Source organism: Pristis pectinata, chromosome 22, assembly GCF_009764475.1.
Source record: "Pristis pectinata isolate sPriPec2 chromosome 22, sPriPec2.1.pri, whole genome shotgun sequence".
Lineage (NCBI taxonomy): Eukaryota > Metazoa > Chordata > Chondrichthyes > Rhinopristiformes > Pristidae > Pristis > Pristis pectinata.
Window position 1 is genome coordinate 9,751,570 of NC_067426.1, and position 60,950 is coordinate 9,812,519.

The 60,950-nt window shown below is 39.7% G+C and overlaps 2 protein-coding genes and 1 non-coding gene across 6 annotated transcripts in view; all 3 read right to left on the reverse strand.

The window, feature by feature from the left end:
- Nucleotides 1–6,660: 6,660 nt before the first annotated feature.
- Nucleotides 6,661–33,441, reverse strand: LOC127581692 (tRNA selenocysteine 1-associated protein 1-like). Of its 4 annotated transcripts, none has more exons than XM_052036322.1 (10): nt 33,259–33,433; nt 30,486–30,583; nt 27,361–27,460; nt 22,914–22,969; nt 19,640–19,771; nt 18,476–18,595; nt 17,698–17,863; nt 15,612–15,645; nt 12,832–12,964; nt 7,955–8,091 (listed from the first exon to the last, which is right to left on the reverse strand). In XM_052036322.1, exons 1-9 carry the CDS (start codon nt 33,283–33,285, stop codon nt 12,861–12,863), a joined length of 837 nt encoding a protein of 278 aa, XP_051892282.1. In that variant the 5' UTR covers nt 33,286–33,433; the 3' UTR covers nt 7,955–8,091; nt 12,832–12,860. The 4 variants fall into 4 exon arrangements, with proteins under 4 accessions (XP_051892279.1, XP_051892280.1, XP_051892282.1 ...); XM_052036321.1 differs by having other exon boundaries at nt 12,832–12,997; XM_052036319.1 differs by lacking the exon at nt 12,832–12,964 and having other exon boundaries at nt 6,661–8,091; nt 33,259–33,441.
- A 6,536-nt stretch (nt 33,442–39,977) lies between these two features.
- ppp1r8a (protein phosphatase 1, regulatory subunit 8a) overlaps nt 39,978–60,950 on the reverse strand; it is a 22,142-nt gene continuing 1,169 nt past the window's right edge. Inside the window, exons 2-7 of the mRNA XM_052036302.1 lie at nt 51,498–51,558; nt 49,125–49,278; nt 47,186–47,403; nt 46,530–46,674; nt 43,977–44,041; nt 39,978–43,467 (exon numbers count right to left, since the gene is read on the reverse strand). Coding sequence (XP_051892262.1) covers nt 43,108–43,467; nt 43,977–44,041; nt 46,530–46,674; nt 47,186–47,403; nt 49,125–49,278; nt 51,498–51,558 — 1,003 coding nt within the window. The 3' untranslated portion in view covers nt 39,978–43,107. The remainder of the gene's footprint in view (nt 43,468–43,976; nt 44,042–46,529; nt 46,675–47,185; nt 47,404–49,124; nt 49,279–51,497; nt 51,559–60,950) is intronic.
- Nucleotides 50,641–50,801, reverse strand: LOC127581916 (small Cajal body-specific RNA 1). Its single transcript, XR_007958041.1, has one exon. It is a non-coding gene; the product is annotated as a small Cajal body-specific RNA 1 (non-coding RNA).

The window sequence follows — 60,950 nt, forward strand, 5'->3', positions numbered from 1 at the left end:
TCTGATAATCTCTAGAAACTAAAGAGTAATTTGGCCATTGTTACACGCAACCTAGAGGAAAAAATATAGCATCTGCCATTTTATTCCGTGGGGCAAAAAATATATAAGGATGTGGTATTGAAACTTTTCATTTATTTGTTCTCAAAATAGTAAAGATGGGAAAATAGCTTTGATCAGATTGAGTGGTTGGATGTTGTAGGTTATGTGTCACAGAGTTGTACAGCATAGAAACAGCCCCTTCGGCCCACCATATCTGTGCCAACCACCATGTCTATCTATACTAATCCCACTTGCCTGCATCAATTCCATATCCCTCTATGCCCTGCTCATTCAAGTACCTGTCCAGATGCCTCTTGCATGTTTTTACTGTTCCTGCCTCCATCACCTCCTCTGTTCATTTCAGATACCAACTACTTTTTGTGTGAAAAATTTACTGCTCAGATTCCTTTTAAACCTCCTCCCACTCATCTTAAACCACAGCCTCTAGTTTTAAGATATCTTTATTAGTCACATGTACATCAAAACTCACAGTGAAATACATCTTTTGTGTAGAGTGTTCCAGGGGCAGCCCGCAAGTGTCGCCACGCTTCCGGCGCCAACATAGCACGCCCACAACTTCCTAACCCGTACATCTTTGGAATGTGGGAGGGAACCGGAGCACCCGGAGGAAACCCACGCAGACACGGGGAGAACATACAAGCTCCTTACAGACAGTGGCCAGAATTGAACCGCTACACTCCTGTGACTCCCCTACCATGGGAAATGGAGTCTACCTTTTCTATGTCTCTTATGATTTTATATGGCACTATCATGTCACCTCTCAGCCTCTTTTGCTCCAGGGAAATCAATCAAAGCCTATCCATTCTCTCCTTTTAACTCAAGTCCTCTGGTTCTGGCAATATCCATAAGACCATAACACATAGGAGCAGAATTAGGCCATCCAGCCCATCAAATCTGCTCTGCCATTCAATCATGGTTGATTTTTTAAATTTAAACCCATTCTCCTGCCTTCTCCCTATAACCCTTAACCCCTTTACCAATCAAAAACCTAGCAATCTCTGCCTTAAATACACCCCATGATTGGTCCTCCACAGCCCTCTGTGGCAATGAATTCCACAGATTTACCACCCTCTGGCTGAAGAAATTCCTCCTCATCTCAGTTCTAAAGGGACATCCCTTTATTCTGAGGCTGTGCCCTTGGATCCTAGACCCTCCTACTAATGGAAACATCGCGTCCACCCTATCCAGACCTTTCATTATTTGGTAGGTTTCAATGAGATCCCCCCTCATCCTTCTGAACTCCACTGAGCACGGGCCCAGAGTCATCAAACGCTCCTCATACATTAAGCCTTTCATTCCCAGGATCATACCTCCACTGGACCCTCTCCAGGGCTAGCACATCTTTACTACATATAGGGCCCAAAATTACTCACAATATTCCAAATGCAGTCTGACCGACACCTTATAAAGCCTCAGCAGTACATCCATGCTTTTATATTCTAGTCCTCTCGAAATGAGTCCTTGTGAATGTTTTCTGCACCCCTTCTAGCTTAATCACACCTTTCCTGTAATGTGCCAATCAGAACTGCATACAAAACTCTAACTGCGACCTAACCAATGTTTTGTACAACTGGAGCATGATGTTCCAACTCTTGTATTCAATGCCTTGGCCGATGAAGGCAAGCATGCCGTTTGTCTTCTTCACCACCCTACCTACATTGCTGCTTTCAGGAAATACTGGTCTCTATATTCTACAACACTCCCCAGGTCCTTTCCATTTACTGTGTATATCCTGCCCTTGTTTAACTTCCCAAAATTCATCGGTTAGCACGTGTGCAAGTTAAATGCCACCTGCCGTTCCCTTGCCTACTTTCCCAGTTGATCTGTAACCTTAGACAACCACCTTCACTGTCCACTGGATCACCAATTTTGGTGTCATTTGCAAACTTACTAACCATGCCACCTACATTTTCAAATCATTAACATATATGACAGAGGACCCAGCACCAATCCCTGCGGACACCACTGGTCACAGGCTTCCAATCCAAAAAACAACTCATGACCACCCTTTGCCACCTACCATCAAGAAAATTTTATATCCAGATGGATAACTCACCCTGGATCCCATTTATTCTAAGCTTCCAGTTCAGCCTACCAGGTGGGACCATTGTCACGAACCAGCAACAAAAGAAACACACTGAGCATGATTCAGTGTTAAAAACTATTTTATTAATCACTACTTATGATAATACGTAAATAAAAGTAAAAATGTTAGTATGTTAGAATTCAAAAATGTTAAACCTTGAACGTTAACCCCAAAACTAAACTCTTCGTGTGTGTGTGTGTGACAAAGTCCAAAACTCCCAGTTCCTGAATGGTTCTTAAAGTTCAGTTCCGCAAGCCATAAGATGAAACATGAGCAAGGGCTTCTTCAACAACCACCGTTGTCTGAAGATAAGATGTAGATGTAGAAAAACATAGAGAGAGTACATACGAAATCCAATGTTCCACGATGGAACCCAAACGACACTTCAGTGTTTACTCGGTAGTGACTTCCTCACCCGAAAAGCATCCGAATCGTGGTCGTCCACACACAAATACCTGTTTCCTTCTACAGGTCAGCAACAAAGTGAACTCCACCGGATTACTTCCAACTTCCATACATGGATTTCAGTGGCAAACACAGTTATTGTTTCTCATCCATCGATAGAGAAAACAAGCAGGCTGGTGTCTCTCTCCCTTCTCTCTCTCTCTTTCTTCTTCTAACTTCTTCAACAACGTCATTACGTCCTTTATCTTCTATTGACGTAAGCACGCCCCACACACACATACACACACACTCTCTATCTTAAAGGGACTTTCACTGAGTCCATAACACCATGTCAAAGGTTTTAATAAAGTCCATGTAGACAACATCTACTGTCCTGCCCTCATCAATCCCCTTGGTCACTTCTTCAAAAAACTGAAACAAATCGTGAGATATGATTTCCTATGAACAAAGCCATGTGACTATCCCTAATCAGCCCTTGTCTTTCCAATTGCAAATAAATCCTGTCCATCAGATACTTTTCCAATAACTTTCCCACCACCGATTTAAGGCTCACTGGCCCATGGTTCTCCAGCTTATCCCTGCTGCCCTTCTTAAATAAAGGCACAACATTTTCTATCCTCCAGTTGTTGGATACTTCACCTGTGCACTAACGAAGCTACAAAACTCTGCCAGGGCCTTAGCAACCTCTTCCCTTGCTTCCCAAAACATTCTAAGGTACACCTGGTCAGGCACCAGGGATTTATCCACCTTCATATGTTTCAAGGTCTCCAATATCTCCTTTTAATGTTGATATGCTCCAGCATATCACTGTTACCTCTCTTGAACTCACTAGCTTCCATGTCCTTCTCCACAGTAAATACAAAAGTATTAATTTAAGACCTCGCCAGTTCCTGTGGCTTCATACATAGATTACCTACATTAAGAGGACCTACATTCTCCCTAGCTACCCTGTTGCACTAAATATACTTACAGAATCTTTTAGGATTCTCCTCTATCTTATCTGCCAGGGATATCTTATGTCCCCTTTTTGCCTTCCTAATTTCCTTAGATGTACTTGTTTGATCCCAGCTGTCTATACCTGACATATGCCTCCATTTTCTAGACCAGACCCTCAATATCCCTTGTTAATCAAGATCCTAAATCTTGCCAGCCTAGCTTTCCCTCACTCTAACAGGACATGTTGGCTCTGAACTCTTCCCATCTCACTTTTAAAAGCCTCCCACTTACCAGACATCCCTTTGCCTGTAAACAACTTTTGAGATTTTCCTGTCTTATGCCATCAAAATTAGCCTTCCCCCAATATAAGCTTCCCCCAACTTTAAACTTCCTTAATTTGAGGACCAGTCATATCTTTTTTCTAAGGCTATCTTGAAACTAATAGAATTATTGTCACTGTTCCCAAAGTGCTCCATAACAATGAAGTCTCTTGTAAAATGCCCAACCATTCTAACTTTTTCATCACAATAATTGCTAATTGAAGTCATATAATTCATCAAGGCTGAAGAGTACCAAAAATACTGGTCAGCCAATATTTGAAAAATGTTATGCTCATTCAAACTTTTAACCAGAAATGCTTCTTCACAAAGGCCATTTACTTCTACTTCTGTAACATTGTGTTCCTCCTTCTCAACCTCAGTGCTTCCACTGTGGCCACATTCAAGCATTTTTCAAACTTCCATGCTTAACGATGCCACTATTTCCCCATTTTCTAACTTCTCTAAACTTCAGCCTATTCAAAACTGATACCCAAAGCCTAGTCAGGTAAATTTCGGTTGATTCATCATCTCTGTTCAGACTGAATCACTTAGTGTATGGATTCTGAGAAGTTATAAAAACCTGCAAAGCAAGGACATCTGTCTAGGAAGTCCCAGGTTTAAATACCGCCTAAGGTGAGTTTCACCGCCATAATACAACTCCAAACTCCTGGGCTACAGAGAGGAAAATAAGTCAACCAGGTCTGCCACTCTGGTTGTCATTTGGTGATCTCTGCAAGAGAGGGCATGCATTGATTTCTGCTAAAATGAGAAGGCAATTCAGACATAAAGCCTGCTGTTTAATGGTCTGACACCACTGTGTAGAGCCATCGTTCTACTTATTTTGGGATTGTCCTCCGTACAGTCCAAGTTTCTAAATTATTTTTTAGGGGTTGGCGGTTTTGTAACTGCTGAAACTAGCATAGAACCATAGGACAATACAGCACAATACAGGCCCTTCGGCCCACCATGTTGTGCCGTCCTTCAAACCACACCTAAGACTATCTAACCCCTTCCTCCCACATATCCCTCTTAACTTAAATTCCTCCATATGCTTATCTAACAATCTCTTGAACTTGTCCAATGTATCAGCCTCCACCACCACCCCAGGCAGCGCATTTCATGCACCAACCACTCTCTGGGTGAAAAACCTCCTTCTGACATCACCCTTGAACTTCCTACCCAATACCTTGAAGCCGTGTCCTCTTGTTTTGAGCATTGGCGTCCTGGGAAAGAGGTGCTGGCTGTCCACTCTATCTATTCCTCTCAATATCTTGTATAGCTCTATCATGTCCTCCCTCATCGTCCTTCTCTCCAATGAGAACAGCCCCAGCTCCTTTAGTCTCTCCTCATAATCCATACTCTCTAATCCAGGCAGCATCCTGGTAAATCTCCTCTGCACCCTCTCCAACGCCTCCACATCCTTCCTATGAGGCGACCAGAACTGGACACAGTACTCTAAGAGTGGCCTAACCAGAGTTTTGTAAAGCTGCATCATCACTTTGCGGCTCTTAAACTCGATCCCCTGACTTATGAAAGCTAACATCCCATAAGCTTTCTTAACTACCCTATCCACCTGTAAAGCAACTTTCAGTGATCTGTGGATATGAACCCCCAGATCCCTCTGCTCCTCTACACTGCCCAGAATCCTGCCATTTACCTTGTACTCTGCCTTGGAGTTTGTCCTTCCAAAGTGTACCACCTCACACTTCTCTAGATTGAACTCCATCTGCCACTTCTCAGCCCAGCTCTGCATCCTATCAATATCACTCTGCAAGCTTCTACAGTCCTCCACACTATCCACAACACCATCGATCTTTGTGTCATCTGCAAACTTGCTAACCCAGCTTTCCACCACCTCATCGAAGTCGTTAATAAATATCACAAAAAGTAGAGGTCCCAGAAACGATCCCTGCGGGACACCACCAGTCACAGCCCTCCAATCCGAATGCACTCCCTCCACCACAACCCTCTGCTTTCTACAGGCAAGCCAATTTTGAATCCACACGGCCAAGCTTCCCCGGATTCCTTGGCCTCTGACCTTCTGAAGAAGCCTACCATGTGGAACCTTGTCAAACACCTTACTAAAATCCACGTAGACCACATCCACTGCACTACCCTCATCAATCTTCCTGGTCACCTCCTCAAAGAACCCTATCAGGCTTGTGAGGCAAGATCTTCCCTTCACAAAGCCATGCTGGCTGTCCCTAATCAGTCCATGTTTCTCCAAATGCTCATAGATCCTATCTCTTAGAATCCTTTCCAACAGCTTACCCACCACAAGACGTAAGGCTCACCGGTCTGTAATTCCCTGGACTATCCCTGCTACCTTTTTTGAATAAGGGGACAATATTCGCCACCCTCCAATCCTCTGGTACCATCCCTGTTGACAACAAGGACTCAAAGGTCCTAACCAACTGTTCAGCAATCTCCTCCCTTGCCTCACGAAGCAGCCTGGGGAATATTCTGTCATGCCCATGGACTATTCGGATGAACAATTCTGATTTTAATTAGTCAGCTATTTGGCCCAAATATCTTTCTTGATCTGCTAGCTAGAACAGCCATTTTTTTTTTTATTATACTGACACAGTTTTTACTTGTTATGGGGCACCTATCACAATATCGACTTACCCATTTAAATCAGCTTGCAATATATCTGTATTATTAAACTCCAGCCCATACATTTATGCTTCAGCTTATGTCCTATGTATCATTAATGAAAATGATGAGCTCCAACAGATCCATCTGAGCTCCCTGTAGAGATCTTGGCCCATAATCAGATTTCATTAATTTGTGAGATTCATATTAGGGAAAGGTATGGCACTCAGTGCAAACAAAGCTCACAATATGCATAACTTTCATCTTTAAAAATTGCCTTTATTTTAGTTTACAAAATAAATTTGCTTTTACAGGCTTCTGGATATCATAAAATTGGAGATTTAACAAAGGCATAACTAGGAAAATGTAAACATCAACATTTGCAAGCAGGACTTAATGGCCTTAAATAAATGCCTATCACCTTTTCTATTAACAAATAAGTCCCCACTATACCCTATGTTTTTATAAATTTACAAATCTAGAGTCGTACTCAGTAGTGAGCAACCAGGTCATAGAAACAACACTGGAAAAATACCTGAAAAAAAACACGGTGAGATGCATAAGCAGAATTAACAAAATATTTTTCATGAATCTTACTTACCCTTTTCTTTAAACTGTAACTTGTAACTTTAGCTGGGGTGAATTGCATTTCTGAAAGTTGGAAGCAAATCTGACCCCATGCTTCATCAAAGTTTGTAATCCCACAACTGTGTATTGGAGGTAGATATTGAGAAGAATTTATACCAGTAACAGTGTCCTACACTCAATTTCATCACAACTTCCATTTTGTCCTCTATTTTGATAAGCTTAGAATCACAACAGAATCCTATTCTGTTCAAGTGTCCACAATGATGCATCATAATGACACTTTTTTAGCTGGCCTATGTAGATTTTAATACCAAAAAAAAACCCAGGGGATGAATAAGAAAATTCATGACATAAATGTATACACACAAAATGTAGTGAATAGACCAGTACCGAATCAGGTTGTAATGCAAATAGTAATAACATCATAAAACTTGCATTGACCAATGTCATACTTTCCTCACATAAGATCTGTATTTTTGCGTAATCTTTCTGACAGTGGGCATTTGAATTTTCTAGACTTAAAACTCAATGTTGAGCAAAAATATGCAAAAAGAATCATAAGGCACTCTCTGGTGTTGTGATTCATGTAATACCCATGAAGCTCTACACTTGGTTATGAGAATACCACATAACATCTTTGGCTCCTACTCCTATTTATAATTGTTTTTTTAAAACATTCCAGAACTATGAATTAATTATTTGGACAACCCTAACTCTAACACTTTGGGAAGCAGATCCACTTTCTTAAAAAAAACTATTTTTGAAATTATTGTTTATTTAAAACCTTGGATAAAACTGGAACAAGAGGATACAGCATTTGTTAAATCTGTTTTGTCACAGTAAGAACCATATTAAACAAGAATTATGCCAGAACCAGAAAATGAGAGTGAAGGGATATAAAAAAAATCCCATGGATCATCAGGAATTTTTATGCTTTTCTAGTAGCAATATGAACCTGCTAGGCCAGGGCCGAGGCAGGGATTTCAGATGCGACACTGTCCAATGGCTGCCAATGGCAATTCATTAGGGCGTCGTAGAACTCTTCACTCTGTTCCATGAATTGTGCATTAGCTTCTTCAACATCCAAGTGAGGAACTGGATCTGGAACATGACAAATGTAAGAGTGACACTTCAATATATAAGTCACACAATGAAGATGCTTTATGATCCTAGTGAGAGAAACCTTGATTTAACAGCAAAATCGCCTATTTACACTAATCCTACATTAATCCCATTTTTTAAATTCTCCCCCATATTCTCATCAATTCCCCCCAGATTCTACCACTCACCTACAAAATAGAGGCAATTTACAATGGCCAATTATCCTACCAATCATGCATTTTTCGGATGTGGGAAGAAGACGGAGCACCCAGGGGAGACCCGCATGGTCACAGGCAGAACGTGCAGACTCCACACAGACAGCACCTGAGGGCAGAATTGAACCCAGGTCTCTGGCTCTGTGAAACAATGGTTCTACTAGTTTATATACCATGTTGTTTGCAATAGTCAAAGCATCAATTGAATAAAAATAATTCAAGGCTCGCCATTCTCTTTCCTTCCTCCCAAGATCTGTGTACACACTGTCTTTTTTGCACTTCATTCCTCATTATCATTTATGTATTCCTCTGTAAATTTATTAGAGGTTGCCATTCTCTTCCATACCATGGTTCGCCTAATCATTTCCTGCGGATCTTATCCCACCTCAGAAGAAATAAGAGACCATCAGAAAAGAACTACAAGAAATGGGCAAGAAAAGCAATAGCAGTGAATGTGTGTTAAAAAGTTGGAGATAAAATGGCTAATAGTCTACAGCAATCCAATTGCCTAGAGCTTAAATTTCTTAACTGTATCTTAACTATACAATTTCTTAAATATTCTTAACTATAAAAACTACACCTCCCTTCATTAGGGACACGGAACAGAAGTCATGTAGGCATTAAGCCTATCTGCACCTTATTAGCCACAGTATTTCTATCTTTTCAGTCTCAAGTTCCAGCCATTTTTTTTTTAGCTTTCCTTCTTATGTTCCTTTGGCTTAATTCCTGGTGCTCTTCTATTCTCTTTTGAGGTTGGATTAGATTTACGGAATCTAATTTCAGAGAACTATTATCAATCACAACAAGCTGAGGAGGGAAACCATAGGATATGACAATAAAAATGAAAGGATTTCACTCCAGAGCATTCTGCTTCCATAACACATCCAGCAAACATAAAATCTTTCTATCACAAAATGTTCACGAAAATTCTTATTTCCTGCACTCATGTAACTTTGTTAAATTCTTTAGGCATAATTATAAAGTGAGCATCACCCTTTTTAAGGCATAAACTAGGGCTTAATTACCCATGATGGTGGCAATTATCTTCCCAGCAATATTCCTAGCATTACCTGGGTTAATGAAAAAGAAATCTGACTTTGGATTTAAAACAAACTAACAAGCTATTGTGCTATCCAATAACGAATAAGACATCTTATCATTTTGCAGCTGCACGCTACAGATGTAACAACTTGACCAATACATCAACAATTCACATGATTATTGCAGTACTGCTGGCATCAATGTACTCTACCTGGATTTATTATATTGTCATTACCGTATTAATAATTAAGCCAAGTTATTTGGCACAACGTGAACAAAGATTCTACACTTCGGTTTACAAACCTCCTCTGCCCATGGGTCCTAGTGCTGACCCTTCATATGTCTTCTGAGGCTAATTTAATCTGTATATTTTGGTGCCATGATGCATACCATCATAGAAATATAAGGTGTGAATGACAGTGATATCATCATTGGGTAAATACAGGACAATTTTAGGTCAGACAGTTTATACATCTACTATGATTTCAAAGTTGCAGTAAACAGCAGGGTTCAGTGGATGTTCTGCTTCCATCTCCTAACATTCTACTCGCCATCCAAAACATCAGCTGTGACTTGGTGGATGCCAGGTATCCTGCTTCCAAATCAAAACCTGGGAGTTCAAGACCTATCCCAGAGACTTGAGCACAAAATCCAAGTTGATAAGTACAGCACTGAGTATGTATTATGTTGTCAGGGATACCATCCTCAAACCAAGGAGGACAAACTTGCTGGGCGGTGGGAAAGAGTGCCAACTATTGGATAGCTCTTTCAAAGATACAGCATTGGAACAGTGGGCCAAATGGCCTCATTTACTGTATAGTTACATGAAATTGAGTTTGTAACAGTAGCAACTGCTATAATTAAATAAGGTAAAATTTGTTGCAAACAAAGTGAAATTTTATATAAAAATATGAAGCCAGTGAAGATACTAGTTTGTGTGTGATTTGAAGCATCTTTAGGTCACCTGTCTCTATGTGCTTTTTCCCTACATGCCATAATGAGTACATTTCCTAGCCTGAACCTATCTTCATGTCAAGTTTCAGTCACAGATCTTGGTTCTCTCCAGCATTCTGTATTGGTGTGGGAATACATAATATGGGAGTCTGCTCAGATAAATTAATCATTGGAAAGATCAGGAAATATAGTTGTTTAGAAAAATCCGTACATAATATATTTATTTCATTAGTGATTTGGTTTGGGGAACAGGAAAGTCCTGGATGACTTCCTTTGGTGAAAAAAGCAAGGTAGAAGACATATCGATCAATCCTATTGAGTACTGGCTGAAGTCTTATTAACGGGAGGTGGAGTGGTGACTTTGGCCGAGGACAAAGTACAACATATAACTAAAATATGTAACTGGGTCACAGTGAACCATATCACAGAAGATCCAGTAGTTTTCTACTTAAGTCCTAGACATCATATGGCATGATACATTGACCAGCACCATCCTGTGTCTGACATTCTGATCTGTAGCTTGCTTTGTCAGCAACTACTTGCTGCAGTAAAACAGAAACAAAACAAAGACTGGAAAAAAAGGAAAACAAAAGATGTTTGCAAGCAGCAAAAATCAGAACAAAGAAAGGATTTGGAAATGAGGCTATAACATGGAGAGAAGGAAATCCAAATACCAAAATAAAAACATAAGAAGAGGGTTGGGGGGGACGGAGGGACCGTGAGTTTTAAAAGTAGTAGGCAAAGGGAACATTTTGAAAAGCTTAACCTAGCACAGTAAAATCATTAAAATTTGCTACAAAGGTCCTGTGAGGGTCAGTTGACACAGAACATGAACTAGGAATCTAGAAGAATAAAGACAAAATACTCCGATGCTTAAAATCTGAAATTAAAATAGGAAACGCTTGAAATGCTGACATTTGAGAGAGAGATCCTAAGTTAGTGTGTCAGGTCAATAACCTCTCATCAGAAAAAAGTGACAAGCTTAAAGAAAAACTCCACCCTGAAATGTAAACTTTCTTCACCTTTATTTCCAATATCTACCCTTCCTTCACATTATCCATATCAGAATCTTCCCTTCAATTCCTCATTATCTCCATTTCAGGAGATAGACCAATAACCAACATTCACTGGAGTCACTACAGGTGACCTCCACATTACAGAGGAGTTGTGTTCCTAGAAAAATGTCCATATTGTGACTTTCTGTACCGTGGAATCCTATTTCCCTTTGAATCCCACCTTATAAGTGAAGATGTGTTCCTTCTACAAGGTGGTTTTCTCCCAATGGTAATGATAGTTCTGTAGCTGCTGGTTCACAGTGGGGGGGGGGGGGGGGGGTGGTGGTGGGCACTTAAGAGATTGCCTTGTCAGTTTCCAAAGCAAATCTAAGTGGCCAGTGGCTGCATTTGCAGGTGCTGGAATCTGAAGCAAAAAACAAACTGAAAGTTGGAAGGTGAAGGAAAAAAAATGGCAGATAGAGCCAAGTAGGGGGAGGGGAGAGTGGAGGTAGGTGGCAGCCTCTTGTCTCCCTATTTACCACCTTCCAGCCTTCGGTTACACTTTCAAACATATATCAAATATAGGGTAGACAGTAAAATAACCTGATGTGCTAAAAGATCCCTCATATTATCTGTGTATGCAAATTGTAAAAAAGAAAGTTGGACAAAATTTGTTTTCTTTTGCATTTTGTGCTTATTTAATTTTTTTCCCACAAAAATTTCTTAAGAGTGAGGCACAGGACTTCATCTATGAACTAGGTAACTCACAGCCTCTTAGACCCATCTGTTTTAAGATTCTACCACTCCCATTTGCACCTCTTCAACAACATTTTCTTTGTTTCTTACTCCATTATAACCACTTCGCCATGCACCATCACCCTTTTCATCATTCTGCTTTCCACACAGAATTTTTCTTTTGTTCTCCCTTTCCTCATATCTCAACATCTTAAAATTTGGTTTACCTCTTGAGTTTTTCTAGTTCCAATGAAAAGTTATTCCTTGAGACTCTACCTCTTGCTTTTTTTTTGTACACAGATGTTGTCTGACTTTCTGAGCATTTATCTAGAAAACAGCATTTGGTTTCAGGCTCTGAATATATACGTTACAATGCTCTTCATTGGGGTCTCCAACAAATATGGGGTCTCCAACAAATATGCTACATTTTGGAAGAGAACTTAACTTGCTGGATTCTTCACCCACCTTCACAAAAGGACAGCCTGATTATGGGTTGTTGTACAAAGAATTCAATTCACAGATTGAGGAACTGAGACTTGGACAAAATATGGGATTTCTTCTTTGAAATGTTCACAAAAACAATTAAAAAAAAACTGTTAACATTCACTCAAACCCAGGTAAAGAAAAATTGCCCCGTTGTGATACTTTATCTTTTTAACCACATACCTCACAACTAAGTAGTTACAACTAAAAAAAAATCAGAGGGATATTGGACACCCAGTCACTCGTAAACCTCCCGTAGGGGCTTTAGATGGGGTACCCAATGGAAACAAACTTTTTCATTGGAGACAAAAACTTACATTGTCTAGCCGAGGCAAATACACCCCGGTCAGCAGAACATGGAACAGCACTGGTGATTGTAGTCATGGAGAAGTCCTTGGCTTTGTCCACCCCATCCTCCTGGCTGAAGGAATATACCCGGAAAGGAGAGGCCTTGAGCAGGAAGAGGCATATTTCCATGATGCACTGAGCCAAATAAGTATAATCAGTGCATTAATGAGGCAGTACCAGTAAGGATCCCTTAAAGGAACAGGAATTCTATTTGGCCAGCATGATAAGTGCTTTATAATTAACTTTCAATTCTTTATTCTTAAATAAGTTCTTAAGTACCTTCTGAGGTAAAAATTTCAGGCTTGCAGTGGAACATGTGTGTTCTCTTCAAACTTTCCAAACAACAATTTAATTTTTTTTATAGATGATACTGTAACACTGTCAGACATAGTGGCAGTGATTCATACAGAGTTGAAAATGTCAGTACCTCAGTCAATCTGAGTCTGGTGGTGAATTATCTAACCTGAGCCAGGTTTATAGTCAGGGTGCTAATAAATCCTCTCCCTAGTTAGAGAGGTGAAAAATAAGCCAAGGTTTTCCACTTCTAATCACTATCCAGTGGTTCCTGCTGGAAGGTGTGTACACAGACATTAGGATTATGCTCAGCTGTGAAGTCCCCATGACTCAACAGCCTAACTCAGCCTTTTATTCAGATTCACACAGTATGAGAACCTGCCAAAGTGAGATACCACTGAGTGACTGTGCGCAAAGAATTGCAGAGATGTAAGGATATGAAGAAAAATGATAAAGATGGAAAGAATCAAGACAATGGTCAAAGACACTTCTGTATATGCACGTTTAATCCCATAGTGGAATAACGGCACTCTTAGAAGGCACAGTGTAGGTTGCACAACAGCCCTGTAATAAACTGCTCCATTACTGATATGTGCAAATGCCCGTAAGTTACAAATAATGGCAGGAAATTAAAATTAACAGAAATAGAACCTTCCAACTCAATGTAAAATGATGCTTAATATCTGTGAAAAATAATTTTCTATTCAGCAGATGCTTGAACAAATAATAGTCCCTGTTTTCCTGCAAAAGTGAGCTCAGTGAATTTAGGTACAACTTAAATCTCACATTTGAACACAAACTTTCAGTTGATAACTTCCTGCATATTTTCCCCAATTAGGACAAATTGGCAATGCACCCACCAGAAAAAGATGACCAAAACATTGTCAAATACTAGGACATCTATCTCTACACTGGACATGATGTTTCCCGTAAAGACGTGATCTTATTCTGACAGACCGGAATTAATAATGAAGAAGCAATACTTTATAAAATTACTGCTTTGAACCCCCAAAATCTGTGCAATCCCACAGCTATATCAGAATCGAACTTGATACTTGTTGATTGTCATACAAGATCTTACTTGAATGTTGGCTGTGGGATAACTCTGACAGCTGGCCTGCTGGCAAGACATCAGGCAAGCTGAGAATCAAGCAGTATGAAACTGGCAGAACAGTTCACTAGGGTAAGAACCAAACATGGCAAGGGACAAAGCCTGAATTTGTTAGAAAATTAAAATATATTGTTCAAAGTTATTAGCCTGTATTTGTGTAGTAAAATCACCATATAGCAGGATACAAAGATATAATGTAAATAGAAGTGGGGCAGATACCTAGCCATAATATCTTTTGCCTTCATGCTAATTCATTTGAGATTGAAAGAAAATCTCTCAACTGATTAGAAACAACTTTACAAAAATCAATTTATCACATATAATAATAAATGGATGTTCTGAAATATATCAGATGCTATGTATTGAGAACTAAACAAACAAGCTTAAGTATTGGGAAACATGAGAAACTTGGAGCAAATAAAAATCACCAAAAATAATACTTTTAAATAAATGTGGGACTAGTATGAAAGTTGCTTCAATCAATGAGAACAGTGACTGTCATTGATTTTAATTGAGGGGGAGGAACATAATAATTAACTTCAAGGCATGGGAAGCAGTGAAGTGGCATAAAGGTGCCAGAAAAATACCATATGGTGTATCACTTACTCCATAATTTTCTCTTTAATTTTGCACCTTTAACAAGTACATCAGAGGCAAAAGCTCCAGGAAAACCTGGATCAGTGCATTTAGGGTACTTTTCTAATGGTTTAAAGCAGTGGCAAAACCCATTGACCTGTCAGAGGTCATGGTGTCGTATAATTGTAGTCAAGGACTACAGCAAATACAGTATGTTAGAAACATATTTAAGGAAATTCTGGTGGCTTGGGCAAAATGATTTAAAATTTTCACACTGAATTGTAATTCATGTATTCCATACTCCCATTACTATACATTACCAAATCAACCACAAGGTGATTTTGAAACAAAATTCAAGGAGGAAACTGAACAAATAAAGAAATTAAGTAAGTAGCAAAATAAAGTACAAATGAAAGGCAAAAGTATGAGGTGAACAGGTCTAATTTGAAATAAGCAGAACTGATATAAAGGGTGAAATGGCTCCTCCTGTGATGAAATTATGAAATTTTTTTCTGAAAGAATAGACAAACTGTAAGAGGAAGTGTGAAAGAAAATGATAGGAGCCAGAGACAAACAAGATATCAAGAGTGGGAGGCTTTCCTATGGACTGCTGTTGCCCAAGGAGTTTACTTTCTTAAACCTTATGGACTGTAATAACTTATCAATTTACAATAAGAAAACGTACAAATCAATTAAAAACATCACTAAACTGACTTTGTAGGTTTTGATTAAACTGTATCGGACACTGAGGAGAAATGTTGACCTTACCTTCCAGAGCATCATCTCCAACTTCTTCATAACTCTGTAAACAATAAGAATTTGATTTCAAATCTACATATCCCAACATACTTCTGGTACCCTCCATATCCCAAAATACTTTGGTTATTTTGTCTGTTTGCTACCTTCCCACACAAACTCTATTTTAAACAATTTTATCAATGGTCATCAGAACACTGGACCATGTGAAATTTAGTGTTAATTTAAAAGCAACACAAATGAATTACTTTGTCAACAGTTAGGAGATGTTCCCCATAGTAGAAACGTGTGGCAGCAAAGCTTTTTTAGCAGGCTCAGAATAATACATCAAGCGGTCAAACTTTGTTGCAGTTACAAAACATCAGGGGGACAGTAGAACAATGGATAGAGTAGCATGAAGATATGCACAACAATAGTGATCCAAATTAATGATCTGGAGACAGGAATGCAAACGGGAATTTGAAAATAATCAATTGAGTAATTCTGGAATTGAAAAAATACTAGAAATGATAACTGTTAAACTACCAGATAGTCATAAAAAAATCATTTAATTCACTCATGTCCTGCAGGAAAGGAACACTGTCATCTTTATCTGGTTTTTATAACACAACAGCACTGTGGTTGACTCTGAAATGGCCAGAAAGTCACCAAAGAGTAATTAAGGGTGGGCAAGAAATGCTGGCCATGCATGTATTAAACAAAATCACCAACAAATTTAAAACTAAAACAACAAACGAAAATGAGTGCATCATTATGAGCAGTGGAAAGATGTAGTATCATGACTGAGTTGTGCACAATTTCACCCAACATGCAGGATAACACTTCTTCACCTTTAAACAAAGAATCGTTCAACCAACTTTAACACTACCCATACACTTAGCAATTATAGTGAAAAATTACTTTGTTGGAAATTAAGTTTTCCTAGTTAAAATGCATATAGAGAAAGCATAATGAAAGACAGACAATAATAAGGAAACAATGAAGAATATTTCAAAGTGCTCCCCACATTTAATAGACTATACTAAATAAAGATACCATGGAAAAAAAATTGATGTCTCTCCTATTTCTACTGATAATTGATGTTTAAATGTGGCACCCACAAGCAGGTAGCTCACATGTGATACATGATATAAAACACATACAAAATAGGAGCAGGAGTAGACCATATAGTCCCTTGGGTCTACTCTGCCATTCAGTAATTTGGCTGATTTGATTGTTGGCTTTAACCCCACTTTCCTGCAGAATCCCTGTAACCCTCAATTCTCCCACAATCCAAAAATCTTTGTCAGCCTTAATGACTCTGGGATAGAGAAATCCAAACACTCACAACCTTCTGATGAAAGAAATAACTTTGCATCTCAGTTTTAAATGGGCAATCTTTTATCCTGAAACTATACTCTTTGGTCATAGATTTTCCCCAATATGAATCATGTCCCCCCTTTCACGTCACCTCATATTTCAATATCACTTCTCATTTTTCTAAACAGTACTCATTCTTCTAATCCAGTCATTGGATACAGTACTCCAAGGGTTGTCTCACTAAAGCCCTGTTGTAGCAAGGTTTCTCTACTCTTTCTATTCTAACCTCTTAAAATAAAGGCCAACAATTCGTTTACCTTCCAAATTAAAATGTTACACCTGCATGTTAATTTCTGTTTTTTGAGCACATACACCCAGATCTCTATGAATGCCAGCAATTATTAGAGTGATACCATCTAAATAATATTCTGCTATACTATGCTTCCTGGTAACGTGAATAGAACATTTTCCTGCATTATCCTCCATTAGCCATCGTTTTGTCCATTCACTTGATCTGTCACATGGCCTCCAAATTGTTGAATAATCTCCAAACTGAACATACAAATTTAACTAATATAATTTATAGCTGCCTTTATTCACAATATTTATAAACTGATGCAGGAGATTGGTAGATAGCAAGAACAAAATCAACCCACAGTGATAAAGACAAACAGAAGAAAATTAACAGGGCTTATGTAAATGAGAACAAAATATTCAAGAATAAAATATTTTTGATCAACCTAACACATAGTAGGGCTGGAGATGGTGGTCTAGTTCTCTAGCTTTTTGATGACTTTACCTGCATGGTACTTGGTGTATAACCATATTGTTGGTAGCTGTAGCTGTAACTGCCAGTGTACTGATCATATCCCCAATGAGTATAGTAATTCTGGTATGGTTGGTAATACTGGCTGTAGTTGTAGGTATATGTCTGACTGTAGTCAGGTGGCTTCACTACACGATTTCTGAAAGTTAAAAGTAATTTTACTTGTTACCTTATGGTAAAAAGATGCAAGGTTATGTATGCTAAATAACTGAGATCTCACCAGTATAAAATTATTGTTGGCTGTATGTTCTAGTTACTAAAAAAAAGAATTAAGTGCTTTTAAATGTAGACATAACAGCAAAACACCTTTTAAGCTCAGTCTTGACTATAATTGCTGCCTCTGAAACTTGGATATAATTTTGCTAATTAAATGTTGTAACACCCACTGAAGTACACTTCTGTGAAATGCACTCTTCTACAGAACCTCAGCTCTTATCACTAATCAATATAAAATGTTCTGGCTCTACGCACATTAGTGTTAAAGCACATATTCTAAAGTATTCTTCACAGCTTCTAACCACTCCACTAAAACTAATCATTGCAGGTAAGACCTTTTGAGATACTAATATATTTGAGTGGCACAATGCAATTAATCTACCGCAGTGCTTTCTACAACTACTTAACTAGATGTAGACACTGCCACAAATTTTTCTAAAGGACTACATTAAATCCAATAGTAGAGATAAAAGGTTCAGAAGGATAGTGTAGAAAGTGCAACGCCCAACCTTTGTGGTTCTCCAATGTTGCTTACGTTTTTGGTATTGCCACACTCAGCCTTAAAGCTTTCCCTCCGATGCCAATAGCACCTTGACACTCAGAAAGTGCACGCTTCTGTTCAGCTTCATCTGAGAATTTCACAAAGCCGTAACCTCTAAAAAAAAAAGGGGGAAAATAATCATGTTTTATCTCTAACCTGATTACTTTGCAATGGGTATGACAGCTTTTGGATTGGATGATTCAAGTCCCTCTGATATTTTACCATGCAAGCCAAAACACTGTGCTTTATAATATAGAGCATCTCTCCTCCATTATATAGGACTGTGTTGGAAATGCATTGGGGATTGGATATGTGAAGGGGACAGAACAAAAATGGGAAAGGGTAGTCACAAAGAAGATGGCGCAGAGCAGTGGATGGTGCAGAGGGGAATCAGTGAGCAAAATGGGAATCTGAAGGGTTGTATGGGGAAGAGTAGGTTGTGCAGATGATTAAGTAAAGGGTGTCAAGCAGAGGGAAGGGATGATTGAGTAGTTTGGGGTGAAAAGCATCAAGGGAATGTTAAAGAAACTATCTGGAGGGAGATGGACCTATCTGAATCTGACAACAGCCCAGATAAAGCAAAGCCCTTTAACCAAGGCTACAGCAGTCCTCAACCCTCAAGTTAAGGGTTGTTTCAAAATCCTCTCAAACCTAGTGGGTATAGTAGAATATTTGCCTTCAAAGCACATGCCTGGGGTTCCATGCAAGAAACATCACACCTTCAACAATTTCAGCCCATGGTCTTCACAGATTTGCAATTAGCTAAGGAACAGCGAGAACATACAAACTCCACACAAAAATACTGTGGGTCTGAATTGAACCTGGGTCACTAGCTGTGAGACAGCTGCATTACTTGCAGCAGCACCATGTTGTTCCTTGGTGTCAACCCATCAGGCTGGTGTGATTGATGGCTAGTGGCTATGATAAACAGCAAGTGTCAACTTATATCCTGTCTGTGCCACACTATTTACAATACCAATGCACTGTGTTGCTCCATCCATACACAGTATCAATCATTTAGAATATTTGGCTTCAAGATATCACAAGAAAGGTTATTGACTATTATGACCACTTCTAGAATATGGATGGCATAAAGAGAAACTCTAACACAAAGAACATTGAACTTAACGTTAATAAAAATCTATAACCAGTACATACTTGGAATTTCCCAGATTGTCCAGTACCACTTTTCCTCCTCTACACGTGGGATACTTTTCAACAAAAAACTCGTAAAGCATTCCATCATCCACTTCTGGTGTTAAATCTCCAACAAACAATGAATATTCAGGACTAGACAAAATATATGAAGAACATTTATCCTCAAGCATTAAACATGCATTCAAGCATCTACCATGAATATGACCCCAAATATGTCAAACTAGAGAGAAATTCTGCTTAATTTTCAGCAATAGTGTGAAAACATACATGAACATTGCTGAGAAATTCAATACATCTTGTTTCATTAATAATTTAAATTGTCTTACAGCATGTTTTAATTCAACTAATGGTTGGTTTTCATACTTAGGCACTGGTTTTAACTGTTCACCTCAGCATATTGCTCTTGGTCATCAGAAATTGACATAGAAATTACATTTTACTGAAATTTGTCATTGCTGAATAAAATCAACATCTCTTTACATCGGCCATGAGTATGAATACCACCACAATTTTTCTAAAAATATAACAACTACTTACCCATATGCAGGTAAAAATCCTAAGGTACTTTACAGGAATCTAATCAAACAAAAATTGACACCAAGCCACAGCAGGAGATGTTCATGGGGGATAATTAAGTGGTCAAATAGATAGACTTTAAGGAGCCTTAAAGGAGAGAGAAATATGAAGGATTAGGGATGGAAATCACAAAGGCTCAGGCCAGATAACTAAAGACATGACCACTTAGGGTAGGGTAAAGGCAGGTCTGGATAGGTAAAAGATCAGGATTAGGGGAAAACAGGATATTGGGTCTGGAGGAGTTAACAGAGAAAATCAGATACACCGCCTTAGGTAATGGATGAATGAAACATGACGCTAACTAATACATGAGCCAAAGTGAATGAGCAGAGAATGAATGACAGGATGTTGACCAGGAGAGCTTGGACTACTTCTGGAGTTAAGAAAGGCATAGAGAGGAAAGTTTCAAAAGCAGATGGGCTGAGGCGTGGATAGAGATGAGCAATACAAGGCAGTCTTTGTAGCTGTGAAAAATACGTGGTCAGAAGTTCAGCTGAGGCAAATAGGATGCCATGGCTGTAAAATATTTTTACTGAGGTCTAGTTCAGCCTGAGGCAGTTGCCAGGAACAAAAGATTTGATAATGAGAGAACATTTTCCTTGGCCCTGGCTTAAACAAACAATGAATTCTACCTTCCTGAAGTTCAACTGATGGATGTCAGACAGAGAGTCTAATGACATCCTATGACTGCAATATCCACAGAGTTTAATGAGTAAGGAATTCTGGAAGGTTACGATAACAATATGAGGATCCAGAAGTTGGTGTTGCAGGAGCCTCAGCCTCTGCACTTGTCCAAGGGGTGCAAAGTTCTTGCATCTTTTGTGGATTAGGGACTGAGACTGCAATCACCTCTTTCACATCCCCTTCCTGGTGGTGCTGCCACAATGTTGAACCCTTAATTCTAATTCTTCCATTATTGTCACTTTAGCACTTCTTTTTGCACAACTTCAGTTTGCACTACCATACTTTGCACCGTTCCGTTGTTCTGCACTTGTCACTATATTTATTGTTGTATTTATTATTGCCATGTATACTGTGAACTTCACCTGAGCAAGGAAGTTCATTGCACCCTGGTGTGTATGACAATAAACTAATCTGAATCTGAAAGGATGAGCAAACTGACCACAATAATATGGTACCGGGAGGTAATAATAGTTGGGTAAGTGAAAAGGAATGTAGTGGTGAGACAAGAGACTGGAGATGCTGGAATATGGAGCAACAAACAATCTGCTGGAGAAACTCAGTGGGTCAAGCAGCATCTGTGGGAGGAAAGGAATTGTTGACGTTTTGGGTCAAAACTTTGCATTAGGAATGTAGTGGTAAAGGGAGACAGTATTGTTAGTGGAATACATGAGTTTCAAAGACTGTGTTTACTTCCTAGTCCCACAGTTAAGGACATCTGATTAAGTCTAGCTCTCCAAGTTCAAGAGGAAAGGGCAGATCCAGTTGTTCTGATTCATGTGGGATCCAATGGCATAAATATGACAAAGAAGGAGATTCTATTGAAGGAATATGAGAGCTAGCATCTGAATTAAAAAGCAGAACCACTAAGGTAATAATCTCTGAATTACTCTCCGAGTTGCATGACAATTGGAATAGGGTAAATAAGACTGCTGAATTCAATGTATGGCTCAATGATTGTTGTGGGAGAAATGGGTTTCAATTCATGAGGTACTGGGGAAAGGGGAAGCTGTTCTGTTGAGATGGGCTTAATTTAAAATCAGACTGGGGTCAGTGTCCTAGCAAATCAAGGAATTGGAATTGTTGATAAGGCTTTAAGCTAAGTAGTAAAGTAAATGTTTTAGTGAGAGGAAATTCAGAAAGTTAAAGAAAAAGATGTTGGGTTCTCAGATATTGAAGGAATCAAGGGCTTATGGGGTTGGTGAAGGGAATGTCGACCAAGGGTGAAAAATCTGTCATAATCTTATTGAGTGGCAGGGCACGCTCAACAGGCTGAATGGCCTACTCCTGCTTTTATTTCTTATACCCTTATAACACAGAGACACTGGAGAGGTCAAGATATCTCGGGCTAAAATACAGTGTTTTCAAATTACTTATAGAACCTAACATCATGTTCTTGGATGATGCCAGCAAGGATGGATCCCTGGTTGACTCTAGAGGAAGTGGTGCAGGAACAAGGAAAGCCATTGCTGGATATTCTTTGGCTATGACTGTATACCAAGGAATGGAAGCAGGCAGGGTAATCCCAGTCAGCTGAACAACAATGTAGAAAAATTGAAGGAGGATGGTATGTTCAATAATTTCAAAGACCACAGACAGGCCAAGAAGAATGAGTAGGAAGAAAACACCTTGGTTACAAGACAATAAGGATGTCATTTGTAAATTTCTTTAGAGCTATCTCAATTAGTTATTTCATTTAGACTGGCACATGAACATGCATGGAATGGAGGTAAACAAAAAGTAGCTGGGATATCTTTGCAGTCCAGCATGATCCTTGAGTTGTGAACGATTGTGATATGGAGGAATACATGTTTTGATCATGATGTAAACCATTGTGGCCCATATAAATTCAAGTCTGCCCACTTAAACTTAAGGAAGCAAAGGTGGATCCTGTCCCAAGGGGAGCAATGTGGCTAGGAGACAGTAAGGATTTTTTCTGGTGTTTAAGTCCATCAAAGACACAATTAAAGGAGCAATTGAACTTATCAACAATTGTAAAAGTCCAGTAATAAATTACCTGTTATCTGGCTGCTTTCCATAAGTGGCATAGTTAAGCTTAAATCTTCTGGGCTGCTAGCAAAAAAACAATTTGTTATATGTGGTAATGTAGTTTGATTTTAATTAACAAGTGACAGTATATCTGAGCCTTAGGAATGGTTACGACCGTAGTAAGGCCTCAGAAAATTATTCTATTATAGGGTATTACTGTAAAATTCAGACAATATAGCATCCAATTATTTTTTGGAAACCTTGATGGTTTGGCATCCAGCTCACTCATTAGTCTGGAATGTAAGATGGGGGTCCAGATTGCAAGCGAGGTGCAAGGCCAGAGCATGAAGTCCAGAGTGGAGCCAGGGACGGGACCTGGATTGTGGGACAGGTATGTAGCAAGAGCCAGGGTTGGGCTAATGGAATGCCAGAAGTCAGGAACGTAGGTAGGCTTGTAGCTGGAGCTGAGGTCATGAATGCTTGTATATTTCCTGCTCCCTTTAAATTCATCACTTCACTGGAAAGTTTATTATACTACTGTATAACTTATTAAAATAGTAAAATATAAGCACCTTATAAGAGGAATAACATCCAATAGTCTGGAAAATCTGCTAGTCTAGCACTGGTAATGGATTATCAGAGTTATGCTCCAGGTATTTATTCTCAATTTTATACACCTCCCACCATCACTTAATTCTGTCAGTGGCCTCATACAGCATTATATCTGTGCTCACATCTCTCACTTCAGACCTTGTTCCAATTCCTCTTCATTTCAGTGTCTGCCTTCTGGGATCCTCCTGAAATCTTCTCTCTCTTGCTTTCAAGGGATTTTAATTTCATCCCATTCTTTAGAGTCCTTCCCTTCATTACCCTGCTACTAATATCTTCCTCGTGTGTATTATATTTATTTCGGCCTTGGAATTATAAGATATGCAAGGCAGCTATAGAAATACAAATTACAAAACTTGATTTTTCTGAAGTACAATGTGGTGCTGAAATCTCATCACCACTCCGTTTAATTCCAAATTCGGCCATCAATCACCCAATTTTGCAGTAAAAGATAAAACGTGGGTTAGAATTGCAGTGTTATATTCATAGACAGACACAGCATGGAAACAGGCCGTTCAGCCCAACAAGTCCACACCGACCATCCACCACGCAGTTACATTAATTCTACACTAATCCCATTACATTTTTTAGCATATTCTCCCCCACATTCTCATCTAACTCCCCGAGAATCCACCACACTAGCAGCAATTTACAGTGGGCAATAAACCTGCACAGGCACAGGGAGAATAGGCAAACTCTGCATAGAAGGTACCAGAGGTCAGATTGAATCTGGGTCTCTGGTGCTATGAGGCAACAGCTCCACTAGTTGTGTCACATGTGCCATATTTTTTGGGCAATATTTGTGCAATAGGCAATCCCCAGCATGTCCTTTAACAAATATCACTGCAATTTAAACAGATCAATGTCAGATGGATAGAAATGGATGGATGGATCAGTACGTGGAACTATGATGTTGTGGCCATAACAGAGACTTGGTTGAGGGAGGGACAAGAATGGGTGTTTAACGTTCTAGGGTTACAATGTTTTAGAAAAGATACAGAGGGAGGTAAAGGGGTGGGGGGGAGGTCAAGTTGCACTACTAATCAGGGACAATATCACAGCTGCACTCAGAGGGGACATAATGGAGGGCTCATCCACTGAGTCTATATGGGTAGAACTCAAAAATAAAAAGGTGCAATCACTCTGATGGGATTATACTACAGAACTCCCCAACAGCCACCAGGACATTGAGGAACAGATATGCAGGCAGATTAGGAAAACTAACAGGGTTGTTGTTGTGGGAGACTTCAACTTCCCTAACATAAACTGGGACCTCCTTAGTGTAAGAGGTTTAGATGGGGCAGTATTTGTTAGGTGCATCCAGGAAGGTTTCTTAAATCAATATGTAGATAGTCCAACGAGAGGAGGGGCCATACTGGACCTGGTGTTGGGTATCATGGCTGGCCAGGTGACCGACCTTTCAGTGGGAGAACAGTTACGGAACAGTGACCACAACTCGTTAAGTTTTAAGATAGCTATAGATAAGGATAAGTATGGACCTTGCAGGAGAGCATTAAATTAGAGCAGGGCAAATTACAAGAGCATTAGGTAGGAACTAGGGAATTAATTGGGAACAGCTGTGTTTGGGCAAGTCCACATCTGACATGTGGAGGGTACACAACTATACAGAGTATAGGACAGGTACATTCCAATAAGAAGGAAGGACAAGGATGGCAAGGTAAGAGAACCTTGAATGTTGAGAGAAGAAAAAGGAAAAGTATGTTAATCTTAGAAAGCTAGGATCAAACAGAGCACTTGCGAATTATAAAGAAGCCAGAAAGGAACTCAGAAAGGGAATTAGGAAGGCCAGGAGGAGCCATGAAAAGTCCTTGGCAAGTAGGATTAAAGAGAATCCTAAGGCATTCTATACATATATCAAGAGCAAGAGGATAACTAGGGAGATGGTTGGACCACCTAAGGATAAAGGGGGGAACATGTGCTTGGTAGTGGAAGACGTGGGTGAGGTCCTTAATGAGTACTTTGCATCAGTATTTACCAAGGAGAAGGACATGGACAATAGGGAGGTCAGTGTGGAACATGCTAATGTGCCAGGACATTTCGAAATAAAGGAGGAAGTAGTGTTGGGTCTCTTAAAGAGCATCAGGGTGGATCAGTCCCCAGGGCCTGATGGGATATACCCCCGATTATTGAGAGGCAAGAGATGAGATTGCTGGAGCCTTGAGCAATATCTTCGTGTCCTCTCTAGCCACAGGCGAGGTCCCGGAGGACTGGTGAGTAGATAACGTTGTTCCATTATTCAAGAGGGGAAACAGGGATAATCCTGGTAACTATAGACCAGTGAGTCTCATGTCAATGGTAGGGAAGTTACTGGAGAGGATTCTTAGGATTTATGAGCATTTGGAAAACCATAGCCTAATTAGGGACAGTCAGCATGGTTTTGTACAGGGCAAATCATGCCTTACTAACTTGATTGAGTTTTTTGACGAGGTGAGGAGGGTGACTGATGAAGGAAGAGCTGTAGATGTTGTCTATGTAGATTTTAGTGAGGTGATTGGCAAGGTACCTCATGGGAGGCTCACCCAGAAGATTAAGATGCATGGGATCCACAGTGAATTGGCTGTTTGGATTCAGAACTGGCTTGCCCATAGAAGACAGAGGGTAGTGGTCGATGGGACTTATTCTAGCTGGAGGTCTGCAATTAGTGGTGTTCCTCAGGGATCCATACTGGGACCTCTGCTGTTTGTGATGTATATAAATTGACCTGGATGAAAATGTACATGGGTGGGTTAGTAAGTTTGCAGTGATATGAAGATTAGTGTTGTGGATAGCATAGGAGACTGGTAAAGGATACAATGGGATATAGATCAGTTGCAGATATGGGCGGAGAAATGGCAGATGGAGTTCAACCCAGCCGCATGTGAAGTGTTACACCTTGGGAGATCAAATGTAAAGTGACAGTACACTGTTAATGGCAAGACCCTTAACAGTGTTGATGAACAGAGGGATCTTGGGGTCCAAGTTCATAGCTCCCTGAAAGTGGCTACACAGGTTGATAGGGCAGTAAGGAAAGCACATGGCATGCTTGCCTTCATTAGTCGAGGCATTGAGTTCAAGAGTTAGGAAGTTATGCTGCAACTTTATAAAACTTTAGTTAGGCTACATCTGGATTATTACATTCAGTCCTGGTCGCCCCATTATAGGAAGGATGTTGAGGCTTTGGTGACGGTGCAGAAGAGGTTTACCAAGATGCTGCCTGGATTAGACGGCATGTGTTATGAGATAGGTTGGACAAACTAGGGTTGTTCTCTCTGAAGAGGCGAAGGCTGAAGGTAGATCTGATAGAGGTTTATAAGATTATGAGAGGCATAGATAAACAGCCAGTATCTTTTCCCCAGGGTTGAAATGTTTAACATCAGAGGGCATGCATTTAAGATGAGAAGGGGTAAGCTCGAAGGAAATTTGCAGGGCAAGTTTTTCTACACAGAGAGTGGTGGGTGCCTGGATTGAGCTGCCTGGGGTGATGGTGGAGGCAAATACAATAGGGGCGTTCAAGAAGCTCTTAGATAGGCACATGAATGTGAGGGAAATAGTAGGATATGGACACTGTGTAGGCAGAAGGGTTTAGTTTAGTTGGGCATTTTATTACTAATGTAATTGGTTTAGCAGAACATGTGGGCTGCAGGGCCTGTTCCTGTGCTGTGCTGCTCTGTGTTCTAAAAATATTCTTTAGTAATCAAAATATCCAACTGTCGGAACATGAACTCCGAGGATCCAAATACAGATTTACAACTGAGTTGCAAACTAAAGTAACATCACCATGCTATACACAATAGTTTTATTGAATTGATTTGTCTATTCTCTCATAGTGGTATCTCTTTGATTAACACCTCGACCTAAATACTTACAGGTGAAGCACCTGGAAGTTTTTTCCCATTGATCTTAAGCAGACATCGTTCTGCGGTAGCCTGGTCCGCAAACTCCACAAAGCAGTAACCTGCTGGCGTCCTGAATGTAAAAAAAATAGTTAAAATCTGAATCATCATATCAGCCTAAACAATTCATGTTACACAATAATCACAAATGTTATTAACTGTTACCTAGACCCAACAGGGATAGGGTCCCCCTTGTCCTCACATTTCATCCCACCAGCCTACATATACAACACATCATTCTCCGCCACTTCCTCCATCTCCAGCAGGACCCCACCACCAAGCACATCTTCCCCTCCCCACCCCACCTGACCCCTTTCTGCATTTCGCAGGGACTGCTCTCTCTGCGACTCCCTAGTTCACTCCTCCCCCCTCCCAATCCCACCCCGGGAACTTTCCACTGCCCCTGCCATAGGTGCAATACCTGCCCCTACATCACCTCCATCCAGGGACCCAAACAGACCTTTAAGGTGAGACAGAGATTCACCTGCATCTCCTTTAATATCATCTCCTGCATTCGGTGCTCCAAGTGTGGCCTCCTCTACATTGGTGAGACCAAACGCAGACTAGGTGACCATTTTGCTCTGTCTTGTGCTTTGTCAGTAACCGCGATCTGCATCTCCCCGTTGTCAATCACTTCAACTCCCCCTCCCACACTATCACTGATATGTCAGTCCTCGGCCTCCTCCACTGCCAGGAGAATTCCAAGCGTAAACTGAGGGAACAGCACCTCATTTTCCGTCTTAGAACATTGCAGCCTAACGGCATGAACATTGAGTCTCCCACTTTAAGTAATCCACCACCCCCCCCCCCCCCACCATGCTTCTTCTCTTCTTCCCTTTCCTAGCTTTTTTTTCAACCTTTTTTTTTCCTTTCTCTCCTTACCTTTGAGCCATCCTCTGGTGGATCTGCTCTCCCCTACTCCCCCCCACCTGCCTATCACTATCTCTTACCTGCATCTACCTATCACCACCCTGTGCCCACCCTGTCTCCCCTCTTTTGTCCACCTATCACTGCTCTGCTTTTCCCTCCTATATATTGGGCTTCCCCTTTTCCTATCTTCAGTCCTGAAGAAGGGTCCTGACTCGAAATGTTGCCGGCCTGCTTTTCTCCACAAATGCTGCCTGGCCTGCTGAGTTCCTCCAGCATCATAGTGTTTCTTTTTATCAACTGTTAACATGAGATTATGAAGTGAATAATGCAATATCTAAGAGGATCTAATTAAACGCTTACCCAATTTATAAATTGTTATTCTTCACAACATGCAATAAGAAAGAAAGAATTTGTATTGATATGGTGTCTTTTTAAGCTTCAGGTCATCCAATGTTTTCCAGCCAATGAATCATTTTCAAAGTGAAGCTACTATTGCAATGTAGGAAGAAGCAGCAACCAATTCAAAGTCTCACAAAAATAAATTACATAGATGACCAAACAATCTATTTTAGTGATGATATTGGTGGATAAATATTGGCTGAGATGCATGGAGAAATCTTTGCATAGAATGCAGCACCTCCTTTATTTAATATCCTATCTAAAAGACTGAACCCTTAATGTTCTGACTTAGTAAGTGATAGTGCCTTAAATAAGCCCGAAGGTGAATAGGCTTAGAGGATGATTGACATAAAAGAAAGTTCCTGTTGTAAAATAATATAAATTTTGAAGGGCATACAGAATAAGAGTAAGCCAAATGGTCTTTCATTCCTGCTTCACCATTCAATTAGATGACCTTCAACTCCTGTTTAACTTTCTTGACCATTCCCTATAATCCTTGATTTTCTTATGGTCCAAAGATCTATTTATCTGAACCTTAAATATACTTAAATGCTTAGCATCCAGAGCCCTCTTAGAGAATTCCAAAGATTCACAAGCCTGAATTAAGAAATTCACCTTGATCTTAAGTGGCTGGGTTCCATTACGAGACCTCCGAGCTAGGAGTTACAACATCTTATCTGTCAAACCATGTCAAAATCCCGTTTTTCCAGAGATCATGTCATTTTCTTCTTCAGAGAGTATAAGACCAATTTCCTCAATCATTTCTCATAAGCTAACCCCTTGATCCCAGGGATCAATCTAATAAACAGTCATTGTACTACATCAGCATAGTTTTGGACAGTAGGAATCACTGTGTATACTGCACTTTTAAATTGTCTTGCCAAAACTTGTGATTCATTACATTTAGCTGATTTCAGATTGTAATGTGTATAATTCAAGGGGACACAAAAAAAAACTCCTAGGATCTATAAACTGTTCAACTTACATTAAATATCAGCCAACGTGCAATGCTAGCACTCTCATCAGAGTCAGAAGGTTGTGGATTTAAACTCTACAGATTTGAGCGTAGTATTTTAATCTAATTTAGCAAATTTCTGAGGGTTTGCTGTACAGTTGGAAGCACTGTCTTTTTGAGGAGATCTCAAACCTAGGTTCTATTTCTCTATTCACTAAATATGCAGCCATTTGCAATTTTGTGAGAACATTTGAAGAGCTGGGGAGTTCTGACAGGGTCCTAATTAATATGTGTTCCTCAATCTACATCAAAATAACATTCTGATAACTTATCTCATTGCTATTTGTGGAACCTATGCAAATTGGGTGCCATATTTCCCCACGTTACGAATGTGCCTACATGTCATTTGGTGTTTAATTGGATTTGAAGTGTTTTGGAGGGTAATGAAATTAACTATGTATTGGGAGATTTTTCTTCCTATAACTTATCAAGAGGACATTTTGAAACTTTATATACTCAAAGAAGAACATGATTTATACAATTAGCTCCCCTTAATTGAATTGAATAAATTGTAAACTATTTTACATTTAAGTTAACCTTTCTTTTTACTTTATCAATGCAGTTACAGCAACTGATTCAGCTTTCCAATATGTATACTTTTAAGTTTTATTATTCTAACATCGCCTTTTGTGGTAACTCAACATGCTCACCTTCACTGGGATTTTACCCTGTGAGATGATGATGATGCAACTTGAATATATAAATCAATAAAATTTACCAATAATAAAACGATTTACCAATTTAAAATTATGATGTCCAATATTATAATATTTTGATAAATAATTTATTCACGAAATAGAACAATTACTCTTACCCAGTCACTCGGTTACGAATAATTTTTACACTCATTACAGTTTCACCCATTGTGGCAAATGCCCTTGAGATGAAATTTTCATCCATGTAATTTTCCAACTGCAAAAAAGTACAGAATTAGGCGAATGTTATTTCAATATTTAACAAATTAAGACATATTTATATTTAGTAGTTTCAATTTTGGATTTTTTTTGTTCAAACTCTAATAACTGTCTAATTATTCCAGTTAAAAATACCAGGGATGCAGGTGACTAAAAGAATGGGCTTCTCTTTTTTACATCTTGATCTTTTAAATGTTTCCATTCATTATTCCAGAACAAAACTATCACTTAAAAAGCAATTGCTAAACTATATTTTTACTGGTGGGGGATTCTCCTAATGACAAGACCCACTTAACTTTCTCCATTTGCTGCTCCTTTGGACAACACGCGTTTCTGCATCGAGGTGGAAATGGCCATTCTACACTGAGGCCTCTTTCAACCCTGTTCTTAATCATTTGGCAGGACATACAGAACGGTGACCTGTCTTAAACCCACCCTTCTGTGCAGTCACCTGCCTGCTCCATGAATTCCTGCATCCAAGATTGTGAAATGAAGGAGTCTGAATTAGTGTCCAAAACACACTAGTCTATATGGTGTTTTACATTATAGTTTCTTAAAAGTCCCAAAATAGATAGCTTACTTAACAGCCTTTACTTTCAACCATAAACTACATAGCCAAGTAGTATGATGTTAGAACATTTCAGTACTTTACTAAGGGAAATCAGTAGATCAGCTGTCACCCTCTTAGCTGAGCAAGGTGAGAAAATGTACTCAAATACATTTTGAGAGACAAGATGGTGATTACATTCTACATTAACAATTCAGAGAACAAGGGTCTGAAATCCACCATGACAATTATGAAAATTGGAACTCAGTTTTAAAAAACTTGGCACCAATACAACTGTCGCTCTGTTATAAGAAATTAAATAGGTTCACTAATATCCTCACCCCCAGCCTGACCTATAGCACTCTTGTTCAAGAATTTAGTGGTTGACTTTGTACAGTACCATAGCTAATATAACCATTGCCTCACAGCACCAGAGGCCCAGGTTCAATCCTGACGTCAGGTCCAGTCTTTGTGAAGTTTGCAGGTTCCCCCTGCGTTCATGTGTATTTCCTCCGGGTGCTCGGTTTTCCTTCCACATCTTAAAGATGCGCAGGTTGGTAGGTTAATTGGCCGCTGTAAATTAACCCTAGTGTGTCAGTGAGTGGTAGCACCTGGGACGATTTTATGAAAATGTGGGAAGAATCAAAAATAATGGGATTAGAGTAAACGGGTGGTCGATAATTAGTGTGGACTTGGTGGGTCAAAGGATCTGTTTCTGTGCTCTATCACTCTATGATTCTGAAGGTCTGGCAACTCACAGTCAAGATGCCTAAAAAAGCCATGGTTATTTTTAAATTGCAGACCCTCTGGATTGATTGGTGAGACTTTTTTTGCATTAGCCATCCTCTGACTTCCAAAAGAGACTGACAACTTATCAGTGGTACTGTAAGAAGTCAGTTGAACATATTTTTTTTACAGTAAACTTATGCATGTTAGCATTGGGCAACCTCATCCTTACGTGATCCAGAGCCAAATTTTCAACAGATTACCAGGTGGACAGAGAAAACAGTGGATTATCAGAGTTAGGGCAGGCACGGCAGTGTAGCGGTTAGCGTAATGCTTTACAGTGCCAGCAACCCAGGTTCAATTCTGGCCGCATTCTGTAAGGAGTTTGTATGTTCTCCCTGTGTCTGCATGGGTTTCCTCCAGGTGCTCTGGTTTCCTCCCACATTCCAAAGATATACTGGTTAGGAAGTTGTGGGCATGTTATGTTGGCGCCGGAAGCGTGGCGACACTTGTGGGCTGCCCCCAAAACACTCTATGTAAAAGATGCATTTCACTGTGTGTTTCGATGTACATGTGACTAATAAAGATATCTCATCTTAACTAAAAGAAATTAGATATGTCTTTTAGATAATCCAGTATCTAACCATTCAGAAATCCCAATGCTTCTGCATCTGGCTCACCAGATGTTTTCAATTTCTATTAACCAGGTCCTAGCTCCCTGAGAACTCGCCGGGGCCCCCGGTTCCCACTCTCCCTCTCCACTGGCTGGGTTCACTAAACGTTATCATGACATCGGTCATTCTCTCTTCTCTCCTCTTCCATCAGGTAGAAGACACAGGAGCCTGAGGGCACGTACCACCAGACTTAAGGACATCTTCTACCCCACTGTGATAAGACTATTGAATGGTTGCCTTATAAGATGAGAGGGACTCTGACCTCACGATCTACCTTGTTGTGACCTTGCACCTTATTGCACTGCACTCTCTCTGTAGCTGTGACACTTTACTCTGTACTGTTATTGTTTTTACCTGTACTGCCTCAATGCACTCTGTACTAACCCACTGTAACTGCACTGTGTAACGAATTGACCTGTACGATCGGTTTGTAAGACAAGTTTTTCACTGTCCCTCGGTACAAGTGACAATAATAAACCAATACCAATGCAAAAGTGTGGAGGAGTGTTCAATGACATCCGATAATCTGGGACATCTGCTGGTTCGGCACCAACACCCCCGACACCGTCAGATTCAGGGAGCCCAGCCGGTGCCTTGCTGGGGCTGCCACCGGGAGGCCGCGGCTCCCCGAGGGGTGGGAGGTGCCCCGGACCGCCCGCGGCCCCCGACTGACAGCGGCAGCCGCCAATAACCCAGGCAACGCGGCGCCCTCCCGTCCCGACTCACATCGCCCATCCACAGGCTCCGCGACATCTTCCTCGCTCCTGCGCTTTATCTCCCCCTCTCTCGATTTCTCCTCGGGGCAGTGAGGTGCATTCAACGGGGGGAGGGAGGAGGGAAGGCGAGACAAACGGCGGCCCGGCCCCTCGACCTCGCCTTCCGCCTGAGCGGTGATCAGCGACGCTCTCCGCCCACCTCTCCCAGCCCTTTCCCCGCCCACCCCGGCCCCGCCCGGCGCAACAGCGCCGCCAGCAGCAGCGGAGGACCCGCCGTCAACAAGCATTTGTGTGGACATCAGTATCTGTCGAAACGCAGGTCAAATTATTCCCAGGAGACACAAGGGGTTGCAGATGCTGGAAGATGAAGCAAAAAGAACAAATGTGGAGGGACAGCAGACATTTTGGGTTGAGACCCTTCATCGGGACTGTCCATCACAGCAACAGATTACCAAGTGGACAGAGAAAACTGTTGCTGTGATGGACAGTCCAGATGAAGGGTCTCAACCCAAAATGTCTACTGTCCACTTCCCTCCACATATGCTGCCTGATTGGCTGAGTTGCTCCAGCAGTTTGTTTTTTCATATATTATTCCCATCACTCTCCCTTCTCTCAGAAGTCATTTGGATGACTTGCTTCAGTGGGTTGAGTTTGGCAGTGTGGGAACTGCAGACTCTGCCAATGGCCTAAGGACATGTTTTACAGCAAATTCAGTAATTTTTTCTCATTCATTTGTTCATAGGATATGGCTATTACTGGCAAGGCTGCCATAGGATTTTTTTTGATATACTGCAAGTGGAACAGTGTGAAGGATACATCAATTATGGACTATTTATTTCTGAATTCATACTGGTTCTCAGGACCATTAGTAGCATCTTGCTAACCATATTTCTCAGCAGGCTCTGTCCCTTTTATTTTCGTATAGGGTCATTATCTTCACATCCTTCAGGTTGTAGAGTACATGTCTTTCTTCCCAGCAAGGGCAGAGTAATGTGTGGATTTGCAAGTCTCAACCAAATCATCCTGTCTTTAGAAACACCAGAAGTACCTAATTGTTGCCTGTTACTTTCACAGATGCAGTTTCTTCAAATAATCTTTCTACAGAATTGGTGTTTAGTCCAGTTGCTGCATTGTAGTAAGCTGGGGAATACTGGGTTCTTCCCTTCAAGCAGTGCCTTGGGATTGAGGATGACTTGCTTCTGCTGCAGTGCTGCATTCTGAGGTGGTTGAACAGCCTGATATGGGATCCATAGATTCTGGTGTTTCTGGATGTCTGTCTCCATTTGTAAGGATTGTGGGCCAAACATTCCCATGAGTTGGCGAGGATGTTACAGTTTTTCAAGAACATCTGTAAAGTGTTTTCTCTGTTCTCCTGAAAATCTCTCTGATGGAGCTCAGGGTGCTTGCTTCGGGAGTCTGTTGTCAGGCATGTGAATGAACTAATCCACCCACTTAAATTGATTGAGTGTGATCAGAGCTGCGGTGCTGGAGGTATTGGCCTGACTTTGGTTCACCTACTCTGTCAACAAACTTGGAGGTGGTATCACTCCAGTGCTTTGAGGTGCTTGCTGTCCGTTGTCCATCTCTCTGAAGTGTTCAATTGGTGATTAGATTTGTTGAAGCCATCTCGCAAAGAGTTGCCAGGCTCTGGCGCCATCTTGGGATATTTGTTACAAGGGTAATTATTGTTCGATAGGGTTAAGATCTTGGACTTTGAACACTTCCACAGTTGGTCGAAGGTTGCGCTGGTGGACTGGAGGCATTGGTGAATTTCATCATCAGTCTCAGCTTTCACTGAAAGGTGGCTCCTGAGAAAACATGGCTCCATGATCCAGGTTTTCCAGAATCTTGTCATGGATTTTGATTTAATGGGGTGCCGTGTGGAGGTGTGTAGCAGAGACAGGTTGGTGGAGCACCTTGGTCCACTGGATCTCAAGCGGAAGGCCTACACTTCAGTGAAGGAATCAGTGATGACTTGGGCTCCATCCCCATCATATGCACATTGCATAGAGGCCAGGGTGATATTGGTTCTGGAGTGGTTGAATGGTTGGCTGTAATGGTTGAATGTTCTCTGTTTAGTCATAGAATCAATACAGTAAATGTAGATTAATTCCATTCCAGCAGCACAGAAGGTTGAGAAGAGGGTTGTAAAAGGGACATTGGCTTGCTTGACCCCAGTCTGGATTGGGATTGCATTTGCAGTGGACCTGTTGGTTTGATCATGACTTGCGTGTCTTCAAGTGATAGCAAAATTCTGAGGACAACCAAAAATGAGAAGGATTCTCCATAATCCTTCTTGGTTGATAAGGTTGAAGGCTTTTGTGAGGTTGAAAATGACCAAATACAGCAGTTGTTGCTAAGAGGCGCACATCAGCCACTGAAGAAAGGCACCTGGATGGTGGTGAGGGAGGTGGTGGTTCTGGCAGAGCTTCAAGAGCCTTGAACCAGATGTGAGGGTGAAGCAGCACTGATGGAGCATTAAGTACCTAGAGACCGGTGAGTTTCTGATTCTTCCTGGAGGCTAGGAACATCAAACAATTGCTGGTTGAAAGAGTGGATCCGGCCGATTGTGGACGCCAGTATATTTGGAAAAGCAAGCCGCAGGGCTGTGGGAGAGCACAAGGGCCAGAAGGTACTAGCGCATGGCAGCAGAGGGTAGAGCGTAGGAAAAACAAGTAGGAGAAGCAGTGAATGGAATGTACATACCCGATTTCTTGGCTGGGACTGAACTGGGAGGCCTGGAAATGGAGCTGGAAGCCATCTAGGACAAGATGGCAGCAAAGGCAAGTACTGAGGCAAGACATGTGGCTGTAGTAGTGAGTCTTAGTGAGAGTGCAGTCAAAGAGCAGTACAAACCACAGAGGAGAAGTAACGAGAGAGAGACTTCTTCAAAGTAATGGTTGATGGGTGTTTTTGTAACGCCATTGCCAATGGAGTTCCACAGTATTTGGTACTTGGCCCCTTACTTTTTGTGGCATATCTTTATGATGTGGACAAGATAAAGTTTGTAGATAATACAAACATATGAGGAGAAAAGTTTTGGACTGCAGATAGATATAGATGCTTTGGTCAGTTGGACAGAAATGTAGCAAATATAATTTAACCCAGAGGTGAAGAATTATATTTGAGGAAGAATAAAGGCAAAGGAATTCACTATCAATGGGAGGATATTTAGAGGAACCTTGGAACATGTGTCCACAGATTGTTAAATGTTGGTTGGAAAGGCACATGGAATTAGTTGCTTTTATTATCCAAGGCACACAACATAACAGCAGGCAGTTATGCTAAAACTGATTAGACTGCAACTTGCGCAATGTGTACCATTCTAATCACCTCACACGCTCTCCAACTCCTCCATAATTTTAAGTTCTCTGGTACTCGTCTTCACCATAGACCTCCATTCCCCATCATGACAGCCTCACCGCCCTCCACTTCTTTCCTGACCAGAGACAAAACCAGTCCCCTTCCACTAGCACTCTCCTCTGCCTAGCCGAACTTGTCCTCACTCTCTTTTTTGATTCCTCTCACTTTCTACAAACCAAGGGTGTAGCCATGGGCACTCACATGGGCCCCAGCTATGCCTGCCTTTTCATTGGCTACACTGAACAGACCCTGTTCCAAGCCTACTCTGGCCCCACTTCTCAAATCTTTCTCCAGTATATTGACAACTGGATTGCTGCCACCTCTTGCACCCGTGCGGAACTTGACGGTTTCATAAATTTCACCACTAATTTCCAGGTGGATCTCCAATTCACTTAGACTATCTCTGACACCTCTTTCTCCTTTCTTGATGTCTCAATCTCCATCTTAGGAGATTCTTTATCCACCAGCATCTTCTACAAACCCACTGACAGCCACAGCTACCTTGATTACAGCTCCTCCCACCCTGTCTCTGGCAAGGACGCTATCCCTTTCTCTTAATTTCTCCACCTCATCTGCTCCCATCATGAGGCTTTCCACTCCAGGACATCTGAGATGCTTTTTTTTAAACTAACTATAGCTTCCCCCCTACAGTGGTTGGGAGACCTTGCACCCACATCTCTGCCATTTCCTGCAACTCTGCTCTCACCCCCACCCCTCCAGGACCCAACAGGGATAGGATTCCCCTTGTCCTCACATTTCATCCCACCAGCCTATGTATCCAACACATCATTCTCTGCCACTTCCTCCATCTCCAATGGGACCCCACCACCAAGCACATCTTCCCCTCCCCACCCCTTTCTGCCTTTCACAGGGACTGCTTGCTCCGCGATTCCCTGGTTCACATCTCCTGCTCCCACCCCAGGGACTTTCCACTGCCCCTGCCATAGGTGTAACACCTGCTCCTACACCACCTCCATCCAGGGAGCCAAACAGACCTTTCAGGTGAGACAGATTCACCTGCACCTCCCTTAATATCATCTACTGCATTCAGTACGCCAAGTGTGGCCTCCTCTACATTGGCGAGACCAAATGCAGACGTGGTGACCGTTTTGTAGAACACCTATGCTCTGTCCATAATCGTGACCTGCATCTCCCCGTTGCCAATCACTTCAACTCCCCCTCCCACAGTATCACAGACATGTCAGTCCTCAGCCTCCACTGCCAGAAGTCTAAATGCAAACTGGAGGAACAGCACCTCATTTTATCTTGGGACTTTAAGGCCTAATGGTAGGAACATAGAATTCTCCCACCTTAAGTAAACCAAATCCCCCGCCACCATGCCTCTTCTTTTCTTTCCTAGCCTGACTCTTTTCCTCCCCTCCCCTCATGGGGCACCTGCCTCCTTACCTTTGACCCATCCCCAGTGGATCTGCTCTCCCCTCCTCCCCCACACCTATCACTCTCCCTTACCTGCATCTACCTACCACCATCTTGTGCCCACCCTGCCTCCCCTCTTTTTTCCTCCTATCATTGCTCTGTTCTTCCCTCCTATATATTGAGCTTCCCCTTTTCCTATCTTCAGTCCTGAAGGGCCCTGACCCGAAACATTTGACTGTTTTTCTTTGTAGATGCTGCCTGGCCTGCTGAGTTCCTTCAGCATCGTGTTTTTTTTTCATTCTGATCACCACCTACAGAAAAATGCGACTATAATGGAAGTGGGGTCCAGGTTTACAAGGGCATTTCCAGAACTCAAAGTTTAGCTACATGGAAATATTAGATAAGCTCACTGTGTTTTCTTTGAAACTGAGTAGAGGGAGGGGAGATTTAAATGGAGGTAATAAATCTATTTGGGCCATAGACAATAAAAAGACATTTCCCTTAGCAGAAAGTAAAAAAAACGAAGGAGCATAGATTTCAAGTAATCAGTGGAAGGGTTAGAGGGGATTTAAAGAAAATGTTTTTCACCCAGATGGAGGTCTGTAATTCACAACTGGAGAGAGGCATAAATCTTCATATTAGAAAGTAGTGCATCTGAAGAATCTTTATCTAAAGAGCTACAGTCCAGTTGCTGGAAGGTGGGATTAGGCAGGGTAGCTCTTTTAAACCAGCACAGATATAATGGGCTGAATGGCTTCCTCTGAATCATATATTTGCTATGATTCTAAAAATTTTTGACTTTTGCAAGATGGATCATGGTCCTCTCAGGGGCACTATCAGTGGTATGTTAACTAAGCATGAATACTTCTCTATCATAACAGATCAGGCTGATGTTGAAGTCCTGAAAGGGGCCATTTCTATGGGACCATGTTGCAAAAGGTTATCAGTCCTCAAGAGGCAGAAAGTGGAATTTGAACTGAAGTCTCTGGATTGTTAGTCCAAACATCTCATTAATGAATATTGCTAATTTAATTGCAGTGCCACTACCAACTTGCTCATTATAAAATTGATGAATTCAAAAAAACCAAAATGCTTGAAGTTATATCATAAATTACTAGTCAGATAAGTAATTTATAAACTTATTGAACCAAATTTGAAACTCTTATCACAAAACACCTGCTGCAGTACTTTTTACTCACACAAGGTAGACATTGATCAATTGCACTGTGATCTTTCTTGTGGGAGTGAGAGCAGGGAGAGAGCACTTTTGGTCATTAGTAAACTGCAATTACTTATTAAATTACAACAGCACTATAGGACGACAAATAAGTAATGTGTGATTAATTTTATACCATCACAATTTTGGAAGTTTTTAAATGTAAAGTTTGTCAGTGTAAACTTACTTTGGAAATAGCTGACAGCTAATTCAGATGATAATGCCCAGAACGATATCTATTGTGCAAAGTACCACACAAATTCTAGCTGATAACTCAAACCAATACAAATAACTACTACATAAAACATAACTCATTCTCACAAATGTAAAGACTTTGCTGTAAACAAGCCTGCCGAGAAAAGGGTATTGCCTCAATATACAGGTCCTCCCCAGGTTACGGATATCTGATTTATGTACAGCCTGTTCCTACGAACGAGTGTTTGGGACACCTGACGGGATGGATTTATCAGCTGCTGCTGCGGGGCTGCAAACATCTTCTGCCGCCTGGGAACTCTGTGTTCGCATTTCCAACTTGCAAACTGTCCAGGTTACAAACTGTTCACAGGAACAGAACCCTGACGCAACTTGGGGAGGGCATGTATCCTTGTGTCCTTTCAAATGATCATACAAAAAAATCCATTAGCTATCAATAATTATGGCTATCACATCAAGAATAATTTTTAAAAGCATCTACATCCAACCAAAGTCTTGAAGATTGTACAAGTCATTTGCAAAAATTGACATAACATGTCCTTTTACAGCTTTGTCAAAAATGCACACTTTATTTGGTCACAGTAAAAATAATCAGGTACCAATATAGGTTAAGTATGTAGTATGTCAATCATTTGGTTTTATTTGGCTTTAATACCTCCACATTCCATGGAAAACATAAACCCTCCACTTATCCTCCAGGTCTGAGGAAGGAAGTTTGACCCATAATGTTAACTGGTTTCTTTTTCCACAAATGTTGCTTGACTGGCTGAGTTCTTCCAGCATTTCTGTTTCTGCTTCCTCCACATTCTATTCCTAGATTTTATATTTAATGTGCTAGGCATTCTCCTGCTACAATTAATGCAAACTTGCAACATTTGACAAAAGTCATGAGGCTTCTTCTCAAAACATCACACCTACTAAATTCAGAGGAGCTGAAAAAGATTGGCATAAAAATCATCTGGTACTGAACCATAAAGTATCTCAGTGGCAGAGGTTAGATCATTAGAAGTATTTAAAGTGGAGATAAATCCATTTTTGTAATATCAGGGATTTGATAGCACAGAGGAATTGAGGCCTGGGGTAGATCAGCCATGATCATATTGAATGGCAGGGCAGGCTTGAGAGGCCAGGTGGCCTACTCCTGTGCCTACTTCCTTGGGTTCTTGTAGTGATGTACATTGCAGATAATGCCAGCAAATGCACATCCTTCAGAGAAAAAGCAAAGTCGCACAACAATGTTTTTCTCAGTCCTTCATCTTCAGCTAGCAATGCCTTACCCTCCCACTGTACTTTAAATGAATTGCAGACAACTACAAGAACAATGCACTAGCCATTTCCATACATTAGGTGCATTCACTAGGAACATAATTGAAACAAACAGCAATCTGAATTCCAAACACTGGATGCGACACAGGGCAAAAAGGCAGGTAGAAATAAAACCAAACTGCATCTTCAGAACTATTCCAAAATATAATTGGCCCTACATTACAGAATTTCAGAAATTCATATCGTTACCTATCCCATATGTATATTTTGGTTCTTCAACAGGTTACTAATTGTTTACATTTTCCCCCTTACTTCTCATAATGCAGCATCTATCTTTTAATAAAAGTATGGTTGAAAATCAAGTATAAATGATTGTTTCCCACAAAATACCATTTTGAAAACTGAATGCTGGGCAAGGACTACTTATCCCATTACGTGCCTCAAACTAGCATATTTCTTTTTTCAAAAGAGAACTAGTCTACCTTTCAAGGCTTCAAGGCATCTTGTCACAGCTCATAAAATTCCACAGCTGAAAGATAAATTGCTTTTTCTAAATCAATGTTTTAAATATTAGGAATGAACTACTCAATGACTCACGAGTTCCCAAGTGAATTTCAAGCAGACTAAGCATGTCATAATTAGATCAAAGTAATTTAGAAAATGAATTGGTTGACAATACACAAAATCAGGTTTTCAGAGATCCATCGTTTACATTGACACATCTTTTTCCCTACTAATGTTGACAAATCTAGTTCATAGCTCTGGCTTTTTTGTAGTCAGTTTATAGCAGCTGCAGTCTCTTATCTGCAATGATTAATTTCCAAAGCGATGGTCAGAGTTGAAGATTACTGAAAATGAAAATTAATTTGAAACATTTGGCTTAGCAATCCTGGCTTTGTTTTGAATACAACAAATCTTCAGAAAATGACTGATCATTTAACTCAACCAGCTGACTTGATAGTTTTGCACTTCTTTTTTAATAAATTTATTAATACTAAAGTTTGTAAAGAAATTTGCATTTATGTAGCATGGATAACCAACTCAACTTAAAGTTATTTACATTCAATGGTACAAATCTGAAGCAAAGTCACCATTGGCTTCTGCATTTGCTATTGCACAATTTGCAGATAGTAAGCATCAAATTGCAATGAATTAAATGACTAGATCATGTTTAAGGGATAAATCCTGCCGAGGTGATAGAAATAGCAAGCAAGCCCTTCTTGGAATAATGCAGAGGGATCTTTTACATTTACCCAAGGAGCCACGTCTTGGTTTAATGCTTCATTTGAAAGACTGGATCCCCAACAGCACATCATTTTCCACAGGAGTGTTAGCCTAGATCAATTTCTCAGTGTTACATACCTCGATTTTCTTTTAAACCACTTGACCTATAGAAGTTAATTTTAAAAATGGAAAAAAATAAGCATATATCTCAGCCACAAATAAATCACTGAAGAAAATGCCCCAAAATTAATCCAATATCTCTCAACTCAAAAGGCACATTGGTGACAATTTAGGCATTTAAAATATAAAGAGCTGTGGGTAATAATACATATTCAGCACACACCAATGTAGGTAATTTTTGCAGAGGAATTTCTTCAAAAAAATTGAGTAGTTTTAATTTCATGACTGATCATTTCAGAATAAACACAAGTGTCCACGATGGCCCCACTTTACAAAAACAGACAATAAAGCCCATAAAACATTACCTGTCTTTAGAAAGAATTTTTCTTTAAAGTAGTTTGAATAATGACGTTCCAGAAATTAAATGTCTATCATATTCTGCAACTAGCAAACATCACTCTCAAACATAATCACACATGATTAAAACGGGCAAGGCTGGAATAGTGTAAGTTATGAAGTACTAAGTAACCAACCAGAGTAAATCATAAAAAGGGAAAGCAATGTGATGTGGTGTAACATCTTGCAAATTGTCATCTACCTATGTAGTGTCAATTTGCTATCCAAGTGTTGCAGGTTTTCCGCTAGCAGTCCCATTAGCCACAAGAATTTTAGTTTGAATATATTAATCAATGCCCCAGTTATGCAGTGTATACAGGTAACATTCTTCGTCCACTTTTCTTTTACTAAACTTAGAACACAAATTAAAAAACTGAAACCCCTCAACTATCATCCTATTCTAGACATGGAAACAAAGCACACATAGCAGAAAAATAGTTTATGTGACTTTAGTCTAACAAAGTGGCAACAGCAAATGTAATTTACACTGAAATATAGGTTAGAAGTAAAAAGCATTAACAGTATATGTTGGAAAGGCTGAACCTATTACACAACTGTACAAACATCTGTACAAAGCTCATAAAAATTTTAGGCATATTAACAGAATTAAAAGAAAGCCCCTCTTGGTCCTTGAATCCTAGGTGACTTTATTTCTTTTTATATATAAAAAAAAAGAACAGATGATCAAATAAGCAGCGATGGAGTAGGCTTCTTGCCAGGCCAAGCTTCCTTGGCATATTTCTTTTTCTTCGGTTCATTAACAGATTCTGCATTGAATACGCCTGGGTTGGAAACAGGGTTTATAGTCACAGTTGCTGGTACCACTGCCGGTGCCAAGTCTACTTCAGGAGCAGGATTTGGGAATGGCATTGGCAGTCCTCCTATCATAGCGGTTCCCATTGTATTGCCGTGTAGCTGAGATGCAGAATCACCACTAGTTGGAGGGAGGCCACCATATAAACTGGCATTGAATGGGAAATTCTGCATACGCCTAGCAACTCCATCTTCCAGACCCAGTGAACTGGGGCTTTCTGTCTTCTTTTTCTATAATTTTCAAAAGAAAACACAATTAACCTTTGGAAGCAATATTCCTTCTGTGGTTAACTTCAAAAGGATTTCTTCACAGCACCGAAGAAATAGTGACATAGGAAGGCTAGCAGCTGTGGTAAAATAATTAGTTGTGTGGCAATAATGCGAATAAGAAAAAGCATCAACTTTGTGATGGTGTTACTTGAAGAGCAGCTGGTTTAATAACAGTAACATTTAGTACCTCAAGGAACTACATGATACTTGAGTGTTGTATTTATGGGTCTCCCAAAAATACCAAAGTATTTTATGATTCTAGTTAATTATACAAACTAAAAATAGTTACAATAAAAATAGCACAATTATAGCTATGAGAAGTTAGGTGTATAACATTTTGAAGTAAATTTGATACATGTTGATCAGTAAGCTCAACATCATTACTGATCTGAAACAACACATTCATTAAAAACTGAAGTTAAACATTCTGCTGCCTAACAAATTTAAAAAACCGGCATTGGCTTATTTACCTTGAGTGGAACCACAGCTGTTTGAACCATATTTCTGAAGCGACCAACTGAAGGATCAACATCCTCTGCAAAAAGGATGAGGTAAAAGAAAGAAATTTTTAGTTCAAGACATGAAGAAAAAACTTGCACAAGCTCAGCTCACTTCAAAGGGGTTTTACAATTTCCTGTTGTATTCACTTTAGTCACAAAAATGCTAGTCAGTTTGTCCAGAAAAGCATTGAGAATGACAGATTAGCACTGCTTTGATGGTGTTTGATCCAGGACAAAAGTAGACCATAATGGAAAAATCCCTGCCTCTTTTCAAATATGCTTGTATATCTAATCCACACAAGCAGACACAGCTTCAGTTTAACATTTTCACCCAAAAAAAAACAAACTTCCTCAGGGTGGCACTGAGGTATCACCCTAAACTGTGAGTGCGATCCTTGGTTGAGGAGCTTGAAATAAAAACTTGTGCCAAAGGTAAAAGTTCAACCACTGAGCCAAATTTCTATGTTATTTAGGTTTTGATCCCTCAATGATGTCACATTTTACTCCCCCCTCTTTCCACACGTTGCTTCATGCAAGACAATTTTCAGATAACAGTGACCCAATTCTTGCTGTTTTAATGAAAGCAAAATTGAGTATTAGTTGTCATTTTAGCATGAAACAGATAGCAAATCTGGAATTACCATTCATTTGAATTTTGGCATGAAATGCAATTTTGCTGTTAGTGGTTCAGCCTTCCTTCAAAAACTGTGTTGTTTTGCAGCTTTCTCTATTGCAAATTGAGGAAAGTCATTGATCAAATAAAAGTTTTACATTTAGGAGCTAAATATTAATTGCAATATACCCTGAAAATATTTTGTTGCACAAGAACCGCACAAGTTTTAATAGTATGCAGTGAAATTTACTGCTTTGAAAACTCTTCAAAACTTACTTTGCACATTGAAATTACCTCAAATATTTCAAAGCATAATTTTTGTACCACTATTTCAATTTCTGTATTTGAGTCTGTAAAATATTTCAAATATTAGTTTAAACTTGTGCTTCCTCACCCAGTCCGGTTTACAGTCTGTGAGAATTCTTCAATGCAATTGGCTACTCAGCCATCTTGATGAATCATTATTGCTGGGTATCAGAGATCTCTGAGCTAGAATATGACAAGCAAATGACAGGGCAAAGGAGGAAGCCATTCCAGAGACTGAACGATCATGGTGGGCAACTTACTTTTAGCTCAGTGGCAAGAACTATTAATATGAACTGACCACAAAATTCAGGTCAATTTGCTTGTTCAGAAACAACCATATCATTGTAAGACTAGCTTGTATTCATGTTAATGTGCATCAAGAATCAATAGCTTATAACGTTACAACTTTCCCTACATCAAATTTGTATTAAAACGTTGAAGTTGATTATTAGCAGTTTAATAATTTGATATTGTATGGACAAATTCACATTTCACAAAATGCTACTTCTAGTTAATATCCCTGACAAACGTGTGCAGTAAGGGATATCAACTATGTGCACTGAGAGAGCCAGGCCAGAGTAACAAACCATTTAGACCTAGGAGTCAAAAATGCAATTGAAACATTTGCAATTGACACCTATAGCTAATACTCAAGATGTGAAACAAAATACAAAACCATATAGTTATTAAACTTGTTGAATGAGAATGGCAATGTATTTTGGTAAGAAAAATAAGGAGACCACATACAAATAGAGGCACTGGTTAATACAACTACATTGCAAAAACAAGCAAACAATTTTTTTTCTAGAGATGTAGAACTGAAAAGCAGAGAAGTACTTAGAACTATAGGTTATACCACATTGCATTGTACATAACTTCTGGTTATCATATATAATAAAAAAAAGGTGTAGAGTCAAAGGAGGAAGTTAAAAAAATTTTACATGAATGATGAAAGAACAGAGAGGAAAAGCAGGAAATAGACTGCTGCTCTTTTCTCTGGGCAAGTGAAGCTTGAGAGCTAATCCAATAAAAATCTTTTTCAGAGGGTAGGTGCAAAAAATGAAGTTGGGAGAGTCCAGATCTAGGGGCCATAATGAGAGAATCACTAATAAATTCAGAACTTCTTGACCCAGACTGATTAGAATGTGAAACAAACTACCACAAGGAGCAATCAAGGTGCATAGTATATATATGTATTGAAAGGAAGAAAGATAACGTGATTTAGAAAGAAATGTATTGATAAGGTTAGGTGAACAAGTAGGGTGGGACAAAACGAACTTGACAATAACAATGCAAGCTGAATGCTTTTTGTGCTGCATATTCTAAGTACTAGCTCTCAAATTTAAATTTCTAAGCATAAAAGCATCAAACTGCTTCCCATGTCTTGCTGAAGATACCAAGGTCTCCGAGACAATACAGCTAATAGAGCATTTCATTAGTCCAGGGTAGGCATTCGGATACACCTTCACAACAATGTCAAACTGGAGCTAATCCTCAAGTCCACAGTTTATATGACAGTCCAAGCTGTGCATTTTGTATGTCAAATTCTCAACTTGCACGTTATTTCAAGTGATAAAAATGCAGAAAGTTAAAGATGGGAATACCTGGATTTATTATCTCTTCATCATCACTGAACGACACCCTGTAGCTCTTTCTTTTACGTTTTGGTCTCTGTATTTCCAAATTCCCCTCTTCAATTGTCAGTGTTGATATTCTTTTGTTATGAGCGGTATTAAATTCTGTCAGATTCTAATTAAAGAAAAATTTTCAGAAACATAAATTCTAATTTGGAAATGCTATCTTCAAATTTGCATAGCTAATAAATTAAACTGACAGAAACATCAATCCAATCTCATACAGATTGCTAAATATGTTCCAATCCTACTCCTCTGAAATGCAGAAGATTGTTCAGAACATAACTCTTCAGGGAGTGCAGTAATGCAATGGATAAGCCAACATTAATTTTAAAAAAATTATATCAGGGAGATGAATCGATGAAATTTTGACAATTACATGTCATTTTGCTATAGTTTGAAATGGTTGCTTAAGAAGTTGTAGGTCTTCATGATATTAACATAATAAGGTGACGTAATGCTCTATGTTAAGTCATGGTCACCTACCATACATACGATTACATCATTTTGCACCCAATTCAACAAGAATCCATTGTTGCCATTACTTGGATTTAAAAATTGATTTACTTGCTTTAACTAATCACTACTGCTCAGCAGAAAAGGAAACATTTAGAATCGGGACTCACATCAAGTTCCGTTTCTTCTTCAGGCAAACCCAACAAACCCTTCAGTTCATCATCTTCCACAGCATTTTCATCACCCTTTACTGCGGAGGGTATTGTCTGTGGTTTTTCACGTAGTGTGTAAGCTCGTGTTGAGGCTCCAAATGACAGTGTGGAGTCTATGGGAACTTGCTGTGGTTTGTGGGGCTCTAAACGAAGGCGCCCCAGGTATGTACCGTGAGCTGCAAAATGAAGTACATATGCAAACCTATTAAGTTCTTGGTGCAGAAATAAATTTGATTAGTCAAATGCCAAACTAATTTAATGCAAAATAATCTGCAGTGTATTTTTTGTTATTAGGTAGGGAAGAAGTGATGGAAAAGGGTAAGAGAGAATGATGACACAACTCATTCTATCCCAGTAAACGCTGGTTTCAAAAAGATAAAAACTTTTTGAATGAATTCAATAATTTGCATTCATTCACATCAGAAACATCAATCCAATCTCATACAGATTGCTAAATGTTCCAATCCTACTCCTCTGAAATGCAGAAGACTGTTCAGAAAATAACTCTTTAGGGAGTACAAGTAATGCAATGGATAAGGCTGTTTATGTTATCTGAACAAATATAGTTTCAGGAGAATAAGAACATTGCATTTATATACTAGGATACATTTTTCTGCAAAAGTAGAACAATTTATTCCATTAATATTGCTAGATTTCATTGCTGTTGAGAAACAGCAAAGACTGAGTCCAAATAGCACCCAATTTGAAGCTGCAAAGATTCTGGCTCTGGTATTGCAAGTTCCTGAAACTCTTTCATACCTTTAAAACTTGAAGGGAGACATTAACAGGACAATTTATAGGACCCCATGTGGTGGGCAAAAAAAAATACACTAGATATATTGTTTTCAAAATAGTAAACAAAACAAAATTGAGTATTCAAAACATTATCCTTTGCTCCACCATTCATCTGAACTATTTGTGGGCAGCACTTAATGGAAGTATTTCTTGTAAAGTTATTCCATAAGCACAAAATCTAATCTTGTTCCTTATGAATCAAGGTTCAAAACTATTATTACAAAACCACGTTTTGATAACAGGTCATCTTGCCAGAGTCAAGGCGTCAGATTTGAAAAATCTATTGCAATCTAGAAGTTTTAATAATAGCTTTAGACATCATTGGAGGTGGCTATGTGGCTTATCATTCTTTTACAGAGATTTTCAGAGACTCATTCAATTAGTACGATGTCTCTGTTCCTTCTTCATGATCCTGTAAATTTTGTCTGTGAATGAGGTGAAATATTTAAAGGGAATCTGAGGGGGATCTACTTCACTCAAGATGGCATTGAGAGTGTGGAATGAGCTGCCAGCGGAAGTGGCAGATGTGGATTCAATTGCAACATGCAAGAGAAGTTTGGATAGGTGCATGAATGAGAGGTATGGAGGACTATGGTCCAGGTGCAGGTAGATGGGACTAGGCAGAAAACCAGGCTGGCATGGACTAGATGGGCCGAAGAGCCCGTTACTGTGCTGTAGTGCTCTATGACTCTAGGTCTTATGATTCTTATAGTCCCTCAGTTAATTACTTGACATTTACAAGTGGATTGATGCTATACATAACCTCATTGCCCTAGGGCTATATAGCATTGAGGGAGCTTTGTATTGGATGATCCAACTTTATACAAGAGGCTACAACTGCAGATATCACTGACATTGTCACATGATTACTGGGGGACAACCATTGTTCCGACTTTTCAAACATAAGACAAAAGCTAGCACAGTAGATGTTGGATTACTCCATTTTCAAAACTTAATCTACATGATCTAAGAATGTACATTACTCAAATTCATCTTTATGCTGTAACTTAATATAGCCCCTAAACTGTAAATTCTAGAGTTCTTTAAAGGTCAACACTACAAACATGTTCCATAAAATACTTCTGAATATAGTAACACTTACTACTATTCAGATCTATGATGAAAACTCTCTTTAAATGTTTGTGATAGACTAATGCAGCGTGGATTCTTGAACATGACTGGTGGTCAATAGTAAAATCACATATGTCAGGGTTCCTTCCAAAGAGGTAGTATTTTTTCTCATCAATGATGAGTTTCTGCAGGAAAAGTAACAATGCATGTTAAAATTTGTGATATTCGACTGTTTTCTTTAAAATATAACTCACCCAGCTCTGCTCACTAAAACAAGATTACAGTAAGAAATGGTAAAATTAGTTCACTATTTGTTCAGATTCCAAATGAGAATATTGGTGTTAAAAGGTTTTAAAAGACAAAAAGGTTTTAAAAATTAGCAGGCTAGCTTGTGCTAGACCTGACCCACAACTCATCTTCACGTCTCCTGGAACCCTGACAGTTTCAGGTACTTTCAGCAGATGCACAGCTTCCAACATCCAGCTGGCCTCAATGCCATGGCTGTTCAGCAAGGCGCAGCAGGCCACAAGCAGCAACTAGGCTGTAGATGGAGGAAACCATGGTCCTGTCTGCAGACCTCTGAGGGCCTGATAGCCTGTAGAGTCAGAAGGCCTTTCATTCATGTAAATTAGAAATACCAATATTAATCAAAACAAAGCACAAAATCAAATTACTCACCTTTTAGTGAAGGTCAGCAATCCAATTCAGATGAATGATGCACAAGCTATGACTGGTGCAAAGCCAAGAGGCCAGATGGAACGTGCATCTGATCCCTCAGCTCAGTACATACTGAATCACCACTGAATTGCAGAGTCTAGGCTAGTGTGAGATGTCACATGTGCCATCATCTGACCTCCCTGAGTTCTGAATTTCCATGCTGTATTGTACAAATATGTATGTTCAAAACATGCTGACAATGGCACTGCAGCTGGCCGGTGATTCCCTATGAAATAGCCAGCTAGTCATCAGCGTTTTATTACAATGTTATCACGTTAACCCTTGGAACACAATACATCTTCTAATTTCAGGTTTCTGACAGTGGTATGACATTTGCTGGGAGAATAACAATTTTGCACAAGCTTTTGAAAACTAGTGGGTTTAAAATAAATTGGTGTTTAATAAAATAAACTTAAACTCAATGGATTGCAGTTCATGAAAACAAATCTCATGAATTCCTCGATGATCAAGAAATTGCTGGATTTGCGTTATTGCATTGAAAATAGAGTCCTGCATTTTATGTTTAAGTTTTTCACACTTGTACTTTTTCCCTCCTCTTCGCTAAATTTGATCTCCCCTTCTAATACTCTTTCTATACTGAATGACTCAAATACTTTTCTACAATTTGCTTTTTCTCTCTTAAATGAAATTTAAGAAACTAAACCACTGGTTCCTATATTTATCAAGGTCCATGTTGACTATAACCAATTTTTATTTTCAAAAGTTTGAGCTGTTCCAAAATAAAAACACAGGACATTCTTAAAATGTTCCACTCCAGTAATTCTGAACAAATAACTTGAAATAACAAACTACAGTCTTTTTTTAAAAATAAATGTGCCTCTGAGTTATAACTCATAGTGTTTCTCTGTACGCTGAGCTAATATTCTCCAGGCTTACTTTGATTTAGCACCACTTGGACCCAACAATCATGGATTGTCTCAGGTATAAATCAGAGCTGTGACATTGATAGCCAGGTTAGTATCTGGTGCATTGTCATTTTTAATACAGAATTTTCTTAAGAGATCCAGACAAGCACAAAAACATTTCCTGAAACAGGTAAAAATGAGCAAATGACCCTTAACAATTTCCACTGCTCATGAAGTGGCCCTCTTTAAAAGGATAACTCAAATGTTTCACAGAATGGTCATTAAAAAAAAACAGATGCATAAGGTAGAGACTGAGTTATTAGCAGAGCTAACCCAAGATAAAGATGCGTTTTAAGGTAGTACTTAAGGACACTTTGGAAGTAGAGATACCAACAGGACACTTAGGGTGTGAACTTCAAAGTGTGGAGTCTAGATAACCAAAGGGTGGGATGAAAGGAGGAAAGCATTACAAAAGGCTAAAAACAATGGAGAATATGTGGAGGTGCACAACATCATAAATCAAGGAGGATTTTAAATTTCCAGTGCATTGTCGATATTAGTTTACAATGAACACCAAACGTGGTGATTTAAATCGGCAATTTTTACCTGATCAGACCTTCATCCAAGTTCTTCAAATATTTCTAAATATTCTACAGTTGAACATAGAGCTTCAAATTACAATTCAAACCAGGCACAAATAAAATGGATTCAACATTCCAGGCGACATTCTCTTCAGTCACCATCACCAATACAATTGCTATGGTATTTGTGTTAAGGAATTATATAAAAAAATAATCAACAGGAAATTAAACAACGTTCACCTCCACAAGCTTGTCTCCTTTCACAACATCCAAATGAAGTCCCGGCGGAGGCTTCCCTCCCCTGAAATTTAAAACAAGATGTTAGGTTACAACAGTTTGTCCAAAATCTATAGAATCTTCAAATTCAAAAACAACTTTTCATGATTGCAGGCACAACCTCAAAAGAGGCAAAAATTGACACTCAGTTCAATTTAAAGGGTCACTACTGTATAAAAACTGTGAACAAAGGCATTGAACTCATCATGTAGCAGAATTAGCCAATGCTGTTGATGCCAAATCTGAACTACAAACTTAAGCTATTTTGTTTCCTTGATACAAACTAGAGCTTTCAAACCTTTAAACTATGGTAGTTCTTGCATCCTTTGTAGCATTAATCAAAATTTATTCCACTTAAAACCCATATCGAGAGATCAACCTTCACAATTACATGAAAACCCAAATTGTTTAACAGCCAATGAATTGCGTTTAACGTGTGGTCACTTGTGGCAAAATGTGGAAGGTAGGCATACTTGGTAGATTAGTTCCAGTCCAATAAGAAGATCATAGGAGGCAAGGTTTGTATTGCAGCAAGGGAAATGAGATGAAAATTGATGCAAAGTCACAGCTTTCCTTACTCCAATCAGAGTTAAGATTAGGTATTTGGTAATCCACTGAGGATCACAGCTTGCATGTCATTGTGGAGCAAATGGAGGATGGTGATATATTAAATTTGAGGAATCTTTGACAATTCAAGAAATTAGAGTTCTGATGAAGGGTCTCTGACCTGAAATATTAATATTTTTCTAAAGATGTTGCCTGACCGCCTGTTTCCCATTTTTTTTTCCAGAATTGAAGGGTTTTGGGATACCAAAAGGTAGCATTTGTGGCTGATTCTGCTCCATGCACTCTTCTTGGATTTATCACATTCACACGCCTTTCGATGGATGGAATCCACATTGCAACTCCGGAGGAGATAGTCAAGAATTCTTGTAGTGTCTTTCCCCACGAGAAAGGAAGGAGACCAATCACAGTACAAGCCAACATGGTTCCCTTCTTGAAGACTGTCACAGTTACAATGTCTGACGTCCCCTGGGATGCTCTCTTCTTCTCAGATAAGCATGAGAAGGTCACAAATGCACATCATAAGTATTTCAGTTTTCATATTTTAGAAGGAATTGTGTGCTTTTCCCAATTCCTCATTTTATAGCCAATTGTTGGATTTTTCAACATCTTGTTGGACCGTGGCAAGGTCAAAGCTGTGAAATGAAGTTGCGAACAACTGCAGTCCTTGGTCAAGGTCTTTGAGGTACTTCTGAGTGGGCACTGGTGCCCTCACTGTCCTTGATGCATTCTTGTTCTTGGCTTTTAATGGAATGGGACATTGGGTGCTTGGGACGTAGAAGGTCTTGGTGGCACTGAAGAATCCATGTATGTCAAGATTGTCAGATCTCCGGTACTATTTCCATCCGCATATTCTTTAGGTCATGTGTTTCTTGGCTGTCACTGGCCTTCAGATTTATTTATTCTCCCTTGCATTGTCATATTGTTTCTAGTCCACGAATGCCCTGCATTTTGATTAGCTCCTGGTCATTCCCATCAGGCCAGTCTTGCTGTTTTCTGCTACAGAAACAATCTCCTCTCAGATGCCAATTATGGTGGACCTCAGGGCAGATCAGGTATTATGGATGCTGCACTCACAGTAGGTTGGGAATTGCCAGTATGGTGATGAGGCATTGACTTAGTGTAACTTAAGACTTGAATGCTGAGAGTATGTATACCTGTGCTGCTGGTAAAACATTCTGCTGTTTTAAATTGATATGCCTGAGGTGAATAGCTTCTGTTACATCCATAACAGCAATTAATGTTAGGTTTCAATCACATTACTAAAGCCCTGCCATGCTTTTGTCCTTCAATATTGATTTTCCTGTGGCAGTTTCTGTTACCACTTTTTTGGGGTCTGATCAATGGAAATGAAAAACGGATTACGCAATCAGTGCTTCCTATTGTAGAGTCATAGAGTTGTACAGCACAAAAATGGGCCCTTCTGCCTACTACATCCATGCCAACTTTTATTCCCATCTAGACTAATCCCATTTGCCTACATATGGTCTGTATCCTTCTATACCTTGCCTATTCAAGTGCCTGTCTAAATCATTTTAAACAGTGACTGTATTTGATTGCACCATCTCCTCTGGCACTGAGTAAGATAAATCTTTCCGCTCAGATCCCCTTTAAAACTCCTTCCTCATCTTAAATCTAGGCCCTCGTTTTTAATACCCCTATCATGGGAAAAAGAGTCGATCTACTCTATTTACACTTCTTATAATTTTATATACCTCAATCAGGTCACCTTCAGCCTCCTTCAATCCAGGGTTAACAGGCCCAGCCCATCCAATCTCTTCATACGGCCAATTCAGGCAACATCTTGGTGAATCTCTTTTGCACTCTCTTCAGTGTTTGAATGTGCAAATGCTACAGGTATCCTGTTGAAACCTTTCTTAGACCATGACACAGTCTAACAGATGTCAATACCTGGATCAAAATGTTGCCTTGAATTTGTCTGTGTTAGGAAAGAATTGTGCTTCAACCTCTGTCAGAAGAATGACTCAGACTATTTCAGCACATACACCGGTCCTACAGCCCACTAAATCCATGCCACCCATTGTGCCTATCTATGCTATCCTCATTTTTCCACGTTAGGTTCATAGCCTTCTATGCCTCTTCAAGTACTTACTTAAGAAATTCAAGTACTCCTCTGGATGCTTCTCAAGTGTCCCGAGTATCTGCCTCCACCAACTCTTCAGGCAGTGCATTCCAGACTGCTACCACCCAGTGTGAAAAAATTTGCCCTCATATCCCCTCTAAAGCTACCTTTTTAACTTAAAGCTATGATCTCTTGCCTTAGTAAAAGCACCCCCCACCCCCCAGGTGGAAATCTCAAATACTAGAGAGCTTTATATATATTTATATAAAAAAAATCACACACACAAAGAGTGACAGATGACGGGAATGCATTGCCAGGGGAAGTGGTGGAAGCACATACAGTAGCAATGTTTAAGAGGCATTCAGTTAGGCACATCAACAGGCAAGGAATGGAGGGATATAGGCAGATAGGATTAGTTCAGATGATGGCTGACACCAACATTGTGGGCCTGTTCCTGTGCTGTACTGTTCCATGTTCTGTTATAACCCTTCAATTTTATATCTCTCTATTGGATCACCCTTCAGCCTCCTCCATGCCAGGGAAAACAAACCCAGCCTATCAAGTCTCTCCTAATAATCAAAGTGCTCCAATCTAAGCAACATCTTGGAGAATCTCCTCTGCACCTTCTCTGGTGCCATCACATCCTACCTGTAGCATGGCAACCAAAGCTGCACACAATACTCCAGGTGAGGCCTCGCCTATGTTTTATAAAGTTGTAACATGTCACCTCAGCTCTTATGTTCTATGCTATGCCCGATTAAGGCAAGCATTCCATATGCCTTCTTCTCCACCTGTGCTGCCACCTTCAGGGATGTATGTACTTGTACCCCAAGGTCCCTTTGTTCATCAACATTCCTAGGGTCCTACCATTTAAAGTGGATGTCCTGGTATGCCCTCCCATTAGCAAAGGCAATTCCAAAAACCTGACCTCCCATCCCCAACAATCCCCATCCCAGCAGTTGCGATGTCAAAAACCATATGCTTCAGAGGCATCAGCAATTTACAGTAGGTACCTCAAAAAGACAAGTACAATGAACACTGTCTCCAAAAAATCTAAATCACTGGCTGGATAGACAAACTACTGTCAGTATTCTCTCCCAAGCTAATATCCCCACATCAACACATTGATTACACTTAGTTTTAATGGGCTGACAGTACTAGCCAAATGCCTACCATCAGACTCCCAAACAAGCAGTCCACTCTGAACTCCACTGGGGCTAGTGATTTCCAAAAGGCAAGAGAAAATGTTTCAAAGATGTCCTCAAAGCCTTCTCTTAAAGGTTTAATATCACAGGAGTCCTTGGCCCAAGACCAATAAAGCATTGAGGATCGAGTCTCTCCAGCACAGATACATGGAGCCCAAATGCAAGCAGTGTGGTAGAACCCAGTCAACCCACTCACCTGCCAAGTTTTCCCATCCTTTCTGTGGGATGCTCTATGGATCCTGCAAGGACTCAATCACCTTAAAACCATACTGACAGCAAGTCATACCTGACTCTGAGGGAAAACCTAATAAGAGTAGGACTAGAAGCCAGCGTCAGACTCAAAGCCAATAATTTCACATTTCAACACAATGAGAATTAAGTTCCTTCTTAGGATGCAAGCTGTTAGCTGTTGTCAGTATCTTCACCTGCAAAGGTTAAAATGAGCAATTTCACATTCCAACAGCTACAAATTCAATTACCTTTAAAACATTAAGTCTTGCACATCCATTCATTTTGAAACTTCTTTTGCAAATGCAATCCGTGAAGAATTTGACATCATAAAATCATTAGATCAGATGGGGTTATAAATAACCTTGGTGTGCCATCACCTTAATCAACCTCAGTGCAGATGAATATAATTCCATTCAGTGATCTATATGGTTGTTTCAAACTCAAAGCAATTCCAATATTATAAATGTGTTCTGTCCAAATCATACTTAAATCAAGAATTACAAGAAATATAACCTCATAACTAATTAAAAATGACAGCCTTACCACATACAAAATATATATTCGTGAACAGACAACTTGTTACCAGAGATATTGATTTACTCAGACTTTGCTTAACAAGACCAGTCCTGTACTAGAATTTTAAGGAACGCCATGGTAAACCTATGAAAATTTCACCTTGTATCCACATAAACTGCAGCACCATAATTACAGATTCATTCTCTCATTACAACCTTTTGTTTCTGGAGAGAGCATTTAAGCCTCAGTGAGTAAGATGAAGTACTGTTGACAATTATATGGGTAAATTAGAAAATTGTGAATTATATCCAACATAACAAGCTGTTGAGCTCCATTCTAAATTTTCTTACCAGCCACTGTGACCAATCATTTAACTACATCTCTGGAGAGAGAAACAGAATTAATGTTTCAGATTAATAACCTTTCATCTGTTCTAATGGTGAGTTACTGACATGAAATGTGAACCGTTTCTCTGTCCACAGCTTCTGCCCGACATGCTGAGTACCCCCAGCAATTCCTGTTTTCATTTCAGATTTCCAGATCTGCATTTTTTTTTGTTTTCCATTAAATTTCATTATCTGATTATATGGAGTTGGATAAACATAATGTGTTGCTCTCAAAAATAATTATGGTGGAAAAACCTCAAGCTTCATATTAATATGGGCATATCCTTCACTACAAGGACTGAAGCCTTTCACAATGACAGCTCAGCCACAGAAAGTAGGAAAGAGCTTTCTAAAGGTGGACAGTGGTTAGAGTGAAATTAAGACCACAACAAAAAAAGAGGTCAAAAATTAAAACCAGTTCAAAAGATAACAAAAGATAAAAAACAAAAAAAAATGAGGAAGGCAAAATTAACAAAAATATTCCTTTAGATGCATAATCAGCTAATGCAGTGGAGTGACTAAAAAACTTGGGTCAAAGAGGCAAAGTTCAGCAGGGTGATTTTTTTGGGAGATTGAAAAGAAGATGGAAGAAATTTGGAAATTTAGGGTATAGATGACCGATGGTGAGTTGAAGAGAATGGGGGACGCACAGGAGGCGAGAGTTGGAGGAATGCTAATTCTTGGAGAACTGAAAATGGTTATGGAGATAGGGAAGGGCAAAACCATTAAGAAATTTAAACACATGGATAAAGATTTGTGATACTGACTAACATCATCCCCAACACACACGCACACAAAATCAGCACATGTAATGTGGGTGCAACAGAGATTACTGCAGTGCAATTAAGGACAAGCTGAAGTTCCTGGAGGAAAGAACTAGAGGCTGGCAGGAGAGCATTCACCAGCAGATGGCCTGATGCAGAGGAGACAACAGGTAATTTAAAAAAAGTAGGGGGGATAACTAGAAAGATTTGCATTTATATTGCAACTTCCACAATCTTAGGACATCCTAGAGAATCTAACAACTGATGAAAGTATACTTTAAACACAAATTGTATGCTGGCTGAAGCTACTGGAGTAGGATTTGCAAATGAGGCCTTGATTTGGAAAGTTGTTAACACTGCACATTATTTTGAGGTAGGGGAGAGTTTGACATGTGGGTGGAGCAGCCGGGCTCTGCAATGGAAAGGATATGGTTTTGGAAACATAGGATGGCTGCGTTCTGATTGACTTGTTTCGGGACAGTAGAGAGAACATAGAAGAACTGAAGAGTTTACAGCGGGGGCAAGGAAATTGGCCCGAACCTTTTCAATACTTAACTGGCAAAATTTGTAGTTAATCTAAGATTGGCTATGCACACTGAGGCAGTGCTTGGCTTTAGAGAAGTATTGCTGCTTTGCACCTTCACACTAATGCAGATGCTATGTTTTTGGAAGACATGGCTGAAGAGGACCACAAAGATGAGGAAGCAGAGCAGGCTGTTGAAAAGTTCTTCAAAAACTTTTCATGTTAAGTATTGGGGCAAGAGAAGCCATTGCAGGAAATGTATAGCTACCAATGCAACTAACTATGGGCTGCTCCATCTGAGTTGGACAGCAAAGTTATTGGATAGTTAAGTGCCTTCAGCACTTTTTGACACAGACTGCAGTAAAATTCCAATAATGTGCTAGCTGACTATTTGGTTCTGCATCTGGCTCATAGGTGATGTTTCATGCATTACCCTGAAATCTACTGGGACTCTGGTTCTTGTGCTTCTCTGAAACCCACCAGGGTTCACTGAAAAGTTTATAATACTGTAAGATCTTTGGAAAAAAAGTGAACCTGAAGTGTGTTGGATTATTAGTTGGAATAATATCCAATGGTCAGTAAAAACCTGGTGGTCTGTCACAAAGTATGAAGCATGCTGTATTATCAGAGTTTTACTGTACTTGGAAAATAATGATGTAATTGAAATAGCTAAGGGACATTGTATTTTTTAAACCTACACCCCTGTTAAGTATCTTTCATAATATATCAATTAGGTAATGGTGGAGGTCAATTAGAAATCTCTTTCAATTCCCTAGAAACAATTTATGTTCTGTTATGGCAGCTACAGCATGTCACATGCAAAAATTACAACCAAGTCTGCTTTCTCTGGGTACAGAAACAGGTGATCTTGCACCAAATTTGACCTGCCACTTGTCCACGCACATAATGTATCATAATCTCTTTGGAACACCCTGCTCCTATTTACTATTTGCATGTCATTTAAATTTGTGTCATTAAACACTTGTTTCCAAAATGGTTCCAGAATTTATTAAGAACTCCAGGAGAAAAATACAGTTAAATTTGAATTGAAAATCTTAACATCCATCACAATCTTGTCAAAATAGTCAGGACCAACTGCAGTAAAATAATAGGCAGGTTCAGAATTCAGTTTGACATAGATCAAACAATGTTGTCAATTCCACAACACGACTGTGCAAATTCAACAAATGCCACAACTTTTCACCTGTTAACCCTAGTTGTAAAAACCTGATCTATAATTCAGTCACTAGAAATATAAGCAAAATGTTTTTAGCAAAAACTTCATATTTACATTTGTTTTAAGATCAAAATAATCTCACTTGAATTGTTTTGAGGAATATAGTAGAAAGTATGATCTCCCAGTGATTTAAAAAATAATGCAGTCTTATAGAAACATAGAAAAACTACAGCACAATTCAGGCCCTTCGGCCCACAAAGCTGTACCGAACATGTCCCTACCCTAGAAATTACTAAGCTTACCCACAGCCCTCTATTTTACTCAGCTCCATGTACCTATCAGTCTCTTGAAAGACCCCATCGTATCAGCCTCCACCGCTGTTTCCAGCAGCCCATTCCACGCACTCACCACTGAATAAAAAAACTTACCCCTGACATCTCCTCTATATCTACTCCGCAGCACCTTAAACCTATGTCCTCTCGTGGCAAACATTTCAGCCCTGGGATAAAGCCTCTGACTATCTACCCTATCAATGCCTCTCATCATCTTATACACCTCTCAGGTCCCCCCTCATCCTCCGTCTCTCCAAGGAGAAAAGGCCGAGTTTCCTCAACCTGCTTTCATAAGGCATGCTCCGCATTCCAGGCAGCATCATGCAGAATATACAGAATATACAGAATAATGCAATCTAATAATGCAGAATAACCTCCTATGTCTTATGGTCTTGGAATCAACTCTGGGACCAAACCGGAACAGAATTTTCCCACACCACAGAATTTGCAAACTTGTTCTTTCAGTTATTTTCAATTTTTCTAAGTGCCCTAATGTTTGTTGTGTACTTTAGTACTGAGAAGAAAATTTAGAAACAATCTATGCAATCTGCTAAGTCCAATAAATACATCTGGAATTTTCATTACATGCACAACTTCTTAAATATCACAAAATTTTTGCCTCCGACATTTAGGGGACAGCTAAGAAAACAAATATTACACAAAGAACTGATTTTTCCTATACCATCCATTAATATATTCACATTTATTTGAGATTAATTAACAGACTTGTTTCTTTGGCTCTGATGCTGATCAGTAACAATGAGTAAACAGTTCAGTGCAGTGAGCATATAAAACACATCTTAAATTGGCCTTTGTTGTACAGAAGGCACAATGGAGGTACAGGTAGTGTAGTTGTCTCACAGCTCCAGTGACCCAGATTCAATACTGACTTCTAGTGCTGTATGTGTGGAGTTTGCACACTGCTTGTGATACCATGGAATTGCCTCAGATGCTTTGGTTTTCTTGCACATCCCAAAGGCAAGTTTGTGGGTAGGTTAATTGATTACTGTGAATCTTCCTAGTGTAGATGGCAGGTGGGAGAATTAGGGTGGGGTAGGTTGGGGGAAGGGTATTAAAGGGCATGTGAGAGAGAAAAGATTACAGGAAAGTAAGTGGGAGAATGTGGCTGCTCTGAGAGCTGGCAGAGAATTGGTGAGCTGATTCATATGGAATATGAAAAACGTCACTTTTTGTAAAGAGTATTAAATTGTCTGCTTATTACAATTTTGTAAGTAGCAAACCAAAGTATTATAAATGCAGCAGTTATTCAAATTTATAAACAATCTTTGTTTTTACATTTGTTCAGTCTATTACTTAATGAGTATTTGAACACAGTCACAATTTACAATATTGCAATTATCTAATTGGATGAAATAAACCCAACTATAAAGACTTATTTCCAAAAATAATTTTCAAATTTTATGCCAGTTTCTCCCAAAGGTGCATATTCACAAATGTATCCAAATGTTCTAACAAAACAATTACATCAGAAATGCTGACCTGCCTTTCCTCTTTAAGCTTATAAATGTCTTGCCACACGTTTCCAGCATTAACTTCATATTGAGTCCTGCAGCCACTAAGGAAACTTTCTTCCTTTGCCAGTTACTTACACTGCCTCAAACAACCTAACTGATGC

Excerpts from the sequence above, each read along its gene's own strand:
- LOC127581692 (XM_052036319.1), bottom strand. The coding sequence starts at position 33,285 with ATGTCGCGGAGCCTGTGGATGGGCGAT. Across the intron at positions 27,461-30,485 it reads ATTCGTAACCGAGTGACTGG|GACGCCAGCAGGTTACTGCT; the intron begins GTAAGAGTAATT and ends TTTTACATTCAG. Across the intron at positions 17,864-18,475 it reads AGTGTGGCAATACCAAAAAC|AAATCGTGTAGTGAAGCCAC; the intron begins GTAAGCAACATT and ends TTTAACTTTCAG.